Raw genomic sequence first — 72,089 nt, forward strand, 5'->3', positions numbered from 1 at the left:
AAACATGATGAACAACAGGTTGGGAGAGTTTGTTTGAAATGAGAAATGATTTTGAAAAGATTAAATGGTTCATTAATTTGAAACCAAATTTGAATGTTTCGATTACAAGTGGTTAAACAAAGATTAAACTTGTTAAAAACTTACTTTTGGGTAGAGATTTGTGTAGATCCCTGTGTCTAAGCCTGAGCAGAGTTTGAGTGTCACACCCCGGTTTCCACGTGTCTCACCGGTGGGCCCGGTGGAGGATTACCGTGACGTAGTTGGCAACAATATAGTCAAACCACACAATTATATGAATGCACAGCGGAAGCATAAAGATAAATATATTTCAATGTTAAATGTAATATCAAAGTATCACTATTGTTGAAATAAAATCCACAGGGGATCAATAATAATAATAAAGTATTGTTCAAGAGACTTCAGGCATCTTAAGCTTGCGAGACTTCTAATGATGCTAAGGAGAAATCCCAGCCAATTACGCATAGTACCTGCATTTAGTCTTTTTGGGAAAATACGTCAGTTTACGCTGGTAAATACATTCAACTGACACTTTTGTAAAATGTTTAATAAAATTGGTTTAAATGCACAAGGCACAAACTCGTTATAAGTTGGGATAATTTATAATTAAATCTTGTAAAGAATTACATGTTTGCTATGCGTTCGGTCGCCCGGGTCGTGCCGGGTTAAAGGTTAATAGACACGCCACAAAGCATAAAGCCGTGGCGGGAAAACCAACGGTTATACCTTTAATTAATATAGACACAATGCCAGGTGTACGCCTACACCCGGATGTCGAGGTAGTGGCCATTTCGTAAAATGATGCCAATGATATCCGGGACATGGTCATTAAGCTCCCAAAGGCGTAAGGCCAACAAAACAAGTTTTTAAACGGGTCACATTGATAATACCCAACTACTAATGAGTTAGGGTCAATTGCCCGACCAAGCGGTATTTTAAATACCGTAACCCAAGCCCGTATAACGGAAAATAAGTTAAAAGTATTTACCTTTGTAAGTATAAATCCTTAATCGAAATAAATTACAGACAGCTTTTACTGGTCTCCTATTCTGGAATGAAGGTTTAATATAACCTATTAGAATCCGAACGGGTCTTTAATCTAGCCGTAGCTTAGACCGGTCAGTTTCAAAGGATAGATACGGTTTAATCACGTGAAAGGCGAAAACCGGGAATGGAATGTGATTTTGACCCAACAAGTTTGAAGACTTGTTTTATAGGGGTATAATAATCACACTCTGTATTTTGGGGTCAAAACAATATGGTTTGACCAGTTTCGGCTAGTTTATGTAAACTAGTTACATAAGCCGAACCGTGCGCGCAAAAGGCGTAACGGGTAACCGTAAGAGTCCTACACTGGTTTCCTAAGTCAATATGCTTTAAAGAGGTTGTGGTATCAGTAGGATACCTTCTATAATGCCCGTAACGAATTTAAGTTCATATTATGCCCCGTAGGGGTATTTCGGTCTTTTTAAAGATTATAAAAGAGGTTTCTGAGTTCTACAGGAAATCTGAGTTTCCCGAACAGTTTATAAAGTCTAAAATACTTTATTTATTATTTAAAATCAGTAGCAACTGGAATCGGGTCAAAAGACCTTGTAGAACTCAAGTTATGGCCGAAAAGGGTATATTCGGTATTTACCGAACCGTTGCCATAACCGCAGGTTATGAGCAGGTTAAAAATAATTAAAAATCTTTAAAAATCCTAAAATATTATTTTACATCAGTGTGTAAAAGGTTTGGTGTCAAAATCTGGGTTTAGATAGGCGTTATGCTAATTACGCTATTAAATTACTAAAGTTTTCGTAATTTGCGCTATTTAGCATAACTCCTATTCTGGACCTCGGATTGACGTGAAATTTTAGGGACATGCTTAGAAATCAGTAACTAAGGTTATGGTTCTTTCACATGTCCGAAATTCTCGTTTTAAATTAAAAAGGGCGTTACGGTCTACTTTTAGGCATTTAACGGAAATGTGTAAAAGACTCGGACAAATAACGAACCGGTCACAGAGGGTTATACCATCATGTAACCTGGTCCTAAGAGAGTCCTAAGGCATATCTAAATCAAACTTTAACGGGTCAGAACTGATGTCAAAGCAAAAGTCAAAGCTTTTGAGACTTTCGGCTCCGAACCGGGTCAAAAGAGTAAATGGTCGGATCAAACAAGCTTAGACTAGCTAATATACTTATTATCATGTTTTATAAGTGTTTAAACAGGTTACATATCATCTACATTACCGATTATGCAAGAAATCGCAAAATAGCATTTCTGTTGACTTTTTCTAAGCACGTTTGACTCGACATTTGGACTAGTTAGAGTGGGAATCAGAGGGTGCCCTTTTAGAGGTTTAAAGCCCACATGATTACCAACATATAACTATCTTTGATTCGACAAACCACTGGACCATTTGTGATTTATCGCAAAGTCAATCGTTAATTACGACGGATTGACTTTTAAGCTAAACTATGCATAAACTAAGCCATAAAAGGGTAGACACACTTACAGAAGCTTGGTGCATGATTAGGGATGATAGAAGAATGGTTTAGAGCTCCAGAAATGGACTAGAATGCAGATTTGAGGTGTGTTTCATTTGTGCACAATGCCTTGCCTTTTATAGTGAAAAATTTGGCTTAGGAACCCTACAATGGATCATGGATGATCAGCAGGTGGCCCTGGGTGCTAGGGGTCATGTAGAGGGCGCCCATGCTTCATTAATTGCCTCAATGATCATTCACAAGCTCAAACAGCAAGTCTGTCCAAGTATTCTGCATCTGGGACTCGTGCGCGGCCCGCATTAGGATTCAGCAACTCGGACGCGGGCTGCATGAATCCTAATGTCAGAAAACGTATCTTCAACTGGCGCGCGGCCCGCATTAGCTCAACCATAACCTTAACGCGGCCCGCCTGAGGGTTAAATTCCAAGATTTTCAAATCTTTTGTAATGATTAACCTGACCTTTCGGTTTCGAAGGGGTAACTTTGTGATTTGGCCCTCGATTATTTACCACTAAGGGCCTCGTGCCTTTTTCCCGCATTGTTAAGTCCTCGGTTAGTTTAATTACTATCCGAAAAGCCTTAACTTTTATTGTTGACGCTTTTAACCCCTCTCATACGAATTTGATCATAACTTTCTCGTTTTAAAACGGAACTTCGTGAAATTTATATCGTATATTCTAGTGAGCGTATTTTACTGTTACAAAGCCTCGGGTTCGTCAAAGGGTCACTCAGAGGTGTTAATTAAACATGTTGACACAATTAACCCCTGTAGCTTGTAATCTCTCACTTTCTCCCGCGTTTCGCTCCGTACGATCCATGATTTATTCGTTTGAAGGTACGAGCATCATTTAGGGTTACTATACAGTATATTTACCCTTCGTTGACATTTATAACCCTCGAATTTACATACTTTCAAGGTTTGTCAACTTTAGTCCTTTATTTAATAGTTAATGCCACGTGTAAACTTATGACACGTGTCAACACATTATTAGACACAAAATTTCGAGGCGTTACATCCTCACCCCCTTAAAATAAATCTCGACCCGAGATTTACTGAAATAAATAAGGGTATTTCTCTTTCATCATGGATTCAACTTCCCACGTGAATTCGGGACCTCTACGGGCATCCCATTTGACCTTAACAATAGGTACATGCTTCCTTCGAAGCTTCTTTACCTGTCGATCTTCAATCAACAAAGGTTTCTCCACAAATTTCAAGGTCTCATCTATATGCACATCTGTATGGCGTATTACCAGTGATTCGTCAGCGAAGCACTTTTTCAGATTGCAGATGTGGAACACATTGTGAATTCCATTGAGCTCCTCCGGTAAGTTTAACTTATAGGCAACTGACCCGACACGTTCGATAACCTCGAAAGGTCCTATGTACCTCGGGCTTAGTTTGCCTTTCTTACCGAAACGCATCACCCCCTTCCAGGGTGATACTTTAAGTAACACTTTTTCACCTACTTCGAAGTGAAAATCTTTACGCTTTGGATCTGCGTAACTCTTCTGCCTATCTCGGGCAGTTTTGAGACGGTCTCGAATCTGGACAATCTTGTCCGTTGTCTCGAAGACTATCTCTGGTCCTGATAATTGGACATCTCCAACTTCCGCCCAACAAACATGCGATCTACACTTTCTACCGTATAATGCCTCGAAAGGCGCAGCCTTAATGCTGGTATGGTAGCTATTGTTGTAGGAGAATTCGATTAATGGTAGGTTCTTATCCCAACTACCACCCAAATCGATAGCACATGCACGTAGCATGTCTTCCAACGTCTGAATAGTACGCTCACTCTGACCGTCTGTCTGAGGATGGTAAGCCGTACTAAAATTCAAACATGTGCCCAAAGATTGCTGGAAGCTTTTCCAGAAATGTGACGTGTATCTAGTGTCTCTGTCGGAAATAATAGACACAGGTATGCCATGTAAGGCTACAATCTTATCAACGTATAACTGGGCTAACATGTCGGAGCTATAAGTCTCCTTGATGGGTAAGAAATGAGCTGACTTAGTCAGTCTGTCGACTATAAAATCCTTTCCTTGTGTTGGGTAACTTGGTAATAAAATCCATAGTTACACATTCCCACTTCCATTCGGGGAGTTCAGGCTGTTGTAACAAGCCTGACGGCTTTTGATGCTCAGCTTTGACTTGCGCACAAGTTAAGCATTTTGCTACATAAGCGGCTACAGACTTTTTCAAGCCTATCCACCAATAATTTGCCTTTAGATCCTGATACATCTTATCAGCTTCTGGGTGAACAGAATATTTGGAACTATGGGCTTCCTGGAGGATAACATCTCGTAGTCCTCCATAAATCGGAACCCATATTCGTCCATTTAATCGTAAAATTCTGTCCTTGCTAAGAGTTAACTGCTCCTCAGTTACTCCCAGCTTCTCTTTAGGATAGTTAGCTTCCAACACAGCTTCCCTCTGTGCAGCTAACAACCTTTCAATCAAATTATTCTTCACTTCAATGCTCTTGGCATTGATTCGGATGGATTTTACCCTTTCCTTTCTACTCAGGGCATCAGCGACTACATTCGCCTTGCCGGGATGATATCTGATTTCACAATCATAATCATTTAAAGTCTCCATCCAATGGCGTTGCCTCATGTTTAGCTCCTTCTAATTAAACAGATGTTGAAGGCTCTTATGATCATAATAGATCACAAACTTGATACCATACAGATAATGCCTCCACAGCTTTAGTGCGAACACAACGGCACCCAGCTCCAAGTCATGGGTGGTGTAATTCTTCTCGTGCACCTTTAACTGTCTCGAAGCATAGGCAATAACTTTGCCTTTCTGCATGAGCACACATCCCATGCCAGTGTGTGATGCGTCGCAGTAAACTACGAACTCTTCTGTACCTTCAGGTAATGTCAGCACAGGAGCGTTGCTCAACTTTTGCTTCAGAATATCAAAGGACTCTTACTGCTTAGGGCCCCAAACGAACTTTACTTTCTTCTTGGTCAAGGAAGTTAAAGGCGCAGCAATCCTTGAAAAGTTTTCAATGAATCGCCTGTAATATCCTGCTAACCCCAGGAAACTACGAATCTCTGTAGGCGTCTTTGGCTCTTGCCAATTCATGACAGCTTCAACTTTAGCGGGATCCACTTGGATACCACGCTCGCTGACAACATGTCCTAGAAATTGGACTTCTCGAAGCCAGAATTCGCACTTAGAGAATTTGGCATAGAGTTTCTCATGATGCAGGAGTTTGAGAATACAACGAAGGTGTTTCTCATGGTCAGCTCGGTTCTTCGAGTAGATAAGAATATCGTCGATGAAAACGATGACGAATTTGTCTAAGTACGGCTTGCAGACGCGATTCATGAGATCCATGAACGCAGCCGGTGCATTAGTGAGCCCAAAAGGCATCACTAGGAACTCATAGTGACCATAACGAGTCCTAAATGCGGTTTTATGTACGTCTTCATCTCTGACTTTCAGTTGATGGTAGCCTGACCTCAAGTCAATCTTCGAGAAATAACTTGCCCCTTGTAACTGATCGAACAAATCGTCGATCCTCGGCAAGGGATATCTATTCTTTATCGTGACATTATTAAGCTCGCGATAATCGATGCACAGACGCATCGATCCGTCCTTCTTCTTCACAAACAGGACAGGTGCTCCCCAGGGAGACGAACTAGGTTTGATGAAACCTTTAGCTAGCAGTTCATCCAGCTGGGTCCTCAACTCCTTCATTTCGGTTGGTGCTAGCCTGTAAGGTGCTCTAGCAATAGGTGCTGCTCCAGGGATGATATCAATCCTGAATTCCACTTGCCTATCCGGTGGCAAACCAGGTAGATCTTCAGGGAAAACTTCTGGATATTCCGAAATGACGGGAATGTCTTCTAACTTCGGTTTAGGCTCATCAAAAATCACCTGTGCCATGTAAATGACACAACCCTTCTTTAGACATTTTGAAGCCTTGAGCATAGCCACTTGCTCAGGCAATCCGTACTGGGTATCTCCCCGAATGGTAAGCGATTCACCAGACGGAGTCTTTATCACCATGTGCTTTCTGTTGCAGACGATTTGGGCCTGGTTGTGAGATAACCAGTCCATACCCAATACTAGGTCAAAACCGGCCAATTTAAAGGGAAGTAGAGATAGAGGAAAAAAGTGGTTCTTAATGGATATCACACATCCATATAACACAGTGGAGACGGTTTCTATGGTGCCATCTGCTAGCTCTACCTCGTAATTCACATTTAAGGTTTTGACAGGCATATTCAGCAATTTGCAAAATTTATGATCTACGAAAGACTTACCAGCGCCCGAATCAAAAAGTACTCTTGCAAAGATATCATTTACGAGAAAAGTACCTGTGATCACGTTATCATCTAGCACTGCTTCTTTCGCCTCCATCCTGAAGACTCTTGCATTGGTCTTCTTGGCTTCTTCAGGCTTCTTGGCATATTTAGGGCAGTTGCTTTTAATGTGCCCTTTCTCGTTGCAGCCGTAGCAGGTTGCATCCTTTATCTTTTTGCAATCCACGGTCTTGTGGTCCTTGGACTTGCATAACCCGCAAGCATACGACTTCGACTGAGTCTGCGAGTTTGATTCGAGTCTACACTTTCCAAAGTGATGTCTCTTGCAATTTTTACACTTGGGCTTCTCACCAGACTGTTGCCCATCCTTCCTTGACTCAGACCCTCTCTTGTTATCACCGTTTCCACGGTGCTTCTTGCCCGACCTTCGTGAAGTATCATCTTCACGCTTTCTCTTCTCAGCCTCTTTGTTCCTTAGCGATCTTTGTCGGACCGCATCAAGAGTAAGGGACAAAGATATGTCGGCTACAGATCTAAAGGTCGCTGGCCGAGAGGCCTTCACGCTTGCCTTTATTTCGGGGGCTAACCCACCGATAAAACGAGCTATTCTCTTTGGCTCCGGGGTTACCAGATACGGAACCAACCGGGACATCGTGTTGAAGCTCGTGAGGTAAGCTTGACAATCAAGGTTCGTCATAACCAACGATAGAAAGTCGGTCTCGATCTTTTCAACCTCATGTTGAGGGCAGTAATTCTCCTTGATGAGAGAAATGAATTCCTCCCATGTCATGCTGTATAGAACAGCCTTTCCCAAGGCCTGAACCAACGACCTCCACCAAGCCAGGGCCTCGCCCTTGAATGATTGTGAAACAAACTTTACCACGTCCCTTTCTGCACAGCCACTGATGTCCACCACGGTGTCCATCTCGTCTAGCCACGTCATACAATCTACCGCGCCCTTCTCCCCGGTGAAATCTCGGGGTTTACAAGATACAAAATACTTGTAGGTACAGCCCCTGGCGCGAGATGCATCAGTATACACTCTTTCTGGACGGACACTGTTTTCATTAGACGAGTGATTATCATCGTCCTTTTTGGGCTTAGACGGTGGTTTGCTGTGAGATTTTGAGTGGGTTTTCGGCTTTGAGTGTGGTTTGGATATGGTTCTGCTCCGGGATTCAGTATACTCCTCGTATTGTCGATCCAAGGTTTTCTTAACAGCATTGTCGACAAGAGCTTTCAATTCTGCGCCCGTCAAATGAACCTGGGCGTTATCGTATTCGCCTTCCTTCGAATGACTATTCTCCCCACTTGGATCAGCCATGGTAACTTGAATCTGCTACAAAAGATAACGAAAAATTTTATTTAGGAGTTTATTATGGAATTGTCTTTTATGGCAATTCATTAACCATGGTAAACAGAGACCATATCTGGTTAATTTGTTACTCACTTTTATTTAGGATTTGATCATAATTATCCTAATTACAAACAATATTGTTATTGGCATAAAAGCCTAGTCACGAGGACGTTTTTATAATATTAGCTGGGATTACAGAGAATCAAGGCCTGAAGGTTTGAACCGTAGTTCTTTTACCTTTTCCGACAGGGAGTCATAGGCTACCACTGCCTTTTGTCTTATATGACATTAATTATGGCCCGTAGGCACCGCATCACTAATGGATGTTTAATAATTTGGCCCGTAGGCACTACATCGCTAATGGATGTTATAATAAGTTTGGCCGGTAGGCACTACATCTCTAATGGATGTTTAATAAGTTTGGCCCATAGGCACTACATCGCTAATGGATGTTTAATAAATGATCATCTCTATTGATGATTTAACCCATGATTTATAAATCATTAATTTGGGCTTTGGAATCCTTAGAAGGATTCTTTATATAAGAATGACGCGTGCGATTTTAACGAATCACATCTGCCATGAACGTTAACATGATTACAGAGGTTAACAGGGAATCTGAATCTTTTAATCAGGTCTTACCATCTTGGCCGGATCTTATAAAGACACCTGGCTAGGTTTCACTCTTAAGATTCTTTATTTAGGCAGATTTAAATTTAAAAGGAATGATTTTTGATTTATTTCATATATAATAACAAAATTGAAATTCATAACATAACATTCCATAAATTTCAAATATGGTTACACGCTGCCCTAAACGGGACTTTTTAAATAAATAAATACCTACGCAGAGGTTTATAGAAAAACGAATCCACGCAGGGACCAATACAAGATAGATGTCCGCGCAGGGACTAAAAGATAAGTCCGTGTAGGGACTGAAATACGATAAATGTCCATGCAGGGACTAAATTGTAAATACAACAATACATAAGGAGACTAATGATCTCGTTTCTTCCTCCCTTTTAGTAGGTTTGCTAGGCCCTTGAGAAATCCACGATTACTCTTTCGTTCTTGTTCGAAGTCTCGTTCCACACGATTTAAACGGTGGAGTATTTCTTCTTGCTCCGGTGGTGAAAAACGTGGCTGCTGCGACGGTTGTTGAACCGGAGGTCTAGGAGGTATTGGATACCCATGAGCTGAGTAATCTGGTCTCCAGGAGGTTCCATGAAGCGCATTATAATTAGTCGCTACCACATATGGATCGGCATCATAGTTATAGTTGTAGTGCGTGTGAGTCGGCTGCTCAAACGGATTGTACGCCGTGGAAGCGCCGTACGCTGGTATCGGATTGTCATATCCAAATGGTGGCGGAGGTGGTGCAACTGGTGCAGAATTCACCTCTGCAGGGTGACCAGAAGGTTCCCCTAATTGTGGTTCTTCTTCAGGCACTGACGGAAAGTGACTCGCACTCGAGTGGCGAGGGGTGCTGAAATGGAATTCCCCTCCTCTGGTGGACATCCGCGCGCCTGATCTTCTACGCCTTGGCGGATCTGGAATTACTGGTTGAACCGGTGGCGGTGGCGTAACGGCCACAAACCGCGAATCCTCAGAAGGATCCTGTTGTTGCTGTTGGTCGTGAGGCGAGAAATGATGTGAAGGTGTAAAGTACCAATTACATTGGTCAAACCTCGCCTGGTAGCTGTCGGGACCTTGATAGGGTGTCCCATGAAAGGATGACCCATCAGAAATCTCGATTGGATGGTTGGGAGTACCCCTTGCAGGTTCGACGGGATCTGTATCCTCGTCCATGTCCACTGCATTATCTTCAGAAAAGTGATCCTCTGGTCCTAAAGGGTTATACCCTATTGGCTCTTTGACATAATCCGCCAGGTTAAACTGTCCTACGAAGAAAGGTAAAGGATCGCCATAAGAACGGTGCGAAGCAGATCGCTGAAGAGGTATAAAGGATGGTTGAGGGTTATTGGGATTGTTTTCCGAATCTGGTCCAAATGAATGACGGTATGAGGGTGTTGAGCTGTGCGAGGTAGAATGTCTCGCAGGTTCAAAGAGGTTTCTTCTTCGTCTCTGTGGTTCTTCACTCCTTGTACTGGAAGGAGCTCGCATGTTCGAAGGTCTAGCCTCGTGATCATTGTGAGTAATGATCGTCCCTTTTCCTCTTCCTCCTCTTCCTCGTCTGATTGCAGGTGGCATATTTCCTGCTTTCAAAACTTTAAATAACAATAAACAATAAAAAGACAAACTGGAATAACAATTCGAATTTGTCCTATGTTCTTGTCTAGACTCAAGTATGTGCAATTGTGTCATTGAGATTAAACACAAAAGGATAGTGTTTAATTCACTCAACGTTGGCTCTGATACCAACCTGTCACACCCCGGTTTCCACGTGTCTCACCGGTGGGCCCGGTGGGGGATTACCGTGATGTAGTTGGCAACAATATAGTCAAACCACACAATTATATGAATGCACAGCGGAAGCATAAAGATAAATATATTTCAACGTTAAATGTAATATCAAAGTATCACTATTGTTGAAATAAAATCCACAGGGGATCAATAATAATAATAAAGTATTGTTCAATAGACTTCAGGCATAGCTTGCGAGACTTCTAATGATGCTAAGGAGAAATCCCAGCCAATTATGCATAGTACCTGCATTTAGTCTTTTTGGGAAAATACGTCAGTTTACACTGGTAAATACATTCAACTGACACTTTTGTAAAATGTTTAATAAAATTGGTTTAAATGCACAAGGCACAAACTCTTTATAACTTGGGATAATTTATAATTAAATCTTGTAAAGAATTACATGTTTGCTATGCGTTCGGTCGCCCGGGTCGTGCCGGGTTAAAGGTTAATAGACACGTCACAAAGCATAAAGCCGTGGCGGGAAAACCAACGGTTATACCTTTAATTAATATAGACACAATGCCAGGTGTACGCCTACACCCGGATGTCGAGGTAGTGGCCATTTCGTAAAATGATGCCAAGGATATCCGGGACATGACCATTAAGCTCCCAAATGTGTAAAGCCAACAAAACAAGTTTTTAAACGGGTCACATTGATAATACCCAACTACTAATGAGTTGGGGTCAATTGCCCGACCAAGCGGTATTTTTAATACCGTAACCCAAGCCCGTATAACGGAAAATAAGTTAAAAGTATTTACCTTTGCAAGTATAAATCCTTAATTGAAATAAATTGCAGACAGCTTTTACTGGTCTCCTATTCTGGAACGAAGGTTTAATATAACCTATTAGAATCCTAACGGGTCTTTAATCTAGCCGTAGCTTAGACCGGTAAGTTTCAAAGGATAGATACGGTTTAATCGCGTGAAAGGCGAAAACCGGGAATGGAATGTGATTTTGACCCAACAAGTTTGAAGACTTGTTTTATAGGGGTATAATAATCACACTCTGTATTTTGGGGTCAAAACAATATGGTTTGACCAGTTTCGGCTAGTTTATGTAAATTAGTTACATAAGCCGAACCGTGCGCGCAAAAGGCGTAACGGGTAACCGTAAGAGTCCTACACTGGTTTCCTAAGTCAATATGCTTTAAAGAGGTTGTGGTATCAGTAGGATACCTTCCATAATGCCCGTAACGAGTTTAAGTTCATATTATGCCCCGTAGGGGTATTTCGGTCTTTTTAAAGATTATAAAAGAGGTTTCTGAGTTCTACAGGAAATCTGAGTTTCCCTAACAGTTTATACAGTCTAAAATACTTTATTTATTATTTAAAATCAGTAGCAACTGGAATCGGGTCAAAAGACCTTGTAGAACTCAAGTTATGGCCGAAAAGGGTATATTCGGTATTTACCGAACCGTTGCCATAACCGCAGGTTATGAGCAGGTTAAAAATAATTAAAAATCTTTAAAAATCTCAAAATATTATTTTACATCAGTGTGTAAAAGGTTTGGTGTCGAAATCTGGGTTTAGATAGGCGTTATGCTAATTGCGCTATTAAATTACTAAAGTTTCCGTAATTTGCGCTATTTAGCATAACTCCTATTCTGGACCTCGGATTGACGTGAAATTTTAGGGACATGCTTAGAAATCAGTAACTAAGGTTATGGTTCTTTCACATGTCCGAAATTCTCGTTTTAAATTAAAAAGGGCGTTACGGTCTACTTTTAGGCATTTAACGGAAATGTGTAAAAGACTCGGACAAATAACGAACCGGTCACAGAGGGTTATACCATCATGTAACCTGGTCCTAAGAGAGTCCTAAGGCATATCTAAATCGAACTTTAACGTGTCAGAACTGAAGTCAAAGCAAAAGTCAAAGCTTTTGCGACTTTCGGCTCCGAACCGGGTCAAAACAGTAAATGGTCGGATCAAACAAGCTTAGACTAGCTAATATACTTATTATCATGTTTTATAAGTGTTTAAAAAGGCTACATATCATCTACATTACCGATTATGCAAGAAATCGCAAAATAGCATTTCTGTTGACTTTTTCTAAGCACGTTTGACTCGACATTTGGACTAGTTAGAGTGGGAATCAGAGGGTGCCCTTTTAGAGGTTTAAAGCCCACATGATTACCAACATATAACTATCTTTGATTCGACAAACCACTGGACCATTTGTGATTTATCGCAAAGTCAATCGTTAATTACGACAGATTGACTTTTAAGCTAAACTATGCATAAACTAAGCCACAAAAGGGTAGACACACTTACAGAAGCTTGGTGCACGATTAGGGATGATAGAAGAATGGATTAGAGCTCCAGAGATGGACTAGAATGCAGATTTGAGGTTTGTGTCATTTGTGCACAATGCCTTGTCTTTTATAGTGAAAAATTTGGCTTAGGATCATTACAACTCACCCTACAATGGATCATGGATGATCAGCAGGTGGCCCTGGGTGCTAGGGGTCATGTAGAGGGCGCCCATGCTTCATTAATTGCCTCAATGATCGTTCACAAGCTCAAACAGCAAGTCTGTCCAAGTATTCTGCATCTGGGACTCGTACGCGGCCCGCATTAGGATTCAGCAACTCGGACGTGGGCCGCATGAATCCTAATGTCAGAAAACGTATCTTCAGCTGGCGCGCGGCCCGCATTAGCTCAACCATAACCTTAACGCGGCCCGCCTGAGGGTTAAATTCCAAGATTTTCAAATCTTTTGTAATGATTAACCTGACCTTTCGGTTTCAAAGGGGTAACTTTGCGATTTGGCCCTCGATTATTTACCACTAAGGGCCTCGTGCCTTTTTCCCGCATTGTTAAGTCCCCGGTTAGTTTAATTACTATCCGAAAAGCCTTAACTTTTATTGTTGACGCTTTTAACCCCTCTCATACGAATTTGATCATAACTTTCTCGTTTTAAAACGGAACTTCGCGAAATTTATATCGTATATTCTAGTGAGCGTATTTTACTGTTACAAAGCCTTGGGTTCGTCAAAGGGTCACTCAGAAGTGTAAATTAAACATGTTGACACAATTAACCCTTGTAGCTTGTAATCTCTCACTTTCTCCCGCGTTTCACTCCGTACGATCCATGATTTATTCGTTTGAAGGTACGAGCATCATTTAGGGTTACTATACAGTATATTTACCCTTCGTTGACATTTATAACCCTTGAATTTACATACTTTCAAGGTTTGTCAACTTTAGTCCTTTATTTAATAGTTAATGCCACGTGTAAACTTATGACACGTGTCAACACATTGTTGGACACAAAATTTCGAGGTGTTACATTGAGCCAGGATTCGATCTTAGAACGAGAGCTATGTCAGATTACGATCCCGGAACAACTTAAGGGGGAGTCTGCTAGCAAAGGGGAGTCTGAAGATAGGAGAGCCAGTTTCAAATCCTGCCGTACACACCAGCTGCTAATGCTGAGGAGAGTAAGAGAGATAGAAGAGAAGATAAAGATTGAAGGATGCTTACAGTGTCAGATACTTTGGAGAGAGTGAGAAGACTGATCAAGATTGAAGACTCGTCATACTGAAGACTCGACACCGAAGACTTCGTCAACATCCATGGGGGAGTCTGTTGGTGCATATGTCTGTCGACTTCGTCTTGTATCGAGTCTTGTATCTAGATAGGATAGACTGGAGCTCGGTAGTCAAAGAAATAGGATTTTAGTGTTGCTTGACCAATTCACATGAACTGGCGGAGCCAGTTCATGCGAAGTGGCCACTTCGCACGAAGCGGTCATGTCAAGTTCATGGGGACTAGCTTGCCTATAAACATGAGAGCTCATGTCTTCATTTGTAACGTTGCTGATTCCGGAGCAGAGGTGCTGCCGAAGTGTCAAGTGGTCTGTAAAGCTTTCAAATCAATATACAAGACAGTTAAAGTGATTCCTAGTGTATCAAGCTGATTCACCATCAATACGTCTGTTTCCGCCTCTCGTATTGATCAAAAACTCTTCTGATAGACTCGTTTAGGTCGAATCTCGATCCTACAAAGGGTTACCTACATTTCTGGGTTGTTCTTGGACAGTGAACTTTCTTGGTAGAACCTACAGGTTCAGACGAAAGAAGAAACTACTGCATATGCTACGAGCTGGGACGAGCTCAAAGAACTTATGAGGAAGAAGTACTGCTCAAGGGCTGAGATTCAGAAACTTGAGACTGAATTTTGGAACTTAAAGATGAATGTGCCTGATGTTGCTAGATACATCCAACGTTTCCATGATTTGTCAAGGGTTGTTCCCTACTTGGTGGAGCTCGAGTTTAAGAGGATTGAGAAGTTTATCTGGGGACTTGCTCCAGAAATTCTGAGCATGGTTACTGCTTCCAAGCCTCCTACTATCAGTGAGGCTATTGAATTGGTTGTTGCCCTCACTAAGGAGGCGGTGCGTTTAGGGAAATTCTCAAAGTCAGGTACTAACAAAAAGGAGACTCGTGTGGAGTCTTCAAGTGATAACAAGAGGAAGTTTTTGAACTTGAAGAAAGGCACCCGAGCAAACAACGACAACTCGAACTCTAACAGCGAAGGGAAGTGAACTCACATGGTGGTACTAAAGCTTAAGGAGCAACCAACGGAGCAAGTGGTAAAGGTTATTTGGGTTCCAATCCCAAGTGCGATAGGTGCAAATTTCATCATGAAGGTCGATGCACGAGGGTTAAGTGTGAAAAATGTGGTAAGGAGGGGCACAACAAAGAAACATCTGGGGTAGGAACGGGAGGAAGAAACGCAAACCATGGAGGTAATGGTAACAACAACCACGGTGGTAATGGAAATCAAGGCGGAAACAATAACAACAATCAAGGTGGAAATGGTAATGGCAGAGGCCAAGGTCGTTATGGTTGTGGAGATATGAGGCATTTTTAAGAAGGATTTCCCTAAGGAAAATCAAGCCCGTGGAAAGAGTTTTCACGATAGGAGCACGTGAGGCATACCAGGACCCGAACGTTGTTACGGGTACGTTCTCTATAAACCAACACTTTGCATCCTTTCTATTTGATACTGGCGCCGACTTTAGCTTTATATCTATAGAATTTAAGGATATACTTGGCCTAGAAACGAGTAAACTAGACGTCCCGTATTCTATAGAATTGGCGAACGGAAAATTAGTCGAAGTGGATGAGATTATTAAGGGTTGTACACTCGAGCTTGGGGAGCAAAAAATTTCTATCGACCTTTTACCAGTTGGTTTGGGTAGTTTTGATGTAGTTGTCGGAATAGATTGGTTGTCCGACAACTGGGCGGAAGTGGTTTGTCACGAGAAAACCATTCGCATCCCGCTGTCAAACGAAGAAACGCTCGTGATTCATGGGGAGAAGCGCGAGACACCCCTACGAAGCATTAATTGCATGAAGGCGCAGAAGTTTCTCCAAAAAGGCTACATAGCCTTCCTCGCCCTTGTAATCGATAAGGAAACCAAGGAGCCAAAGTTAGAAGACATCCCCGTTGTGAAAGAATTTCTAGAAGTCTTTCCCGAAGACTTGCCTGGGTTACCTCCACAACGACAAGTGGAGTTTTGAATTGATTTGGTGCCAGGAGCGGCACCAGTGGCGAAAGCACCATATTGATTAGCTCCGTCAGAAATGCAGGAGCTATCAACTCAGCTGCCAGAGTTGCTAGACAAGGGATTTATTAGGCCGAGCTTCTCACCTTGGGGAGCTCCGGTGTTGTTTGTTAATAAGAAAGACGGCAGTTTTCGCATGTGCATTGACTATAAGGAGTTAAACAAACTGACCATCAAGAACCGATACCCCTTACCGAGAATTGACGACTTGTTCGATCAACTACAAGGTTCAAGTTATTACTCCAAGATTGATTTGAGGTTGGGTTACCATCAGTTGAGAATACAAGAGAAAGTATCTCCAAAACGACCTTTAGAACTCGCTACGGACATTGCGAGTTTCTTGTTATGCCGTTCGGCTTAACCAATGCACCGGCGGTCTTCATGGACCTCATGAACCGCGTGTGTAAGCTGTATTTGGATAAGTTTGTGATTGTGTTTATTGATGATATCCTAATATACTCGCAAACCAAAGAGGAGCATGAGTAACATTTGCGAGCTATTTTGGAAGTCTTGAAAAAGGAACAACTTTATGCGAAACTTTCGAAGAGCGAATTTTGGATTCGCGAGGTGCAATTCTTAGGCCATGTGGTAAATGAGAAGGGAATTCATGTCGACCCAGCCAAGATTGAGGCGATCAAAAATTGGGAGGCACCTAAGACCCCAACTGAGATACGACAATTTCTGGGGTTAGTGGGCTACTACAGACGATTCATGGAGAACTTTTCGAAGATTGCTCAACCACTAACGTCCCTAACCTAGAAGGATAAGAGATTTGATTGGGGCAAAGAACAAGAGACGACTTTTCAACAATTAAAAGATAAACTTTGTGACGCACTTGTTTGAAGCAATTGAAATTCAGAATGAAAACAGTCCCTCTCATCCACACATTACTGAGAGTATAACCCAACAAATGAGTGTGTCTGAACCAATTCAATCTGCTATCCTACAAACAGTTGAGGAGGTTATGCTCGTTGAGTTTTATGAAACTCTTGGTGGTAGTTCAAGTGGAGCAGCCACTACAACTGTTGAACCCATTGGTTATCAGTTGGACAGTGGTTACATCATTAAGACTCCCTTGAAGACAACCGCTATTGAGGTTACAACTGTAATCTCTGCTTCAGTGGGAAGTCCCCAAAACCAAGAAAAAGGGGCATTTGTTTCTGATGATATGGAGTCTTCTCCTATTATCAAAACAAATATAACCACTTAGGTGGGAATTCAGATGATCCTATTAAAGTAGGTGATGAATTAAGATATAAGGATTTGACGGTTAGAATGTCTACCATTGAAACATCTGTTGCTGAAATGAAAGAAAAGATGAAGCAGATGATGGAGCTTTCTAAAAGTCAGCCTAGCACTCAGCAAATTGCCAATGAGCTTTGGAATTCTGTGCAACCCATCCTTCAAGCTCAGAGGAATTTGGCTGAAAGGAACCACAATTCGCATTTGGAATTTATCAGAAATATGGTTGATGTTAGGTATAAAGACACACAAGCAGACGTTCGGAACATTAAGGAACATCTGTTCAAACTTACTGGCTCTACCCCTACATCAATCTTTGAGAAAGACGATGATGATGATGATGATGATGCTAAAAAAGGGGAGAAAGATTCACTGAGAAATTTGCCACCTGATTCAAAAGCTAAACCAAAACCAAAGGTGCAACAACAGCCAGAGTCAGCTGAACAAAAATCTTCTACAAAAGCTTCAGAAGCTGGAAAGGAAAAAGGGATTGATGAGATCCTAAACAAGAAAGGTGAAGAGATAGCTTTGGAAAAGCAGAAGAAGCAAGATACAAAGGAAAACTACTACTCCTACAGAAATTGTATCCTCTGCTAAACCTAAACCCAAACCTTCTCCAGAAAAACCACCACAAAAGAAGGAGAAAATAGCTTCAACACCATCATCACCAATTCAGCCAATAGATGCTGATACAACAAAAGTATCAGCAGATGTTAGCCAAACAGCTGCTGAGACACCAGTTGTTTCAGCAGAAGTTTGTCAAACATTTGCCATGATCATTGTCACTACACCAACAACATTCCAACCACCTCCAACATCACAAAGATTTCCCACACATTCACCTTCACCACCAAAATGTGCTCCTTCACCAGAAAAACCTAAACCCAAATCTTCTCTAGAAAAATCACCACAAAAGAAGGAGAAAATAGCTTCAACACCATCATCACCAATTCACCCAATAGATGCTGATGCAACAAAAGTATCAGCAGATGTTAGCCAAACAGCTAATGAGACACCAGTTGTTTCAGCAGAAGTTTGTCAAACATCTGCCATGATCATTTTCACTACACCAACAACAATCCAACCACCTCTAACATCAGAAAGATTTCCCATACATTCATATTCACCATCAAAACGTTCTCCTTCACCAGAAATTATGTCCACACGTAAGAGAAAAATTCATGTTGCGTTAGAAGATGATGAGGAGATTAATCACCAATCCACGTATCATCTGCCCCCATTCAAAACAGTCTATCCTCATCATTTCCACCCAACCCACTTCATCCCTTCCAATTGCTGTACTACCATCAGTCATTCCCCTGGAAGCTCAATATCCTCTGGAGTTAGTCATTGCTAAAGGTGAAACTGAATCATTCTTCACAATAGAGGATCCATCTAAAAGATCCTTCCCATCTCTTTATGGCTATAAGAAGCCTCAAAACTTAGATGAGTATCTAAAATTAAAAGTAACACAGGCTGAGGTTATAGCAAGAGAGAATAGCATAGGGATGGATGACAGGGAATACCAGAGGTTCTTATCATTTCAGCTTAGCAAAGTTAGAAAACTTGAAGACTTTGCTAAAGACCTGAGTAAATCCATGTCTGAGAGGCCAATAATTCTTGAGCATCAGATGCAACTGAGGGATGATTACGTTGAAACTTAAGTTGTATTCAAATTCTATTAAGTTTGTTAGACATCTTTTATATGTACTTATATCTATAAACAGTTTACATTATCAATGGGTGGATACTCCCTTTTTTGGATAGGAGTAACTGATATATTAACCGATGATCTATGTTTATAGTTGTCTATTAGCTATAATAGATAACATGTTTTGGTACAATATCTATATACCTATTTATACTTTCTATTAAAATGTGTTATGTATGGTTTTTTTAAAACCACCCGTGTTTGCACACGGGTCTTACTACTAGTTTACATTATCTACTCCAGTTTAGGATATAGTTCAGGTTTTTTTTTTTCAGTGGTTGTTCGATTTTTTCCGTCGTGGAGGTGATTTGGGGGTGGTGGCGGTGATGGTGGTTATGATAGTGATGGTGGTGTGGAGGTGTTACGGTGATGGTGGGTTTGTGGGTGGGATTATTTTATTAGGAAGTGGGCTCCACAAGTGCTCCATGTGGTTTTGTAAAATATATCTATTTTAGTGTTTTAATTTAATACTAAGGGGCATGTTGGTTATTTTACATAGATTTAATGGAGAAAACTAACGAACATCCACTTCAGAGACTATCCAAGTAACAAACTCTCAAACTACATAGAACACCGACATAATTTTAAAAAAATTAGAGATTATAGGTGTTAGGCCACAGGGGGCACTCCGTTATTTTTCACCGTGATGGCATATATAACGCGTGATGGCACAATTCTTCCACCGCCACTGTAACATTAACGCGTGATAGAATAACGAAAACACGATTTCGTTATTTTTTCAACGCCGTGATGATATTATTTTGTGAGGGTAGTTGTTGGTTGGGGGAAACTGTTGGGTGTGGTGGTGAGTGATGACCACCCCCACTAAAAAAGTTGTGAGTGATGAAAAAATGATTGCTAATATGGCGAAACATGATTGAATATTATGAGTGATGAAATTTTATTAGAAACCCCTCTTATTTTATAAAAACATATGTAATATCCATGCATTTTACTCTTGATAAAAGAAACCGGAAAAAAAAAAGAGTTGTGTTAAACGAGTCTTAAAATTCCCCTCGCTGTCTTTCTGTTTTCCCCAAAAAATGGAAACCGAGAAGAACAATCGAAGATGACTGATGGTCAATTATGCTCAACCGTCATCATCACCCAAAAAATGGAAACCGTACTAGATGAAGAAGAAATTTCATGCTCAACCGTCGTCATCACCCAAAAAATGGAAACCCTACTAGGTGAAGAAGAGGAACAATCGCAGACGACTGATGCTCAATCGGATCTGATACCAAACTTTTCATGCTCAAATGTCATCATCGAAGAGATCTTCTCCAGACTCCCAGTCCAATCCATCCTTCGATCCAGATCCGTGTGTAAGCCATGGCATTCCTTCATCTCCGATCCATCATTCACCAACTTCTACTTCTCTCGTGCCACTCTTCGCTTATTCCTCTCTGCTTACAATAATTCCACTCGCAAACGATACTTTCTCTCCGCTGCTCATGACGGTGGATCCGTCACTCGTCTCATCACACTGGACAACACTCTTTCGATCAACGATGCAGCAGAAGCCGAGCATTTGAACGGGTTAGTATGCTTTACTTCCGCGAATGGCCGCTTAACTCCCAACGACGCCTTTGTTCTTAACCCTAGCACGCGTAACATTTTTAAACTCCCTGTTACTTATGGTAGTAGTAGTAGTGAGGTGTATACCTGTTACTTATTTGGGTTCGATGAGTCTAGAAATGAACATAAGGTTTTGAACATCAGGATAAGTGGCGATAAGCGTTTTGAACCGTCTGCGGTTGAGATTTTGATTTTCTCTATGTCAAGTTATTCATGGAGAAAAGTAAACGTGGAGCAGACGTTTTAGATCAGTTCAAGTCACTCTCAAGCATCCGTTATGCTCAGAGCGTGTGGAGTTTGATCAAATCAAGTGTTATGTTGAAAGCATCGTGCCTTTGCAGAGGAACATAACAAGGACTTGATGACCCAGTAGAAGAAGTTATGTTTGAAGAAGTTTCTTCACGTCGTCTTACATTGCAATCTTGTGTTCTTGAATAAGTTTTCGCGTTGGTTAACTGCTTAAAATCTGCTTTACAAAATGGACAATTGTGGTATGTTTTCGAATGATGCAATTTTATGATAGTTAATAGCGTATGATTGTTACTTTGATCATCATGCCAGGATATAAATATATATAATTGTCAAGTAATACATGTGTTTCTGGAATATTATAAATCTAGGAACTTTTCTATCAGAGAATAACAGTTGAAACCCAACTACACCAATACATGTATTATGCATTTCTATAGTCAAATGCACATAACTCATGTTGCAGATCACACTCAACCAGTGAGTAATGCATTTATATTTTCACTCTAGAGTTCAGACTTTCACCACTCAGCAACACCATGTCTTCTTCCATTGCCACCACCTCAATGGAAGCCCTGCTTCTTCTGTTGATCATCACAAACCTTCCCTCCCTGACCATGACCCAACCCAACTTGCCAGTGACACCCACCTTTGTTCAATGTGGGCCACGTATCCTTCCGCTAGCCGTGTGTGCACCATTCGTCCAAGGTAGATCCACTGACCCGTCTCAGTCATGTTGTGATAACTTGAGGCATGTGAACGACCAGCAGCCCCGGTGTTTGTGCCTCTTGCTCAATAACTCAGCTTTGAGCTCTGCTTTCCCCATCAACACGACACTTGCTATGCAACTTCCGCTTATATGTAGTGTCCAATTTGACATTGTCTCGTGTACAGGTTGGGTTTGTGTTTTTATTTTTAATATTCATGTCTAGAGGTGTTCATAGGTTTAAAATCAAATTGGGTTTGGGACCTAAAATGAAATATTATGATTATAACATTTTACTAATTTAAGCTGGTTTGGCATGATTTTGTTCGGTCCTGAACTCGATCATGAATCGAATAAACAATTGGGATGGTGTTGTGTTAATAGTTTAAAATAACATAAAGATATTAATGTAGAAGTAAATATAGAATCCGTTTTAGCCCGAAACTAAGGAGTGTTAATAAGCGCTATTAAATTGGCTGTATCGTCTAAACTGAATCAAGCAAGTCTGAGATTTATACGAGTTTTTGTGGTTAAATAGTCCGTCTAACAGTTGGCCGTCTAACAAGTTGGAACTTGTGTTGGTTGTTCAACCGTTTTTTAATTTATTTTTATTTTTTGTTATATACAGGTTATGTAATACAGACGCACAATTAAAAGATGATTTGCCTGTCAAAATGCCAAAACCGGCATTACCTACCCACCCAAACAACTCATGTTGTTTGATGTGTCGTTGGAAACCGTTGTTCGAGGTTTTATGTTTATCTAAACTGACTGAGCCGGACCATAAACACCCTACTTAGAATCAATTTTTGAAAATATCTTGAACCATAAACCAATCAGTTTTTTAAAATCTCGAAACAAGAGGCAAATAAACATTGCAGGTTTTCGTCTGGTTTTATAGTTTTGTTTGTCTGGCCATAGGATTGAACACTCCTAGTTGATGATTATATGTGTTGACTTGCTCCCATTTTTGGTTTCTTGAAGGGGCACCTTTGCCATCCATATCGCCTACGCCACAAGTTTCTTTAGGATCAACTACCAATTCTACTATTGTTTGCAAGTAACTTTAGAAAACCTTTTTGTGCCCATTTATTTTAAAAGAGACTTAAATTCATAACTTAAAGATGCAACTATGAGATGATGTTAGCTTTTGAATGGTTATGGCAGCTTCCCCTATGGCGAGTGCAATTCCAAAATCCGGGTTTATGGGATTAGGATTTTACCATAACTACGCCATGAAGTTTAAGGGATCGCCGCGATTGAAGATGTTGGGCATAGTGATTTGCATGTCGACTAGCATGTTGTATTGAACACTTTGTAGCTTTAATATGTTAGTTATATCGATCGTTTATAAGTACTTCTATTATTAAGTTGTTCGTCATATGAAAACTGATAACCTTTGGACTTTAATAACATTTATCGATTCCACTAATCCCTTTCATGGTTTTATGACTACTTGACTTGGATGTGGTAGCTTTTACTGGACCCAAACCATTAACTACAAACTATTGGTTTCGCAATAAGTCCAGGTTTTCTCTGGAAGCTTATTGTTTCTAAGAAATCAATAAAGATGTTAAGTAGATTTTTATTTTTATTTTCTAAGAAATCAACAAAGATGTTAAGTAGATTTTTTTATTATTGTATTATTATCAAATTTAGAGTTGTGTAGTTATATAATATGCACGTTTTACATGAAAAATAATACTTAGAATGATGATAATTTCATGTGCAAGTCCATATGTCATAACTTAATGGTACGGAAAGTGACGGACCTAGGATTTTTTTTCTGAGGTGCAGAATATTTTTAAAGATTTTAGACCCCTAGCTATATAAAAAAATCGGTTCATAGCGGGTCGGATCGGGTCGGGTCCTATAAAACAAGTAAACACAAACAAACAAAGGTTCATAGCGGGTCGAATCAGATCGGGTCGGGTCAATTTCAATTTTCAAACAATCAAACCCTAGTTCCTAACTTCTTATCACATTAAGAAACAAAAAAGCATCAAAGTTCAAACCATCCCTACTTCTATTTCTCTTAATCATTAAATAAAAGAACAAAAAAACTTATCTAAAACATACATTGGTCTTAAATTAGAAGTAGTGGCGGAACCAATGTATAAGGAGGGGTAGCACGGGCTACCCCTCAACTCCCTTTTCGTAGTGTAAAAATATCCTTCAATTTCGTCTACGTATTGTAAGATTTTTATCTTTTTATACAAATGATACCTCTAATCCAAAAAAAAAAAAAAGGGATACCCCTGATTTTTTGGCTAGCTCCGCCACTGATTAGAAGAATCCGGCGAAAAAAAGTGGTTCAACCCCTTTCCTCTTGAGAAATTGCGGCATAATTTCCCTACTCATTGTTCCTTCCTAATCCTACCACATACAAAATAAACAAGGATCTTCAAGTGTTCAAGCATAGCCCATATTCCTTAATTTTCAATTTAAAATTTTGAATTTCAAGCCCTAGTAATTGTTATTTACCAACCAACAATCATATAATCAACAAAACCACCCAACTAAAGACTAGAACAACCCAAAAATACATAAAAACATATAATATTTTAAACCTTTTTAACAAATATATATATATATATATATATATATATATATATATATATATATATATATGTGTGTGTGTGTGTGTTTCTAGAATCATATAGTCAATAAGAGATTAAAAAACAACAAACTCATCCTATAAAGACTAGAACAACCCTAAATTACCTCAAAACACATAAAAGTTTAAACTTTTTTAACCAATCCTAAAATCCTATTATCTCTTGACTCTTGAATAAAATCGCATAAACATCAAAATAACAAAAAAAAAAAAAAAAACAAAAAAACAAAACAAAACATGTACCTGTCTGGGGCGGCCTGAATTAACCATTTTGCAGTCCACGGCCGTAATTATGTTGTTGTTGGGCGCTGAAGTGAAGCAGAGGGATGGCGGGAGTCGCTGGCAAGTGGCAGCGATTTGGTATTTTTTTTTATTATTATGTGACTGATTTTGTTTAACAAAACTTGTAGTTGGGTTGGGCTTGACTGGGTATTAAGTTATTGGGCTTGATTGATTAATTTAAGTTTTATTAAAGGGTTAGTGGACTAACTTGTTTACATAATTTGATCGGGTTTCAATCCGTGTTCACAATTTTTTTTATATAAATTCCTAACTTTTTTTTCTAAGTGGTGCGGACTAAAATTTTCAAGGGGTGCGGTCGGAATTTTCCAAGGGGTGCGGTCAGAATTTTTCAAGGGGTGCGGACGAAAATTTCCAAGGGGGGCGGTCGGGATTTTTTGCGAAAAATACCACTAATTTTTTTTCAAGGGGTGCGGCCGTCTACCCACCCCATAAGGTGGGTCCGCCCCTACGGACAATTCTAATCGTGTCTTATACAAGTTATCTATTGCCACTCCTAGACATGAATCATACCTGTTATGGTTTGACAAATATTAGAAACCAAATCCTTAAATCCATAATTCCTGAAAAAATGACCATGCATGCTACGTTGAAAGAATGGTTAAAATCATGAGTGTTGATATAGAAGTTGTATATTTTTGCGAATATTTATACACATCTGAAACTTTTCAAAAATTATTATACAACAAAAATTAATGCAAATTATATAATAACTAAAATAATAATCAAACCAGTGACAAAACCATAAATCTTAGCCGGAGGGTCCATACATACATACCTATATTCGTTGATGTATAATAATATTAGAGAAACACAAAATTAAAAATCTGAATAATCTTGATACTAAATTAAATTAACTCACAGATAAAAAGGAATAAAAACTAAGAAAGCCAGTATAAAAAAGAATTACTTGAATTTATTGTATTTATTTAAAAAAGTGTGCATCACATTGGTTAGCTATTGCTTTGTACTTTCTTATGACCAGCTACAAGTATTTACTATTTACCCACATCTTCCTCGTAAACAAAATCTGATGAACCATTTTAAGTTTAGCGTGACTTCACATAAATCAGAGTTCAAGTTTATATGCTCTATATTAGACGATTTAGCGCGACTTCACATAAATCAGAGTTCAAGGGGTGCGATTGAAAAAATTCATGAGGAGCGCTCGGGATTTTCACGTATCCGTAACAATAAAAGAAAAAAACTTGGCCATGTATCCGTCCCCGATCAATGGTTTAGCTTATGTCAATGTGGGGCTAGCTTAGACAAAAGAAGTAGTTTACAATATTTGATGTAAAGTGAATACGAGTAACATTTGCCATAAAAAAACTTAGCTTATGGTTTAACACCACCTCTATTTTCACAGAACATGTGTTTGATCGGTCCACAAAATTACCTTCAGCAACATCCACTAAGTGATATTGAACATCTGTTTCCACACAAGGTAACTGCTCTTTGTTATCCGTTACCCTGTTTTGGTGATAGGAGAAATGAAGTAGATGTTTCTTACCTCGCTTTTCCATTCTCACTGCTGCTAGCTGCTGGAATCATAACACAAAACAAAGAATTGTATTTATAAAAGCAAATTCAAAATGTTATTGTTTCATAAATATTACTAGTCGTTGGGAAACATAGATAGTTACAGTGCAAGTCAGAGTAACAGTAAAAAGCACATACATCACTAAATCAGTATACATATCACAAAGAACAACCATGAAAAACATAACAGAAACTTAAGTCTTTGAACTTCAACCCCTTTCTTAGCAACTTCCTTTGCCTTCAATAGCTTTAATTCTGCATTCTCCATATTTGTGCTCAACAGGGATGGAACAAGCCTCTCACATCTGGGACATGAAATTGGAGGATCAATCCATTGAAACAACCCACACCCATCGGTTTGCAAATGTTAAAACTCAACATCATACACTGTTTATTTATGAATCAGGTAGAAAACAATGATGAACAAACTAACAAACACTTACACAACAAAGAATTCTTCTCCCTGAATTACCTTCGACACAAGATGTTCTAATGCAAGTAGCAGCACCACATGAGCATACTGCATTGGACTGACCACTGGTATTGCTAGTCCACGAGGTAGCGGCTGCCATTGAAGAGGATCTTGAAGATGATGGTGGCTTCTCTCAAGTTGCAGGGTTTATAAAAGAAGACCCTCTTTTTCGAGTTGCACTTTCAATCCCTAAGGATCATAAAGGTCATTTAACATAACTGACGTTACACTAACGTCAGTTTGCACCAGGGGCTTGATTGAATCAAATTGACAACGACAAGGACCAGACTGTTTAATTTTTTTCAAATGAGGACTGAACCTGCGTTTGGGTGTAAACCCCAGGGACTGAAACTGTACTTCACTCAAACTTTAAACCTTGTGAGAAAAACAAAGTTTTGGTAAAAAATGTATATCTTTCTAACTACAAGGGTGCCGAGTGTTAATCCTGAAATCCTTGTCATATATACTCCACCAACACCCCCATTTGGTCATTCAAATTTCAAATTCAAACTCGAAATAGGGTTTCGAAAATCAAAATCACTCAAATCGAGATGGCTTCATCGGCGGACATGAAGGGATTCTACAAGCAGAAGAAGAAAAATGCAGGAATCAGTAAACCTTCGTCTACCAAATCCAAATCGAAGTCCAAAAACGCTGCGAGTTTTGGAGCGAGTGTCGCTCAACCTCCTGCTCTTGTAGCCCATGGTTCTCTTGATCTTCAAGGTGAGTAAACTATTATTGTTGGAAGAACAATTGTTGTTTAGAATTGGATCATGTTTATGTAGCTAGGGTTTCAATTTTTGCATTTAGGTTGTCGACGAATTGAATGTTATATTTACGTTACAAATGTTAATTTTATTTTAAATTTTCGTAGACTCTTGGTGTATTCATTAATTTTGTTCACTTGAAACTGATTTATAACTGTTTAATTGCATCGATTAGTTCATCAACTATATTTGTTTGATAACTTCATTTTACAGAAAATGAGAGTTTACAGCAACTACTGTAGAGTTGAAATTTTTCATAACACGAAAATTTTTATTAAAAAAGATGGATTTAACATTGTTTTTGGTTCCAAACCATTGGTTACCAGAAGCTAGAACTGGACACGTTTTTAAAGTTGAAAATAATTTTTTTTTTTGATATTTCAACAAATGTGTTTTTTTGGTGTTCCAGACTTTTACATGAATAGTCTTATGTGTCACCTTTTAAAGTCTTTAATTTGAGTATAACCTGTTTTTTAAGATTACAATTTCAAAATGTTGCTTTTTCTGATGTGAAACATTATTGAACTACCAGAGAATCGCGATGCAAATGAAGAGGTATTAAGGCAATTTGACATGAACATGATGTACGGGCCATGTGTTGGGATGAAGAGAATTGACCGCTGGAACAGGGCTTCTTCACTGGGGTTGAGCCCGCCTGATGATGTTTATCGTCTCTTGACGTCTGCTGCAAGTGAGGTTTGTGCCGACTCCTTGTGGGATGCTCGTGTTTGACCGTTGTAACAAGTCAACAAAATACACACAATGTGTGCTATTAGGCTTTGTTGTCGTAGTCCAAAAAACCTTTCTGTTTGTTGCCCTGTACAGTCTCTAGCTGTCTAGGGTGGTTTGTCGTGCTATGTTGATCTTGTTATGGTTAATCTTTATGTTTTAAGCTAAGTATCAATGCTTTTGATTTATCTTCTTTTTTTTTTTATGCTTAGTTTTGTTTTATAACAATTGGGTTTCTGTTATATGGGCATGGATTTAAAAGTAGGCTAGCATGGCGTTTTCATATCCCTTTTGATGGCGCGCAAAATTATGGGTTTTGTGATCAATTTGAAGCTCGTGTTTGCATACATGTTTTAAAAAGATTGATGAGACTCTGGTGTGGGAGTGAATTCACAGTTCACACGCTCTTGTTCCAAGGAAAATTAGCATGAGATGTTTTCAAGAAGACAACGTTTGATGTGTGTGATCGACGACATGAATTGGTTCTTTGTTCCAGATAGTAAAACCACATTAATATAATATTTTATATTTTCTAACTTACGATTTACAAACCACAAATTGTTTTTGTATCAAATGGTTAGTTCATACTTTTTTTTAGCATCAGCCTTCAACATATCTCAGTGAAAATGTTACATGTACAAGGAACTAATGGACTATTATTAAGGATCAAACCTTCATACATGCTCAACTAGTTTTACAAGTCTTCTACTTCACGTCTCCTTTTTGGGTTCAAGTTTTAGGCCCTTGGGGATACAGGATGATCGTAAAGAGTCAAAATTGTACAAACCGCTTGTATTACAAGCCCTCGAACCAGTAAAATGACTTTAAACACTAATCGTGCACACTGCTTGTCTTACAAACCCTTTAAACCGGTAAAATTGTTATATGTGACTTCAAACATGTGATGCGAGTGCAACACTTAAGTATCCACTTACAATAAACGCCAATACGACAGTGGACATCATAAATGCTATCAAAGATCCTTCACAAGCCTGGTACCTGTGGGCATGGTTTTGCTGTTAGAACACTAAAAGGACCAAATGGTCGAATCTTGAACATATAAAAGATCCTTCACAACCCTGTGGGCATGGTTTTGCCATTGGAACACTAAAAGGTAGAATCCATTAACGAATAGTGCATCAAAACTGCCACCGTTGTTTGAATCAATGAAATTAGTTTTTGCAGTGGGATATATTCTAAAAGTACCGATTATACACAATGCCCCAAACCAACTTTAGCATTCACATCCCTTTCATCTTGTTTACCCTATAATTTCATTAAAAATAAGAGTTAATTGCCAAAATCACCCTTGAGGTTTGGGCACATTTGCCATTTTCGTCCAAAATGACACTTTTGTACCATTTTGCCCCCCACGTTTGTAACATTTTGCCATTTTCATCCAAACCACTAACTTAGTTTATTTTTTCTGTTAAGTTAAAGGATATTTGGATGAAAATGACAAATATAAACCACAGGGACGAAAATGGCAATTATGCTCAAACTCTTTTTAATTTCTTTTATTTAGTTAATTTTGTCACATATATAATAAAAAAGAATATACATGCAATTTTTATACGAAAAAATAATAGTTTTGTCACATATTTTTTTTTTATAAATTTTCATCCATCCACTAAGTTAATTTTTTTCTATTAAGGCGAAAGATGTTTTAAATTTTATAAATTAATTTTTTGTATCAAGGTTATTATATGTTGTCTTTTGTTCAATAGAACTTTGTTTTCTTTCTCTAAGTAACATTAATATTTCGATTCTGTTTTTGAGAGTTTAACAAGAAAATAGCTCGTTGTGAAAAGTGTTTATCACAAAATATTAGATGGCATTATACTTACTATTTGGTGGGTAATTTTAAGGTTTGGTAACGGTACGTTGTTTGATGGGGGCACTAGCTTTTGTTTTTCGTTAGGGGCGAATTTAAAAAAGTAGAAGATGAATTAAAAACTTGGTATATATGATAATATTTGTTTATTTGACATTTTTCTATAAGGTCACAAGCATTTTAGTTTTATAAAAATTAGAGGTTTAAGTAGATTTATTTTTATAAAATTGATCTATATAAACAATTGGAAATTAATTTCTGTATTAATTTATAAAACTTAAAACACCCTTCGCCTTAATAGAAAAAAATTAACTTAGTTAGTGGTTGGATGAAAATTTAAAAAAAAAAAGATGTGAGAAAACTATTATTTTTTTTCATATAAAAATTGCATGTATATTCTTTTTTATTATATATGTGACAAAATTAACTAAATAAAAGAAATTAAAAAGAGTTTGAGCACATTTGCCATTTTCGTCCCTGTGGTTTATAGTTGCTATTTTCATCCAAATATCATTCAACTTAACAGAAAAAATAAACTAAGTTAGTTGTTTGGATGAAAATGGCAAAAAGTTACAAACGTGGGGGGCAAAATGGTACAAAAGTGTCATTTTGGACGAAAATGGCAAATGTGCTCAAACCTCAGGGGCGATTTTGGCAATTAACTCTAAAAATAATTACATTTTCTCTCCCCTTTCAATTAAATAGTATTTTTTATATTTTTATCATTACATTTTCTCTCTCCTCCGCTTACAATCACTTTCAATATATATTAAAAATTTATAGAGGGTGAACGGTATCCTCTCAAATTTATAGATGAAGAGTAACATTTTCTCTCTCATTTACTCACAACCACCTACAGTCACTCTTCATAATATAAAAAGCTCTCTCACAGAATTTGAGGGACGGATTATGAATGCTCTTTTCTTACTAGTGAAATTAGTTTTTGCAGTGGGATATATTCAAAGTACCGCTTATACACAACGCCCCACAACAACGTTGTTATCTTGCTAAAAACCATTGAAACACCGGGAATCGGGGATTCCATGTTTAGATGTTGTGTTTGGTAGTAAAACATGGTTCGTATCAACTCGGGAATTGTTGGGTTCTTTTTTAACCATAAAAAAGCCCAACCCAAGTTATTATTTTCATGGCCGGCCTTGGGGTGGGCGGGGAGGACCACCGGCTAGGGCCCGGTATTTCGAGGGGCACGTTTTTTTCTGAAAAAAACCCTATATGTATATGTAAAATATTTTTTTTAATAGGGTACACCAATACAAACACCAACATAGACCCTCTTACAAAACTATTCTTATGGTTTACATTATTTCTTAACCCCTTTGTCATTAAGTTTAGACCTTTAGTGAGCACAATACCCAATTTCGTTAAGGCCTAATGACACATTTTTCAAGCTCGAACAGGGTACACGAATTGTTAGGGCTGGCCCTGACTATTTTGTTTTAGCATGTTAAATGAAAAAGAAAACTTCATGTCCAAATTATATATTATATATTATATATATTATATATTATATATATTATTGACAAGGTTTATGAATAGTAACTTTATTTTCATAATAATATATAGTTTTTTATTATTCTATTATTTAATATTATAATAGTATATTTACTTTTAGTTTAACATATTTTTATATTATTATTTTACTTTTACAAAACCATATTTTCTTTTTCATTTATTATTTATTATTTTAATTTATTTGTTCATAAATAGTAACTTTATTTTTATAATACTATATAACTTTTTAAAATTCAATTATTTGAATATTATAATAATATATTCACTTTTAAGTTTAACATATTTTATATTATTATTTTACTTTTGTAAAACCATATTTTCTTTTTCATTTATTATTTATTTTTTTAATTTATTTTTCTCCTTAAATCATATTTTCGTTTTCGATTAGTTTGATATTTCTTTAATAATTAATTTTTTCTATGACCATAAACAATGATTTCATTTTTATAATAATATATAATTTTTTAATATTTTATTATTTAATATTATAATACTTTATTATTATATTTACTTTTAAGTTTTAACATACCTTTTGTTTTATTTTACTTTTTTTTAAACTATATTTCTTTTATCATTTATTTTTTTTCTTTTAGGAATTTATTTTCTTTTTTTAATCATATTTCCATTATCAATTAATTTCAGATTTCTCTAATAATTTACGTTTGTTAATTTTTTTCTAAAAACTTAGGTACGAATTGTGTTTAATTATTTCTCTCTACATTCCGGTATAAGTTTTATTAAAATGAAATCGTATTCAAAATAGAGTATTTATTTGGTGTCTTAAAACTGTATGATGATAAGCTAAACCGATTCTGACGGTTTGCCTTTCTAAACAACATGCTTCAATTTAAAATGGGAAATTGGTCTGTAATAATCTCACCTAGACCTTATTGGCCATTAATAATCCCACCTCAGAATATTCCCCCCACCAGTCCCACCTTTCACCTATTTTTCCTACAATGGTCCCCTGTTAAAAAAACTTAACGGAGTTAAGCTTTTTTCCAAATTACAAATAGATTTTTTAGGGTTTTTGATTAGAACGACGATACGAGTCCATTGATGTAAAACTTGCCTCGAAACGGTGCTCGAAACGGTGAAAATGGCGCTTCAATTTGGGTGATTTCCAATTAACCAAAATCAAGTCAGTTGGAGCACCATTTCGAAGTAAGTTTTACATCAATGGACTCATATCATCGTTCAGATCAAAAGCCCTAAAAATCTGTTTGCAATTTGGAAAAATGCTTAACTCCGTTAAGTTTTTTTTAACGGGGGGCCATTGTAGTAAAAATAGGTGAAAGGTGGGACTATTGGGAGGAATATTTTGAGGTGGGATTATTAATGGCCAATAAGATATAGATGGGATTATTACAGGCCAATTCCCCATTTAAAATAGCGTTTGTTTTACATTGTCATTCCTTTCGCTGCAACGCACGACATCAACGAACCTAGTCACAATTAAAGAAAGAAAAGTGTTGAACCATATAATGTGGGCTTGACTTCCCACACAAGACCCAACAAATAAAAAGGGTTTTATTTGAGTGGGATTTAGAGGACGCAGGAAACAAAACAACAAAAATAGGGTTTTGATTTTGAGGTTTCTCTTGGTTTTCAACCTTCTGTCATCGCAATTGACGAAGAGAAGAAAAGTAGAGCTTCATTCTATTGGTTGTTTTACAAAGACAAGAGACGTTCCAAAGATCGAACAATAATATCCTTTGGTAATATGACTTACTTGTTTATATGTTTTCTTTATATTAAGTGATATGTGCGAAGTATATGATGATTATTATATGCCTCTAGTTTATCTAGAGAATACTTTGTATTCCTTGAATATTGGTACTTATGGATTTTTAGTGGCTCTAGCAGTTCCGTGGTTTTACTCACGTTTTGAGAGGTTTTTTTACGCTAAAATTCGGTGTCTTTTTATTCTTAACTAGTATTAAACCCCCCGGTTGCAGTGTAGGCGTAAACCATGATAAATAGCACCAATACCACACCATCGTCAACAACAACCAAAACTGCAGTTGCGGCGTATTAATGCGAAGAAATTAGACCGGAACGTGAAACATAGAAAGTAATAACTAAGACGATTTAAGACCCGCACGTCCCGACGAACCTATCAAACAGGAAAAAAAAATTAGATGACATAAAAACGTTGAACCACACATGCACGTTGCGCCATGTTTACTTGCAAAATTTAGAACGAAGCGTAAAACGAAACGGAAAAATGTTGAACCACACATGCACGTTGCGCTGTGTTAATTCGCAAAATTTAGAACGAAACGTAAAATGAAAAAAATTGCGAAATATGAAAAGTATAGGGGATCAAAGTTGAAAGTAAAAAATTTGTGAGGTTAAATTGGAAAATATGAAAACTTTTGGATTAAAAGTAAACAATAAAATAGTTTGGGGCTAAAAGTGTAATATGATTTTTTTGAAACCCCCCAAGCATGGGTTACAACACCTCAATGCATCAAAATGTTGCTTACTTATAGTATTTAAATTAAATGTTATACCCTATTTGTTTGCATCTTCACAGGTTGATTCGAGTTGAGAAAAATTTTGTTTTGACGAAGATTGCTTTCACGTTTTTGTTTACCGTTTGTGATCGGGTTTAATGTTTGTCCCATAAGAGTGGTATCAGAGCTATTGGTTCTTGTTATTGGGTTAAGACTTGTTTGTGAAGGATTATTGTTTGCATGTTTTTACTACTGACCTGACATGAAGGTTTGTGGTTACATTCACCAATGGGTTGACGATACTGTTTTGAACCACATTAGCGGTGCGACTCATGCTCCTACTTTGTGGAACAAGCTCGAGGAGTTGTATGCTCAAAAGACTGGGAAAAATAAATTGTTCTTGATTAAACAGTTGATAAACTTGAAGTAGAATGATGGAACTCATGCTACTGGCCATTTGAATGTTTTTCGGGCTATTATTAATCAGCTTGCGGAAATGGGTATTAAGTTTGAAGATAATATACAAGGTTTATGGCTCCTCCGGATTCTTGGGAAACTTTTAGGACATCATTGTCCAGCTTTGCAGCAAATGGTATTATTACTATGGAAATGGTTAAATACGGGATTTTAATGAAGTGATGAGAGAAAATCGCAAGGTTCCTCTTCACACTCAGATGTCTTAATCACAAAATGTATGGGGAGAAGTTAGAGTAAAGGTTCGAGTAACAAGGAGAAGCATCGTAGTAAGTCCAAAGGTAAGTTTGTTGATTATAAGTGTCGTCATTGTGGTAGGAGTAGGACATGACACACCATTAAATTTTGCAGACAATTTAAGAAGGAGAACAAGAAGGCTAAATACAACAATCAAAAGAACAAACATAAGAAGGATGATGGTAGCAACGACACAATTGAAGTTAATACTGTAACACCTCGTAAAATCATGTCCAATAATGTATTGACATGTGTCCCTATTCCTAGTTATGCCTAATGTTGGCTAGGAAGGACTATTTTTGTCAAATGATGAAAGTATGAATGTGGAGGGACAAAAAGTGTCAACATGCTGAAACTATGCTTCTGAGTGACCTTATATGGTGTCCATATTCTCAATTGAGCCACTTGTTGGACGAGAGGAACCGTTTGTGAAGTTATTTGAAAGATTGTTAGTTGAAGGGTTAAAGGCGTCAACATGTTAAATTATACCTCTGAGTGACCCGTTAACGAACCTGGAGCTTAACGATGTTCGGTTATACTCTCGGGTGTGCCAACTATTAGCCATGAATGTCACACCCCCAAAATCCACCTGCGGAGTATCACCGCTTGGGAGCGTGACTGACCAGGATCAAGCCACCAATCATACCGAACATGTAATTTATATCAAATATAATAAATGTAAACCAACCATTCAATACGATAGGTGTTCAAAACATAATCATAGTTTATAAGCATAGCGGAAGCATAAGTACGAAAACCCAAATGTGTAACATAAGTTCAATAAGTTTCATAACATAATCCATGCTCCACAACGACCATGCTCCTCCATGTGCAAGCTCCATGTATCTAACGACCTGCAAGGCATGTAACAGAGGATCAACAACTAGTTGAGCGAGTTCACAGTTAACAGTTCAGTAATAGTGCAGTGTGAGTAGTAGTATGTTCGTTCGTTATGTCATGTATCGTATTAGTTTCCATCGCGGCCTCCCAGGCAGGTATGCGAAGATATTAGGGGGATGTTCATCCCGTGTATCCTAGACTAGGTTTACCTGTATCGCGGCCTACCAGGCAGGTGTGCGAAGCTTAGTAAATTCAGTTCGCGGCCTTCCAAAGGTAGGTGTGCGAAGTCAGTCATAATATCGCGGCCAACCCTTGGCAGGTGTGCGAAGATCAGTTCAATAAGTGTTACTAGTCTAGTCGTGTCCATATCGTTAGATTCTATCAACTGAGTATGTACAATAAAGTAATCCAATCCCATTCCCACCCTGGGAACCCCATGCCTTGGCTGTGTGAACTCACCTTGGTTTGCTCGGTATGTTATTGCTTCTAGGGTTTATCAAATGTCTAAGTCCGTTACACACGACCTAGGATATATTGCACATGATACGATGTAAGTGTTTGCATCACATTAGGGTTTGCAAGTCATTGATATTCAAGCAACTGTGTTTTGTGTGTTTATTGTGTACATAATGATATCACATAGAATGTTCACGCATGCAGAATCATACAGTTGCATTCAGTATCATACGATTATACGCATATAGAATCATACATTATTAAATCAGTTCATCGTATTCACATGCCATCTATGTCGCAAAGTGTGTTTAAGCAATCATCGTCATGTAACGCATAACCATTATTTCACGTTCATCCAATCATGCATCATATGATAGAGTTCTTGGTCAATTCTAACCTAGTTACTCAATAACACCCTTTAAGGGTCATCAGGCTAAACAGATCCACATACTTAACAAGGTTAACAAGCTTAGCATGGTTATCTTTCTTAACAGGGAATAATAATTAATCATGTGAATCGATTAACAGAGCTAGCAAGCCATCAGTGTCACATATTAAACAGGGTTACACACCTTAACTGAGATAATAGAGTTAACAGGGTTAATTGACAAACATAATTCATCAACTCAACTTAACTGAGTTAATAGCTAGTAATGTTATCCACTTAACAAAGTTAACCAGGTTAATATCTTAACCTATAGACCATGCTCTTTATGTTAAAAGCTCGGACACACAATATATTCAAAAACTCGGACTTATTGACATCTATTAAAGGAGTTCGGACTTAATACAACCTATATGAAACTCGGACCACCTTAGTTACATGAAACTCGGACCACCTTATGGCTTACAAGGTCGGACAAGAAACAATATGACAAACTCGGACATGGGGGGTTTCCTCATGAAACTCGGACCTATGTGAATTATATAATAACTCTTGTTTCTCTAGCACCATTGGGCCGAAGCCACAGCCAATGGTCCCCTTCTTGCCGCCCAACTCTTCCAATCAAATTATCCCACACACAAGACCCCTCCCATGCAACCTACTGAATTTGAACTTGAACCCTACCCCACTAGACATGTACCAGCCGACACTTCAACCATTCTATAAATCACATGAAATTCAATATGACCCCCACATGGCCGACCACTTAGAAATCATCACTTTGTGTCATTGGACCAACTCTCTAACATATATTCATTCCATAGACCAAGATAATGGATCTGACAATTGTTTTTGAATCAATTGATACAAGAATCATATGATGTCATAGTTGACTATTCTTTTGATGGCCGACAACTAAATTAATTGACACACATCCATTTGATTTCAACAATAGAATATATGTATTACGGCCGATCTATATACATGTGCATCCATCCATTCAGTTTTACAAATCGACACATATACAAACAATTAACAAGTGAATCTTGACTAACATATCCTGACAACACACACATGGGAGATCTCATGTTACTGACAATTACACATGCAAATACAAATCAAAGTAAACATAATTCACATGGGTGCACTATCTAGACATAATAACACAATCGAGACATTACTAACCGAACACAAAGAGAACTGATGAAATTCTCGAGAGGGGTGGAGGGGGTGGGGCCTGCCGTCGCCGATAGGAGGAGAGTAGGGTTTCTTGTTTTAATTTTTTTTTTATGAAACAATAGGCATAACATGATATATATATATATATATTTTAGATGACGGTTTAGTGGCCGAACTGGGCCTGAGCCAATATAAATTGGGTTGTCGCAACACTTGGACAAGGCAGCTATGATTATGTGTAAAAGTGGCGATTTAGGTTTAATATACATGGGCCGAAATTATTGTGAGAGAGGTGCGACCTTAGGCCCAAGTGTGAGGCTCGGGTTTGAGGTGCGGCCCACTTAACATCTACCAATATCGATTCCTAAACTTTCACATTAATCACCATACCCATACATCATATCATTCATATGTCGCACACCATATATAACATATCAATCACATTACGATTTAACGTATTACGAACGTGTACAGTTGCGAAACAAACAAATCGTGTAAACAAACAACTAAACAATTAATCGTGCAATTAATGCGAAGATGGAACCTTGGAAACTCGAGTTGTCACAATGAAGGGCTATTTATGCCATTTTTAATATTGCAAATAAGTATGAAGGTTGAGCAACCATAAGTGTTAAAGCTGGAAAGTTGTTTTGTGGGCCAGACCTTTTTACGAACCGCAAAGGGTCCACGTCTACGGTCCGTAGACCACGCCCAGCTTCGAAAGATGCCTTAGAGGCCACGCAAACAACCAAAACTCGTTCCATTCGATACCATGGGCTATGTCCTGGTTTGGGACATGTATGGGGACACTTGTAGGCACCTCAAGACCCCCCATTACACCTGGTATCACCTCCATGATCATTCCTCAACTATAAATAGGTGCATTTGTGCTTCAAATCGACTTGCACCTTCTTATTTTTCACATCTTCTCATCTCCTGGAGATTCCCAGCTAGAGGGACCTTCCTTTTGAGTTCTTTTTCGTGCAAGGATCACTGGTAAGTGATCTCCTTCCTTGCATTTTCGTTTATAGGCTTTTTAAAAGCCAAAAGTGAAACGTTTTCGATAAATGCTTTAACTTTCAGTTTAGACCTTAATGGTCTAGCCATTGTTCGAGACGAACATGGCTACGTGATCGTAATTAGGTAGGTGTTAATCCCTCAAAAGGGCACCTCCTAAAAATCACATTTGCTTGGTCAATTGACGGGTCAAAGTTTAATGTTTTAAAAAGTCAAACTGGACAGATTTTGAAATTATTAGAATCTGAGTTTATAGGTGTTCTAAAATATGTTTTAACACTTAAACAACTTGGTAATAATTATTAGAACATGTGCAAACATGTTCGGCTCGTCAATTCCAGTCTTAAGGTCGGTTCACAACCGAAAGTCGCAAAGTTTGACTTCTGCTTTGACTTTTGATTCTGAACCGAATTAGATTAGTTTGCTACTGATTTAAGGTTCCATTATAATCGTAATTTAATGTAGCATAACCCTCTAAGGTTGTATTACATGAACATAATAGTAATCTGATTTTTTGCACATGATTCTTTAATATGCCATACTTTGACTAAAATGCCCTTTTTATCACAAAATAAGGTTTTAATGGATAACGAACTTACAAATGATATATATACTGACATGTTAAAGTAATTAGCATATTTTGATGTTATTAAACTGGTCATAAACTGAGTTTTCATATAATGTCGTAAATTATGTTTTAAAGTGACCAAAATGCCCTTTCTGCACATAGAACGGGTTTAAACATAATTTCTCATATAAAACTCATTACCTACTGATGTAATATCATAATTAGAATAATTTGGGATATCCAGTCAGTTTATAATCTAAGTTTATATACAAGTTCTTGTATTATATCCTTAAATGATGAAAATGCCCTTTTGGCACTTAAAATGGTTTTTAATCATAAATGTGAGACAAAACCAATTACCTACTGTTATGATATTATAAATAAAATATTTTGACACCAAGAATCTATTCATAACACCAGTTTTGATAAAAGATCACAAACATCGTCATTTAACGACTTAAACGCCCTTTTGGCGCATAGTATGGTCTTAAACCATATTTATCAATCAAGACTTGTTACCTACTGTAACTTTATTAAAATTCTTTTACAGTAGGTACATGTTTATAAATCAGATTCCCAAATAAGTTCTCAAACTATGTGTGAAATGACCAAAATGCCCCTACGGTGCATAGTTTAGTCTTAAACTATAAAACACACATACTTTTGATATCCTACTGATATTATATCACAAATAAAGTATTTTTCCAGAATGATTATGTTTATAACATCAGTTTATACGCAAGTTCCTTTTATACGTCGCTAAATGACCAAAACGCCCTTATGAGGCATAGTTTGATTGTAAAACCTTAACGGGCATACAAGTTGATATCCTACTGATATTCTAACTTGTTTAAAGTATATTGGAATATAGAACTTGTTCATGACTCATCTGGTTACCCGTTATCTCTTATATGCGTACAGTTAGGCTTATGTAACTAGTTTACATATGTTTACCAAAACGGGTTTAACCTTATCATTTTTATCTCAATTTCTAGAATGTTAATTGTTTACCCATATTATACAAGTCTTAGTACTTGTTGGGTTTAAACTACATTCTATTCCGGTCATCGCTTAATCTAGCGTATCGTACAGTTTTTGATACTTTAAGCTAGTCGGTCTAAGTCTAAGACTTGAATAAGACCCGTTAGCATTCTAATTGGTTATTTATACCATCATTCCAGACTAGAGCCTTTCAGTAAATTGCTACCTACACTTGTCAATTGATTAAACGGCTGAGTTATTTATAAACCTTGCATTTATAAGACAAGTATTAGCTCAGGTAAATACTCTTAACCTATTTTCCGTATACGGGTTTGGGATACGGCAAATTATTACGCTTTGGCGGGTATGGGATCATATGCCGGAATGTGGCTACAAAATCATCATAACGTGTTTTTGTTAGTGCATATTTCGTACGTTTGCCACTGTGCGAATAGTTAGATAGAGCGTGTGTTGAATATTGTATAGCATAGGATTAGTTGGACAAGTTTTGTAAATGTCAAGGTCAATCCGATCGGATGGACCCATAGTGTGAGTTGTCTATAAATAGGGGCATAGGGTTCCCATTTGGACAAGCTTTTGGTTCCCAGAGGGGACATGCTGTCCAACTGGTCTCGTGGTGCTGTAAACGTTGAATAATCAATAGATACCAGATTGAAATTGACTGCTCGGTGTCGTATTCTGTTTCTACTCCTTTCTTAGTCGTAATAAACGCACCAAACACGTCATTTCGGGACCGAAGCTCCATCAAACTCGCCGGATCCTGGAATCAGCAGTGGTATCAGAGCTACGATACCGATTTAATCGATCTAACAGTCGGTTAAATCACCCAAAGCTCATCAATTTTGGGTTAAACGGGTGTTTTGACGTTAAACGGAGAAAATCATCAAAATAAAGGTCAATTCATGGATGGATTTTGGAATTGAAGACATCATTCTGTTCGGAATTGATTCGCGCACAATCCTGTGAAGTTTCATCATGAAATGCACACAAATAAAGATTCTGGATCGAAAAAAAAGTGATTTGGAGTGTTCTTGAGCTGTTAGAACATTTCTAATCGGATGGCAATCCGATCGGATGACCATCCGATCCATGTCACTATGGGGTGTTGTCACACCCCAACTAATGGCGGAAACATCGGGGCGTGGCACTGAGCAAAACAGATTGTCCAGAAGTTTCCATAACAACTATAATTACCAATTATTTAAAGCATCATGTCCCATACCACGACATAAAAAGTAATACAATTATTACAGACAAAATCCAGTCAAATTGTTCTGTTCCGACAACTCAGATTTCAAATACAGACAATTTGTTTATTCGTTTCTAGACCTTTCCTAGCCTCGATTTCACAGCAAGCCAAGCATTTAAACATCTTAAGCACTTGCCACATACGTTAAAGTAAAAGTCAATACACATAGTGTAAAGGTGAGCATACAAGTTTAATACATATAATAGAGTTCGAAATCGATTACGCATAACCAGCACGTACATAGTGTGAAATGAAGCACGTTAGTTATCGACATGAACCTATCGATACCAATGACTGCGGGTTGACTGCCCAAGGCAGTACGTAATACACACTCACCACTGTGAGCCATGTAATTAATTGTCCTTAACAACCCCTGAGTGAACAAGTGCTGATTCCAAACTATAGTACTATCGTTGCTAAGGCAGGTAGACAACATTCCATGTGTAAACATAACAAACAAGCATTCCCTAAGTCACGTATAACATGCGGTAATGGTTAGCGTTAAAGTATTGAGTAGTATGTTCGATGTGATTTAGAATAAGTAACGTATGTAACACTTAAAGGTACGTAAAGCAAAAAGGGATCGAGTATACTCACAGCGATGATGGATTGAAGGGAGCGCTAGAGTAAGTTTAGCCTGATCAGAACGGTAGCACAAACGATAAGCGGCGCGTAAAATGGTGTGAAGTGTAAGTGGATCGGACTGTAATCCGATCGGGTGGCCGGTCGATCGGGTGACAATCCGTTCGGATGGTCATCCGATCGGGTGACCATTCGATTGGATTGTTACCTCATTTGGATGTGTTGTTTATGATGGCTTGTCTTTTGAAGTTTTCGTTGTAGCATTTTGAAAACAGAGAAGTATCTTCTACCTTTCAGGTCGGTCGATCGAACGTCTGTTCGATCGGACAACAATCCGATTGGCGAAGCTTCTCAGGTTGAGAACAAGTACACCGCAAGATGGTCACTCAATCGGATTGCAATCCGATCGGGTGCTAATCCGTATGCATTGAACATGTTGAAAATTGTTTAAGTGTTGAAGTCAAAACATCACATGGTCGGGTGGTAATCCGATCGGATGGCAATCCGATCGGACGGCAATCCGTTCGATGTTCAAACCTCAAAATTTGAAATAAAAGTTAAGTGTGGGACCCAAGGTGAAGGTCGATCGGTTGGCTGTCCGATTGGGTGGCAATCCGATCGGACGACAATCCGATCGGACGGCAATCCGTCCCAGACGACCTGATCGTCTTCCCCACTTGGTTGGTTGCTAGTTTGTAGTTTTCTTGAGACGATTTGATAACGTGCTATACAACAGAAATCCCATCAGAACTTAGTGACCCGATCAGACAGGAATCACCCTAGTCCGACCAGTTAACTGTTCGAGACGGTGTTTCATGTTTAACCAGAAATCAGTAATCTCTTGGATAGAATCCAGATCTTGAACCAACACAACACTAAGAAAGAGTAGAAGGCCAGAATGAGCTCCAATTCTATCGGTTTTGAGTGCATTGAGTGTAAAAGAGTTGAAAGAAAGTTAGAAACCATCTTTCAATCCTTTTTCACCATGAATATGTTCAGATCTATGCAAGATCTTTGTTTATTAGTATGGAAATCGTTCAGATCTAAGTTGTTCTTGGTGGATTAAAGCCAAAACATGAAGTTCTCAAGAACACCATGATGATATCATCCTAGAACACCGTGAATCTTAGTGATTTAACGGTTAAAAGTTAAGATTCAAGAGAGAGAAAGGTGTAGGAGTGCGTGTAGATCAAGAAAGTACAAGATTTAGGTTGAAAACTTACAAGAATCGCGAGAAATCTGAAGAAATAGCGGCTGGAGCGAGTTGAGAGAGAGAGAGAGAGAGCTGTCAACATCAAATGATGTTGACATATGGGGGTATTTATAGGGTTTCCATAAATGGAAAAGGGAAAGGTGGCTGGTCGATCGGGTGGCAGCTCGATCGGCTGGCCTATCGATTCGAGTGTTCGGTGCGACGAGTTTTGTAGTTTCGATTCGCGTGTTGAGTGTTGCGATGCGATAGAGTTTCCCATTCAAATTACTTTTAATCCTAACTACTATATCTAATATACAATCATCCTAAATTACTTGCGTTTAGCGTTTGCGATTCGGTTGCGATAGCGTTGCGATTGCGTTTCGATTAAACACCACAACATACACGTAAATACACATGCACAAGTAACACATAAAGGCACACACACACACGTAAAACAAAATCCATAACGCGTAATTCGTGTTGCGATTGCGATAAGCGATAAGCGATAAAACACGCGATAAACAGCGATTAAACCTCGATTATTAATAAATACTCCACATAATACAACTAACGTAAAAGCACAAAAAGGTTATCTATAAGTCAAAGAAGTCAAAACAGGAATTGAGCAAGGAGTGACAGATCGCAATTAGCAATCTTGTCTCTCTTTGACTTTAATCTTGACTTTGACTTTGACTTTCGAAACATGGGGTGTTACAGCCTCCCCCTCTTAAGGGAATTTCGTCCCGAAATTAGGCCGAAGCCGTAACAAACAGTTGCGGGTACTTCGCCCTCATGTCGCTTTCAAGTTCCCAAGTGAACTTTGCGCCTCGTTTGCCTTCCCATCGAACCTTCACAATGGGAATTCGCGAGCGTCTGAGCTGCTTGGTTTGGCGATCCATGATCTCGACAGGCTTCTCCACGAAGTGTAGTGTTTCGTTTACTTGAAGATCATCAAGCGGTACGTACAAATCATTCACATCCAGGCACTTTCTGAGATTTGAAACATGGAAAGTCGGGTGAACGTTGCTAAGTTCCTCCGGTAGTTCGAGTCTGTAGGCCACTTTTCCGATCCTTTCCAGAATCTTAAAGGGTCCAACATATCGAGGCGCGAGCTTTCCTTTCTTGCCGAATCTGACCACACCCTTCCAAGGTGATACCTTTAGGAGTACATGGTCGCCAACGTCAAATTCAAGGGGCTTGCGTCGTCTATCGGCGTAACTTTCTGAGAACTCCGAGCTTTCAACAGATTGTCTCGAATTTGGAGGATTTCGTCAGTCGTTTCTTGTAGTAGCTCAGGACCGGTTAATTGCGAGTGCCCGATCTCGTGCCATACAATAGGCGATCGACATTTTCTTCCGTATAAAGCCTCAAACGGTGCCATTTGAATGCTGGAATGATAACTGTTATTATACGAGAATTCGACTAACGGCAGGTAAGCGTCCCAATTACCACTGAAATCTATGACACACGAACGGAGCATGTCTTCAAGGGTACGAATCGTTCTTTCAGTCTGACCGTCGGTTTGGGGATGAAAAGCGGTATTTAGATTAAGCGTAGTACTGCAAGCCGTTTGAAACGTTTCACATAGACGCGAGGTAAACCGAGCATCACGGTCAGAAATGATGTCGCGAGGCGTCCCATGTGGACAAATGATCTCATCGGTGTAGATTCGGGCTAATCTTTCTACCTTGTAGTCTTCTCGTATCGGCGGAAAATGAGCAGATTTGGTCAAATGGTCAACGACAACCCAGATGCTGTCGTGACCTGATGACGTGCGTGGGAGTTTCGTTATGAAGTCCATAGCTATGCTTTCCCACTTCCACATAGGGATCGGGGGTTGTTCAAGCAAGCCAGAGGATCTTTGATGCTCAGCCTTGACTTTCGAGCAAGTCAGGCACTTTCCAACATAGAGAGCGATATCCCTCTTCATGCCCGGCCACCAGTTCTTGTAGCGAAGGTCCTGGTACATTTTGTCGGCACCGGGATGAATAGAATATCGAGATTTGTGGGCTTCGTCCATCAGAATCTGTCGTAAATCGGTCCGCTTAGGGATCCAAATTCGGTCCAGATAATGGAATATCCCAATCGACTTATTCTCTAGATGGGCTCCATCGTGGTAGATCCTTTCCTTCTTCAGAGTACGTTCGGTAAAACAAGCATGTTGGGCTTCGCGGATGAGAGTTTCGAGATGATGCTGGGCGGGAATATTAGGAACGCTATGCAGATAGCTTCGTCTGCTGCGAGCGTCGGCAACGACATTTGCTTTGCCTGGGTGGTAACGGATCTCACAGTCGTAATCGTTGAGAAGTTCTACCCATCGGCGTTGACGCATATTAAGTTCTTTCTGGTTGAATATGTGTTGTAGGCTCCTATGGTCGGTGAAGACCGTACACTTTGTACCTTAAAGATAGTGTCGCCAAATCTTCAACGCAAAAACAACTGCGCCTAGCTCGAGGTCATGGGTTGTATAGTTCTTCTCGTGGATCTTGAGCTGACGAGACGCGTAGGCGATAACCTTGTCCCGTTGCATGAGAACACAACCAAGGCCAAGGTTTGAGGCATCGCAGTAGACGATAAAGTCTTCGTTTCCGTCGGGTAAGGCAAGGACGGGAGCATTGCAAAGCATATGCTTGAGGGTTTAGAAGGCAGATTCTTGTTCAGTCCCCCAAACAAAGGATCTGTCTTTATGCGTGAGAGCGGTAAGCGGCACAACGATTTTAGAGAACCCTTCGATAAATCGACGATAATAGCCCGCTAGTCCGAGAAAAGAACGGACTTAAGACGGGTTCTTCGGTGTAACCCAACTCTTAACAGCTTCAATCTTCGCGGGATCGGCATGAATACCTTGACTATTGACAATCTGACCGAGGAATTGAACCTCCTCCAGCCAGAATTCACACTTGGAGAACTTGGCATAGAGTAGATTCCCCTGGAGTAGCTTGAGAACCAAACGTAGATGTTGCGCGTGTTCTGTCACACCCCCAAAATCCACCTGCGGAGTATCACCGCTTGGGAGCGTGACTGACCAGGATCAAGCCACCAATCATATAGAACAATATATATAGTAACAATAATTGCCATTAAACCAAACCAAATCCATATGAAAGGTGTTCCAAAACATAAGTAAGTTATCGTTGTTTAGCGGAAGCGTATAATTAAAACCCATCACAATAAAGTATCAAATGTCGTAAGTGTTTAACAAGACAATCACGGTCCAAGCCCACAACGACCAGCTCCTCCCTGTGCAAGCTCCATGTATCTAACGACCTGCAAGGCATGTAACAGAGGATCAACAACTAGTTGAGCGAGTTCACAGAAAGTAAATGCGTAATAGTAAGTTCGTTTGTAACATGTGGCTCTACTGGGCCGATAGTACGTTCTATTGGTGGGGGCTTCCCATGTTGTATAACCACTAGACTATTCGTAACCATAAGTGTTCTTCACAACCGAGAACAGTAGTTCGTACAAGCTTTACGTTGATTTACGTAAGTATCCTTCACAACCGAGGATAGTAGTAAGTATAAATACACGTAGGTTTTACGTGAGTATCCTTCACAACCGAGGATAGTAGTAAGTATAAGTATACGTAGATTTTACGTAGGGGTCCTGCACAACCGAGGACAGTAAGAAGCATATGCATATGTGAGCTTTACGCATGTGTCCTGCACAACCGAGGACAGTAAGTAGTATAAGCATACGTAGGTTTACGTATGTGTCCTGCACAACCGAGGACAGTAAGTAGTATAAGCATACGTAGGTTTACGTATGTGTCCTGCACAACCGAGGACGCTAGTATGGTAGTCTAGTGGTAGTGTCAGTATGAATCTATTCAACCTTATTCCTTCAATCCCATTCCCAACCCTGGGAATCCCATGCCTTAGTAAGGGTGTGAACTCACCTTGGTTTGCTCGGTATGCTTAATTATGTGCTAGCAATTATTCAATCAAATCCTATAGTAAGCACGTATACTTGATCAGTTCATGTTCGTAATGTTTCATATGCAATTAATACCACAGAGTATGTTCGACAATCGATATCATGCATCATACATCAGTTAATCACATTAGTACGATCCCTGTTTCTCATCAAGGCTTTCTCAAACTAATCTAACAATAACATCCGCGCATAGCTGGATTAATACACTTTGCATAGTTCACATGCGCATCAGAGTTAATCAGGACCGTGTTATAGTTAATTCACGCAACGTGGTTATCATACGGAGTCAATCACATTTAACATATCATATTTAACAGTGTTCGTGGCTTAGCAAAGTAACCTTCACATCTTAACAGATTCAACATATTATAGCATACATTCATAGTTTCAATTTATCATCACACAAAGCCTTGCCCTATCTAAAACTCAGACAAGAAGTGAGGGGGGGGGGGGGTTTCCCCTGTTCAAAACTCGGACAGTTCATGTGGGGGGTTTAAAGGTCGGACCATGGGGGTGTGGCCAAGAAACTCGGACCCCTTATGTAGTTTAAAGGTCGGACAAGGTAGTGGGGTCACAAACTCGGACCCCTTCATGTGATAAAGGTCGGACAGAAGGCAAAACTCGGTCACATGCTTGTGTTAAAGCCAAAAGTCGGACATTAGGGTTTTGGGCCAAGAACTCGGAGTACATCACAAAAACTCGGACAAGCTATGTGCTTGAAAGGTCGGACTCCATATCCTTTGTATATAATTCGGACCATCACTTATATGAAGTAAACTTCGGACATTCATAAGCTAAAGAACTCGGACACATTATGTAAATAAAATTCGGACCCTTTTGATGTGTTAAAGGTCGGACTAGATCAATAGGTCATAAAAGTTGGACCTATATCATATTGAAGCTCGGACTTGTCTTGTATTAGAAAAAAAAGTCGGACTAGGGCCCTGTACATATAATTCGGACTCCATTTCACACATATAGTTCGGACCTAGTATGTTTCTATTAAAACTCAGACAAGTGTTTAGGGTTACAAAAACTCTGACATTCAATCAGACATACGTAAGTTCCAAAGATTATGCCACAGAATCAATAACAATCGAACAGTTACAATTCATGCCTTCATACGATCAAGAAACCCAAAGTTCATACGTTTGTATTACACTGATCAAAACAACAATCGTTATGTCTACATATCACGCATCAAAAATCATCAGGCCATTGATTATATGACTAATCATCTTCATATCACAATAATCAACATCAATCAAAAAACACAGAAGCATCATATGGAGACTAGGGTTTACAAGAATTACAAGAATTAAGCATTGCTAACAATCAAACAATCAATAAACAATGATTACACAATTACCTTGAATGATTCTAGAGAAGGAGAGGAATCAAGAGTGATGAATATCTTGGTGATGATGATTGCCAGAGAAAGTAAATGTACGTGCTTTGGTTTTTGTCAAAATGATTAGTGAACAAGGGATTAGGGTTAAGTATGATTTAAGTTTCACTAATAACTCTTTACACCCTTTATTATCATATTTTACAATAGTGCACTATCTCAAACAATTTCACAGTTTCACCACCAAGTTTATGCATTTGACAAGTCTTTCACAATTAACAAACAACCATGCATAATCACACAATACGATTCATTGTATTAAAACGTATGCAATTCCATAGCACTAATTGTGCAAATAATTAACTACACAAACAATGAACGTGCAATAAATGCGAAATAGGAAACTTGGAAATTCGAGTTGTCACATTATCCCCATCTTGAAAGAAATTTCGTCCCGAAATTTGGTACGCACTCACTGAGGAAGCTAGGGTAAGCTGTATTGTTCACTGGTTTTCCTGGGGTGTCACATCATCCCCCCGTTGATTTGGAATTTCGTCCCGAAATTCCGCAGTAGTAGCTTCAGTCTCAGTAGTGGTTGCATTGGTTCCGAATAACTGGGGGTACTTTTCTGTCATCTGGTCTTCGCGTTCCCAGGTGTACTCTGGGCCACGTTTGGAGTTCCAACGAACTCGAACAAGAGGGATTCTCTTGTGTTTGACGACCTTAACATCCCGGTCCGTGATTTCAACTGGTTCCTCGACGAACTGCAACCGCTCGTCGATAGTGAGTTCCTTAAAAGGAACTATGAGGGTCTCATCTGATAGGCACTTCTTCAGATTCGACACATGGAAAACATTGTGAACTGCACCGAGTTCAGCTGGTAGGTTTAGCTTGTAGGCCACTTTGTCTATTTTCTCAATGATCTCGAACGGTCCGACATACCGCGGATTTAGTTTGCCCCGTTTGCCAAAACGAACCACACCCTTCCAGGGTGAGACTTTAAGTAAAATCCGGTCCCCGCCCTGAAATTCCAAAGGCTTCCTACGCTTATCCGCGTATGCTTTCTGACGGTCGCGTGCTGCCGCCATGCGTTGTCGTATTTGTGCAATCTTTTCTGTGGCGTCCACTACAATCTCCGGACCCGTGATCTGACTATCCCCCACCTCTGCCCAACAGAGAGGTGACCGGCATTTACGTCCGTACAATGCCTCGAATGGAGCGGCTTGTATGCTGGTGTGATAACTGTTATTATACGAAAACTCCACCAAAGGGAGATGCTTTTCCCAGCCGTTGCCGAAATCAATAACACATGCCCGAAGCATGTCTTCAAGAGTCTGGATCATTCGCTCAGACTGCCCATCCGTCTGAGGATGGTATGCTGTGCTCATGTCTAATCGTGAGCCAAAAGATTTGTGCATCGCTTGCCATAGCTCTGACGTGAATCGTGTATCCCGATCCGAAATGATGGAGGTGGGCACCCCGTGCCTCGAAACAACTTCTTTGAGATAAACGTCTGCGAGAGTGGAGAACTTATCCGTTTCCTTTCTAGCCAGGAAGTGTGCAGACTTGGTGAGTCGATCCACGATCACCCATATAGTGTCATTCCCACGCTGGGATCTGGGTAGGCCTGTAACGAAATCCATGGAAATTTCTTCCCATTTCCATTGCGGTATCTTGGTTTGCTGAAGTAGGCCCGCTGGTTTCTGATACTCCGCTTTGACTTTTGCACACGTTAAACATTTGCCGACGTAAGTAGCGATGTGGGCTTTCATGCTAGGCCACCAATATGTTGTTTTGAGATCGTGGTACATTTTATCCGAACCTGGATGTACCGAGTAGCGAGATTTGTGAGCTTCATCCATTACAAGTTCTCGTAAACCGCCATACAGTGGGACCCAAATACGCCCCATTACATAATAGGCACCGTCTTCCTTTTGTTCCAATCGTTCCCTTGAACCGCGTAAGGCTTTAGCCTTGACATTTTCTGGCTTCAATGCTTCTACCTGAGCATCACGTATCTGTGCAGGAAGACTAGATTGAATAGTAAGCTGCAAGGCTCGTACACGCCTAGGTAAGGTGTCTTTCCGACTGAGGGCGTCAGCCACAACATTAGCTTTGCCTGGATGGTACTTGATAGCGCATTCGTAATCATTAAGTAGCTCGACCCATCGACGTTGACGCATGTTCAATTCCTTCTGCTTGAAGATATGCTCGAGACTCCTGTGATCGGTGTAAATAGTGCACTTGGTACCGTACAGGTAGTGTCGCCATATCTTAAGCGCGAAAACAACAGCTCCCAGCTCTAAATCGTGCGTCGTGTAGTTTCGTTCATGAACCTTGAGTTGACGAGAAGCGTAAGCAATAACCTTATCCCGTTGCATCAACACGCAACCAAGACCCTGTATCGATGCGTCACAATAAACCACGAAGTCATCCGTGCCCTCTGGCAATGAGAGAATAGGTGCGCTGCAAAGCCTATCCTTTAGGTACTGGAAAGCCGTTTCTTGTGTATTACCCCAACGATAGGTAACACCTTTCTGTGTTAACATTGTAAGCGGCTGCGCGATCTTGGAGAAGTCTTTAATAAATCGTCTGTAATACCCCGCCAAACCCAAGAATTGGCGTATTTCCGTTGGTGTACGCGGTGCAGGCCAGTTCCTGATCGAATGTACCTTGGATGGATCGACATGAATCCCATCCCTGTTCACCACATGGCCTAAGAAGTGGACTTCACGAAGCCAGAAGTCGCATTTTGAAAACTTGGCGTACAGTTGTTCCTTTCGAAGAAGTTCCAAGATAAGACGTAAGTGCTGCTCGTGTTCCTCCTGACTCTTGGAGTAGATCAGAATGTCGTTGATGAAAACAATGACGAACTTGTCAAGATAGGGTTTGCACACCCTGTTCATTAGGTCCATAAATACGGCAGGCGCGTTCGTTAACCCAAATGGCATGACAAGAAACTCGTAGTGACCGTAGCGAGTTCTGAATGCTGTCTTGGAGACGTCCTCATCCCGGACTCTCAGCTGATGATACCCTGACCTTAGATCAATCTTGGAGTAGTAACTCGACCCTTGTAACTGGTCGAATAAGTCGTCAATACGAGGAAGAGGATAACGGTTCTTCACTGTGACCTTGTTCAGTTCGCGGTAGTCTATGCACATCCTGAAAGTGCCATCCTTCTTTTTCACGAATAATACTGGAGCTCCCCAAGGCGAAGAGCTTGGACGAATGAAGCCCTTATCCAAGAGCTCTTGTAGTTGCTTTGACAGTTCTTCCAGTTCGGTTGGAGCTAAACGATACGATGCGCGAGCTATAGGTGCTGCTCCTGGGGCTAGCTCGACTTGAAACTCGACCTGGCGATGAGGCGGTAGACCAGGTAAATCTTCAGGAAACACTTGAGGGAAGTCGCGTACCACTGGGATGTCCTCAATTCTTTTCTCTTTCGTCGATGCATCAGTAACTAGTGCCAAAATGGCAGTATGACCCTTTCGTAAGCATTTCTGAGCCTTCAAGAAAGAGATGATGCCAACCACAGCACCACTCTTGTCGCCTTGAACTTCGAGAGGTTCTTGACCAGAACGGGGAATACAAACAATCTTGCTCTTTGCATAGGATCTCCGTTTGCTGTTGGGATAACCAATCCATCCCAATGACGATGTCGAAACTACCCAAGACTAGGGAATGAGGTTGATGGAGAATGTCTGACCAACTAAGACGAGGTTACAACCCTTGACTACCAGAAGATTGCTGATCAGTGCTCTGATAGTCATCAATCTTTCGCTGCCGTGCCTGAGACTAAACTGAAGTTGAACCCTTGCTGAAGGTTCCATCCCACCTTCTCTCGTTGTCACTGGGAATAGCAGAAATAGTAGTAGTAGCACCAATGCGTCTAGGCAGCTTGTTCCGTTCCACTGCCTGATCTGTGAGGCGATGAGCAAGATGAGTAACATCCTGGATAGTAGCAAGGTTGGCCGATGTCACATAACTTTGAATCTCCGAGGCTAGACCCTTGAGGTACAATTCGATACGCTTGATCGGAGGGTCCACCATGGTTGGACACAAGATGGCCAGTTCGTTCGACCGTTTCGTATAAGCTTCAATCTCTGACCCCGTCATCTTCAAATGATAAAGCTCCACTTCCAACTTGTGGATGTCATCGCGTGTGCAGTATTCTCGTTTGATCAGTTCCTTGAAATCTTCCCAAGGTGTGGCGTTAGCAGCTGCCAACCCTAGGATCTGTACTTGCGCGTCCCACCAAGTTAGCGCTATTCCTTCGAGAGTGTCAGTGGCGTACTTCACCCGGCGAGCCTCAGGGCATTCACACATTTCGAATACTAACTCGAGCTTCTCAAACCAATGGAGTAGTCCCACTGCTCCTTCCGTGCCACTGATCGTGCTTGGTCGACAGTCATGAAGTTCTTGAATGTGCAGACAGGTTGCCGTGCGTTCTGACCCGTTGCGCGAGAAAGATAGGTCAAGGTTAAGCGCGAAAGTTGGGTCACGAGAGTAGGATCTAACATCCTAGGATAGGTCTGGAATAGCAGATTATACCTCCTGCTTGTGCGGCTGCAAACGCCGCAGCAACTTGTTCGTTAATGAGAGCCGTCAACTGGGCTTGAGTCATGTTAACACGACCAGACGTGATCGAGCAGTAAAGGTAGCATAAGTATGAATGGTTCGCGAGTAGTGCGATGACAGAAAAGTGTAAGCAAGTAGGTGTTCTCAAGCAATAACAAGTAATGAGCAGTGTAATCTAAGCATACTACGAGCAAAATTCTATGCAATTCTAGCATGTAGGCAATAACCATAAACCTTATTACCTAGGATGTTGAGTCTTGCACGTGGAGCGAAGCGTCGTTGTGGATCGTTGAGAGCACTGTTCTGGTTATAGTCCGGTTTTAATAAAAACGTTTTCCCATATTAAAACCAAGTTCTCTATAACCAATGGCTCTGATACCAATCTGTCACACCCCCAAAATCCACCTGCGGAGTATCACCGCTTGGGAGCGTGACTGACCAGGATCAAGCCACCAATCATATAGAACAATATATATAGTAACAGTAATTGCCATTAAACCAAACCAAATCCATATGAAAGGTGTTCCAAAACATAAGTAAGTTATCGTTGTTTAGCGGAAGCGTATAATTAAAACCCATCACAATAAAGTATCAAATGTCGTAAGTGTTTAACAAGACAATCACGGTCCAAGCCCACAACGACCAGCTCCTCCCTGTGCAAGCTCCATGTATCTAACGACCTGCAAGGCATGTAACAGAGGATCAACAACTAGTTGAGCGAGTTCACAGAAAGTAAATGCGTAATAGTAAGTTCGTTTGTAACATGTGGCTCTACTGGGCCGATAGTACGTTCTATTGGTGGGGGCTTCCCATGTTGTATAACCACTAGACTATTCGTAACCATAAGTGTTCTTCACAACCGAGAACAGTAGTTCGTACAAGCTTTATGTTGATTTACGTAAGTATCCTTCACAACCGAGGATAGTAGTAAGTATAAGTATACGTAGATTTTACGTAGGGGTCCTGCACAACCGAGGACAGTAAGAAGCATATGCATATGTGAGCTTTACGCATGTGTCCTGCACAACCGAGGACAGTAAGTAGTATAAGCATACGTAGGTTTACGTATGTGTCCTGCACAACCGAGGACGCTGGTATGGTAGTCTAGTGGTAGTGTCAGTATGAATCTATTCAACCTTATTCCTTCAATCCCATTCCCAACCCTGGGAATCCCATGCCTTAGTAAGGGTGTGAACTCACCTTGGTTTGCTCGGTATGCTTAATTATGTGCTAGCAATTATTCAATCAAATCCTATAGTAAGCACGTATACTTGATCAGTTCATGTTCGTAATGTTTCATATGCAATTAATACCACAGAGTATGTTCGACAATCGATATCATGCATCATACATCAGTTAATCACATTAGTACGATCCCAGTTTCTCATCAAGGCTTTCTCAAATTAATCTAACAATAACATCCGCGCATAGCTGGATTAATACACTTTGCATAGTTCACATGCGCATCAGAGTTAATCAGGACCGTGTTACAGTTAATTCACGCAACGTGGTTATTATACGGAGTCAATCACATTTAACATATCATATTTAACAGTGTTCGTGGCTTAGCAAAGTAACCTTCACATCTTAACAGATTCAACATGTTATAGCATACATTCATAGTTTCAATTTATCATCACACAAAGCCTTGCCCTATCTAAAACTCAGACAAGAAGTGAGGGGGGGGGTTTCCCCTGTTTAAAACTCGGACAGGACATGTGGGGGGTTTAAAGGTCGGACCATGGGGGTGTGGCCAAGAAACTCGGACCCCTTATGTAGTTTAAAGGTCGGACAAGGTAGTGGGGTCACAAACTCGGACCCCTTCATGTGATAAAGGTCGGACAGAAGGCAAAACTCGGTCACATGCTTGTGTTAAAGCCAAAAGTCGGACATTAGGGTTTTGGGCCAAGAACTCGGAGTACATCACAAAAACTCGGACAAGCTATGTGCTTGAAAGGTCGGACTCCATATCCTTTGTATATAATTCGGACCATCACTTATATGAAGTAAACTTCGGACATTCATAAGCTAAAGAACTCGGACACATTATGTAAATAAAATTCGGACCCTTTTGATGTGTTAAAGGTCGGACTAGATCAATAGGTCATAAAAGTCGGACCTATATCATATTGAAGCTCGGACTTGTCTTGTGTTAGAAAAAAAGTCGGACTAGGGCCCTTTACATATAATTCGGACTCCATTTCACACATAAAGTTCGGACCTAGTATGTTTCTATTAAAACTCAGACAAGTGTTTAGGGTTACAAAAACTCTGACATTCAATCAGACATACGTAAGTTCCAAAGATTATGCCACAGAATCAATAACAATCGAACAGTTACAATTCATGCCTTCATACGATCAAGAAACCCTAAGTTCATACGTTTGTATTACACTGATCAAAACAACAATCGTTATGTCTACATATCACGCATCAAAAATCATCAGGCAATTGATTGTATGACTAATCATCTTCATATCACAATAATCAACATCAATCAAAAAACACAGAAGCATCATATGGAGACTAGGGTTTACAAGAATTACAAGAATTAAGCATTGCTAACAATCAAACAATCAATAAACAATGATTACACAATTACCTTGAATGATTCTAGAGAAGGAGAGGAATCAAGAGTGATGAATATCTTGGTGATGATGATTGCCAGAGAAAGTAAATGTACGTGCTTTGGTTTTTGTCAAAATGATTAGTGAACAAGGGATTAGGGTTAAGTATGATTTAAGTTTCACTAATAACTCTTTACACCCTTTATTATCATATTTTACAATAGTGCACTATCTCAAACAATTTCACAGTTTCACCACCAAGTTTATGCATTTGACAAGTCTTTCACAATTAACAAACAACCATGCATAATCACACAATACGATTCATTGTATTAAAACGTATGCAATTCCATAGCACTAATTGTGCAAATAATTAACTACACAAACAATGAACGTGCAATAAATGCGAAATAGAAAACTTGGAAATTTGAGTTGTCACATTATCCCCAACTTGAAAGAAATTTCGTCCCGAAATTTGGTACGCACTCACTGAGGAAGCTAGGGTAAGCTGTATTGTTCACTGGTTTTCCTGGGGTGTCACATGTTCGGCTTTCGACTTGGAATAGATCAGGATATCATCGATGAACACGATGACGAAGTGGTCCAGAAATGGTTTACACACGCGATTCATCAGATCCATGAAAACCGCGGGTGCTTTGGTTAAACCAAAAGGCATAACAACGAACTCATAGTGGCCGTATCGAGTGCGAAAAGCGGTTTTGGGTATATCCTCTTCTTGAATGCGTAACTGGTGATAGCCTGAGCATAGATCGATCTTCGAGAAACATGTAGCACCTTGTAGCTAATCAAACAAATCATCAATTCGAGGCAGGGGATAGCGGTTCTTGATGGTTAGCTTATTCAGTTCGCTGTAGTCGATGCACATCCGGAACGACCCTTCCTTCTTTTTGACGAAAAGGACTGGCGCACCCCAAGGAGAGGTGCTCGGGAAAATGAAGCCTTTATCAAGTAATTCTTGGAGCTGACTCGAGAGTTCACGCATTTCGGACGGAGCGAGTCGATAAGGAGCTTTAGCAACAGGGTTGGCTCCAGGAATGAGGTCGATACGAAAGTCGATATCACGACTTGGTGGGAGTCCTGGAAGATCATCGGGGAATACTTTCGGAAATTCACGAACAACAGGAACATCTTTCACTTCTGTCTTCCCTTTCTTTTCCTTCTCCGCTACTACAATATTTGCCAAGAAAGCATTGTATTCCTTGCGGAGATTCTTGCTAGCTTGGATACATGACATAAGTTTGAGACCTTTCGAGGGAGTTTCACCATAAACATACAATAAATCACCATTAGCGAGCGTGAATTGAATCATCTTATCAAAGCATACAACTTCAGCATGGTTTTCGCGAAGAAAGTCCATGCCTACTATGATGTCAAAACTTCCGAGTTGCATCGGAATAAGATCGATCTGAAAGATGTGATTGTTGAGCTCAAGAATACAACCACGAAGAACAGAATTGACAGCGACGGTTCTTCCGGTGGCGACTTCAACATCGAACGTCGAGGGGAGATGGGAGCACTTACGATTAAGGAGCTTTTCGAACTCAAACGATACAAAATAGTTATCCGCTCCAGTATCAAACAAACACGAAGCATAAATACCATTAACGAGAAACGTACCATTAACCACATTGTTGTCGGCCTGGGCTTGGCGCACATTGATGTTGAAAGTTCGGGTGCGTGCTGCTTGTTGCTGTTGCTGCTGAGGCTGTTGCTGCTGTTGTTGCTGAGGCTGCTGCTGCTGGGGCTCTTGTTTCACAACCCGGTTCGGGCACATGTTCGTGAAATGGTTGGGATCACCACACGCGAAGCAGACTTTGACGTTGACTGCGGGTGCCTGAGCCGCTTGTTGGCCTTGAGGGGCGGGAAGTAGAGCTTGATGAGCAGTAGCTTGAGCGGTTGCTTGTCGAGGACCTGTACGGCAGTTGGCGGTGATGTGGCCGTACATGTTGCAATGCACACAGAATCGACAGGCGATACCCACCGGATGATGATAAGTACATGTCGGGCAAGCAGGGTGAGGGACAGTGTATGCACGCTTTGCAGGCGGTGCATAGGTAACTGGTGCTGGAGCTGATAGGTGTTGTTGTTGCTGAGCTGGTACCGCTTGGAGTGGAGCAGCGGTAGTGACATCACAGTTCTTGTTGCTGGAGTTGTTGTTGTTGTTCTTCCTCTTGCGACGTGAGGACTTTGAAGATTGAGGAGCGGCGGCGGTGGTTTCTGTAACAACTCCTATCAAAAAGTCTTAATTATTATTTTAATTATCCAATAGGAAACCCTAATTAAGACACCCAAGTGATTCTGCACAAACCCTAAAAATTTCAGAACAATCAGAATCAGGATCAGGGCCCCTAAAACTCGGGGGGGGGGGGGGTAAACCCTAGTTACGATTATCTAAATTATGTGCTGTCAAATTTGAATTTTTCAATTTCATCAACTCAGCAGGCCTAGTCCCACACGTGGCAACCCTATGACCATTAGGTATCCCTTACGGACCGTAAGGGATAAAAGTCTTACGGTCCGTAAGCAATGTCAAATTTTGGCTATAAATAGCAGACATTGGCACTTGATATTCTGCGTACGTTCGACGAAGAAATTCGTTTTAGGCACGGAGTTACGTTCTGTTTACCACAATTAACACACATGGACCACTAATCGACGCTGCAATACAGGGTAATAACTCGATCGCTATTACGATTCAACGTCCGATCGATTGAAACTATCCAACGTATGATTAAGTGCTGCTCAAATTGAGTTTATACTTTGTCATTCGTCGTGATTTCGACTTGAATGTTTGAGTGCTGTCTGAACTCGGGCTATACTCTGTCATTCGTTGTGAATCCGCTGGATGTTTAAGTATCGCACTTTGTCAATCGTTGTGAGGATTTAATCTCGTGAATGGCCGTAACTGCTGTATTAGTTACTAACCCAGTTTGTGTGCATTGTTATTAAAATTAGGTTAAACAAGGCTAAATCAGTAGGCTTATACACTGCTCGTTAAATCTGCAATGTGAGTCATTCTCTTTTTATCAACTGTTTTACGATACTCCAAATTATTTTCAAAATTTATAATTACAGGGACTAAGTCGTGGATATCTTGAATCACTGGCTAGTGGGGTATTGTGCACATTACTAATTTTCTCCCAGTTAGGTTCATTGACGTACTAGGGATAATCATCACTATTTGGTTCATTGACCTAATAGTGGTATGACCATCGTCACCATTGTGACATGTCACCATTGTGACACAGCGCCAGATAAAAATAAGATATAAGCCATTATAATCGCTCTTATGCTGTAATTAATAACTATGCATCATTTTATGTAAATAGAACGATTCACTCAGTATTTCCCGCTGACAAAACCTTTTTCAAACATGTTTCAGGTGATCTGTTATGATCCAGGAAAAGTGCCGTGAAGCACTACAAGCTTAAGAAAGTGGTTCAGGATAAAATAAAGAAACATGTTTTGTAAAATAAAAGATTTCCTCGTGAAATCAAATGATTGTAAATTACCGGGGTTTTATCCCGAGTTGTGAAATAAAATAATCGGGAAGTATTTCAGTTTTAAAAAGATCCTGATAATAAACTTCCGCTGTTAAACTCAATTAGTTAAATACCACGGGATTTCTGTCCCGCGGCTCCTGAAACGGGTCAAACCGGGTCGGGGGCCGTGACAGAAAAAGGTGGTATCAGAGCCACTGATCGAGCCACTAATTTAAGCCAATTAAGTATTTAGAAAATACTTAATTTTTATTAATTGCTATTCTGTGATTATGTGTTTTATTATCTGACTAATTGTGTACATTATGGGTTGATCTTTATATGCTAGCCAATGTAGCGATTAATGCAAATCCTTAAATAATTTGACCCAAGTTTTAGCACCTTTATTATCTACCGTCTAGAAACCTTATTCAGTAAATAAATAAATTTACAAATAAAACCTAGTGTGTTTTAAATTTCAGTTGTTTTGGTAGTTACCCAGTATGAAATAATATTTAAAAGTTTTTCTATAAAATTTTGTTATAAATTTTAACTTAGTAATTGTGTGTATTTTGCTAAACAGCATGAGTGACTTGTCTGACGCCCTTCAGAATTTAAATCTCTATCCAGTAAGAATAGAGGTTTCCAGAGATTTCAATAGGTATATACCAGACATAGAAGAACCTATAGAATTCAACGCTTTACCTCTTGAGAAACCCAAGCCTAAGAAAATGGAAATTGGGAAAAGTTCTAGGCAAATTGAAAGGTTACCATCTCAGGAAGAGCTAGATTTTATATTGGCAAGCTATAATACTATTAAGCCTGTTAATGAAAATGTTTTTATTCACTTTCTTGAAACACAACTACCAATGAACTTAGAACCAGCTATTCCAAATCCTTCAATCCACTCGCAAATAGACGAATGGTTAACTAATGAAATACAGTTCCAAAACAATCCCAATAAGCTTTTTCCTCGGTTCAATCCAGAACCTTTACCAAATCCACCAATGAGTAACGAGAATATGGCTGAACTCCGCCACTTTGGCAAAGAACTAATGGATACTGGGAATAGGATCCAAGAGATTGGGGGACAGATCTCCTGGAAATACGATGAGAGGGAACGCCATTACTAGAATATCATCTGACAAAGGATAGGGGATTTATGGAACTGTGGTTGTGTAATAGTAATAGTAAAAAAATCAGTCTGTAAAATAACTTAAAATAAAACTTTGTAAGATAATTGTCACACCCCCAAAATCCACACGCGGAGTACCACCGCCTGGAGGCGTGACATGACCAAGATCAAGCCACCAATCATATTGAACATGTAATTATTATATAAAAGTAAATGCCATTCAACCACATTATGAAAGGTGTTCAAAACATAAGTATGTTATCACTGTTTAGCGGAAGCGTATAAATAAAACCCAACATTATAAAGTATGAAATGTCATAAAGTGTTTAACGAAACAATCACGATCCATGCTCCACAACGACCTGCTCCTCCCTGTGCAAGCTCCATGTATCTAACGACCTGCAAGGCATGTAACAGAGGATCAACAACTAGTTGAGCGAGTTCACAGTTTATAGTTCAGTAATTGTAATAGTATAGTAAGCCTTGTATTCGTTCATTAAGTCATGTATCGTAATAGTTCATATCGCGGCCCTCTAGGCATGTATGCGAAGATTAAGGAAAGTTCTCAAGTATTCTAGACTAGGTATATTTGTATCGCGGCCACCCGACACCTGTGCGAAGTTTTGTGTATAGTTCGCAGCCTTCCTAGGCATGTGTGCGAAGATTAGTCATATTATCGCAGCCAACCCCGGCGTGTATGCGAAGATCAGTTCTATTAGTATCACTAGTCTAGTAGTATCTTATCAATAGCCTTCCTCACCCGAGGATCATATCACTAATTTCCATTATCCAGGTAAGTACAAGTAAATAATCAAATCCCATTCCCACCCTGGGAACCCCATGCCTTGGCTGTGTGAACTCACCTTGATTTGCTCGGTATGTTATTGCTTCTAGGGTTAATTAGTGTTTAAGTCCGTTACACACGACCTAAGTACATTGCACATGATTTGACGTAAGTGTTTGCATCCAATTAGGGTTTGTAAGTCTCTGATATTCAAGCAACTGTGTTTTGTGTGTTTATTGTGTACATGATGATATCACATAGGATGTTCACACATGCAGGATCATACAGTTGCATGCAGTAGTATACAATCATATACAGAATCATACCGTTATATACAGAATGGACAGTAGCATGCAATTATATACAGAAGCATACATAAAGCTTTATTACTGGTGTTTGCCATAACACAGAGCACTTATTCACTTATTCACGCATATAAAATCCACAAACTTGGACAACACAACCCACTTAGTAAACTTTGGACTCCTTTGCATCATTAAAAGGTCGGACAGGAGCTTGGGGATTAAAACTCGGACCTCTTACACCCCTTATAAAGCTCGGATAAGGGTTACCCCTTACCAAAAAGTCGGACATCCCTTGTTATAACAAAACTCGGACAAGTGGGGGGGTTCCCCTACAAAATTCAGACCAAGGCAACACCCCCCCCCCCAAACTCGGACAGGGGTGTCCCTTCACAAAGTCGGACAAGGGAGGGTGGGGGTTAAAACTCAGACTTTTCTTCCCTATGTTAAAAGTCGGACTAGGGGTCTTCCCCCCTTAAAAGTTCGGACAAGATCTATTTCATAGAAGTCGGATCTCTCTTATGTAAAACTCGGACAATATTTATTGTTACAAAAACTCGGACATGATATACTATATCATAAAGGTCGGACATGTATGTTATAAGTAAAAGTCGGACATCACAACTTAACAAAAGTCGGACTATGATTCATCTTTTAAAAGCTCGGACAAACATAAAACATGAAATATCCAATTTCCATTGTAACAATTGTAACAGTTACGTTTCCTTCAATCACCAGTTACGTTCATCGTTCCAAAACCCTAACTTCATACATTTTCATAGCGTAATTATCAAGTTAACAATCAACAGTATTAATACATCATGCATCTTAATCATCGGCAATCGATTATACGACTAATCAACATCATTATCACAATAATCAGAATCCAATCAATAATCACAGAACTAGCATGTGAAGAACTAGGGTTTATAAGGATTACAAAAATCAAGAGTTGATAATAATCAAACAATCAACAAACAATTACCTTGTATTGATTCTAGAGAAAGTGTGGAATCAAGAGTGATGAAGAACTTGTGCCAATGATGAGGATGATTGCCAGAGAAGATCAGAGCATAAGCAAGTACGTGTTTTGGTTTTTGTGTGATGATTAGTGAGTGATTAGGGTTAAAATGATTAGAGTTTCACTAATTACTTTATACATCCCTAAGTATCATTCTTTACATATGTACACCATCTCAAAATAATTCACAGTTTCACCACCAAGTTCATACATTTGACAAATCTTTCATAAATAACACATAACCATGCACAATCACACAATACACTTCATTGTATCAAGACGTATACAATTCCATAGCAACTAATTATGCAAATAAACAACCAAACAACCAATGAACGTGCAATAAATGCGAAATAGGAATCTTGGAAACTCGAGTTGTCACATTATCCCCAACTTGAAAGAAATTTCGTCCCGAAATTTAGCATGCGGTTACTGAGGAAGCTAGGTAAGTTGTATCGTTTACTGGTTTTCCTGGGGTGTCACATCATCCCCCCGTTGATTTGGAATTTCGTTTCGAAATTCTGTAGTAGTAGCTTCAGCCTCAGCAGTGGTTGCACGGTTCTCGAATAACTGGGGATACTTGAGTTCCATTTGATCTTCTCGTTCCCAGGTGTACTCTGGGCCGCGATGGGAGTTCCAACGAACTCGTACAAGAGGGATTCTCGTGTTCTTGAGGACCTTAACATCCAGGTCCGTGATTTCAACTGGTTCCTCGACGAACTGCAACCGCTCGTCGATAGTGAGTTCCTTAAAAGGAACTATGAGGGTCTCGTCTGACAGACACTTCTTCAGATTCGACACGTGGAATACGTTATGAACTGCATCGAGTTCAGCTGGTAGGTTTAGCCTGTAAGCCACTTTGCCTATTCTTTCAGTGATTTCGAACGGTCCAACATACCGTGGATTGAGCTTGCCCCGTTTACCAAAACGAACCACACCCTTCCAGGGTGAGACTTTGAGTAGTACTCGATCCCCAACTTGGACTTCGAGCGGTTTTCTGCGTTTATCAGCGTAACTTTTCTGACGGTCGCGTGCTGCCGCCATGCGTTGTCGTATCTGTGCAATCTTTTCTGTGGTGTCCACTATAAGTTCTGGACCCGTGATCTGACTATCCCCCACCTCTGCCCAACAGAGAGGTGACCGGCATTTACGTCCGTACAATGCCTCGAATGGAGCGGCTTGTATGCTGGTGTGGTAACTGTTATTGTACGAGAACTCCACTAAAGGGAGATGTTTTTCCCAGCTGTTGCCGAAATCGATAACACATGCCCGAAGCATGTCTTCTAGGGTTTGAATTGTGCGCTCAGACTGCCCATCCGTCTGAGGGTGATAAGCTGTGCTCATGTCTAATCGAGAGCCAAAAGCCTTGTGCATTGCTTGCCTTAATTCTGACGTGAATCGTGCATCGCGATCCGAAATGATAGAGGTGGGCACCCCGTGCCTCGAGACCACTTCTTTCAAGTAGATGTCTGCTAATGTGGAAAACTTGTCTGTTTCTTTGATTGCCAAGAAATGAGCAGACTTGGTGAGTCGATCCACGATCACCCAAATAGTATCGTTCCCACGCTGGGATCTAGGTAGGCTAGTAACGAAATCCATGGAAATTTCCTCCCATTTCCACTAAGGTATCTTTGGTTGCTGAAGTAAGCCCGCTGGTTTCTGATACTCTGCCTTGACTCTTGCACAAGTCAAACATTTGCTGACGTAAGTTGCTATGTGGGCTTTCATGCTAGGCCACCAATATGTTGTTTTGAGATCATGGTACATTTTATCCGACCCTGGATGTACCGAGTAGCGCGATTTGTGAGCTTCATCCATCACTAGCTCACGCAAGTCGCCATAAAGTGGGACCCAAATACGTCCTGTTACATAGTAGGCACCGTCTTCCTTCTGTTCTAATCGTTGCCTTGATCCGCGTAAGGCTTCAGCCTTGACGTTTTCTGGTTTCAATGATTCTACCTGAGCATTTCGTATATGTGCAGGAAGATCAGACTGAATCGTGAGCTGCAAGGCTCGTACGTGCCTAGGTAGGGTGTCTTTTCGACTGAGAGCGTCAGCCACAACATTGGCTTTGCCTGGATGGTACTTGATGGCGCATTCGTAATCATTAAGCAGCTCGACCCATCATCGTTGATGCATGTTCAATTCCTTCTGCTTGAAGATATGCTCGAGACTCCTGTGATCGGTGTAGATAGTGCACTTGGTACCATACAGGTAGTGTCGCCATATCTTGAGCGCGAAAACAACAGCTCCCAGCTCTAGATCGTGTGTCGTGTAATTCCGTTCATGAACTTTGAGTTGCCGCGAAGCGTAGGCAATAACTTTATCCCGCTGCATCAATACACAACCAAGCCCCTGTATCGATGCGTCACAATAGACCACAAAATCATCTGTGCCCTCTGGCAATGAGAGAATAGGTGCGCTGCATAGCCTATCCTTTAAGTACTGGAAAGCGGTTTCCTGTGTATTACCCCAACGGTAGGTAACACCTTTCTGTGTCAACATAGTAAGCGGCTGTGCGATCTTCGAGAAGTCTTTAATGAATCGTCTGTAATACCCCGCCAAACCCAAGAATTGGCGTATTTCCGTTGGTGTACGCGGTGCAGGCCAGTTCCTGATCGAATCTACCTTGGATGGATCGACATGAATCCCATCCCTGTTCACCACATGGCCTAAGAAGTGGACTTCACGAAGCAAGAAGTCGCATTTGAAAACTTAGCGTACAGTTGTTCCTTTCGAAGAAGTTCCAAGATAAGACGTAAGTGCTGCTCGTGCTCCTCCTGACTCTTGGAGTAGATTAGGATGTCGTCGATGAAAATGATGACGAACTTGTCTAGATAGGGTTTGCACACCCTGTTCATAAGATCCATGAAAACGGCAGGCGCGTTCGTTAGCCCGAATGGCATGACTAGAAACTCGTAGTGACCGTAACGAATTCTGAATGCTGTCTTGGAGATGTCCTCCTCGCGGACTCTCAGCTGATGATAACCTGACCTTAGATCAATCTTGGAATAGTAGCTCGACCCTTGCAACTGGTCGAATAAGTCGTCGATACGAGGAAGAGGATAGCGGTTCTTCACTGTGACCTTGTTCAGTTCGCGGTAATCAATGCACATCCTGAAAGTGCCATCCTTCTTTTTCACGAATAGTACTGGAGCTCCCCAAGGCGAAGAGCTTGGACGAATGAAGCCCTTATCCAAGAGCTCTTGTAGTTGCTTGGACAGTTCTTCCAGTTCAGTTGGAGCTAAACGATACGGTGCGCGAGCTATAGGTGCTGCTCCTGGAGCTAGTTCAACTTGAAACTCGACCTGGCGATGAGGCGGTAGACCAGGTAAATCTTCAGGAAACACTTGAGGAAAATCACGTACAACTGGGATATCCTCTATCCTTTTCTCTTTCGTCGATGCATCAGTAACTAGTGCCAAAATGGCAGTGTGACCTTTTCGTAAACATTTCTGAGCCTTCAAGAAAGAGATGATGCCAACCACTGCACCACTCTTGTCGCCTTGAACTTTGAGAGGTTCCTTACCAGAACGAGGAATACGAATGATCTTCTCCTTACATAAGATCTATGCTTGCTGTTTGGATAACCAATCCATGCCGATGACGATGTCAAAACTACCCAGAACTATAGGAATGAGGTCGATAGAGAAAGCTTGACCAGCGAGGATAAGATTACAACCCTGAACTATATGTGTGGCCTCTAGACTTTTACCATTAGCTAACTCTACGACATGTTTGGTGTTTAGGGGAGTTGGTGCACGTTTTTACATTTGGCTAACTTTCAAAGACACGTAACTTGTATCCGCACCCGAATCAAATAATACTGTAACATAAAAGTCATCAAGAAGAAACTTACCCATGACTACGTTGGGATCATTTCTGGCATCACCCTGCCCCAACACGAATGCACGACCCCTTTCTTCATTGCCGTTGTTGTTCCCACCATTGTTGTTGTTGTTGCCATTTCCTGATTGTTGTTGTTGTTGCGATTCTGGTTCTGGTTTAACTGGGGGCAATCACGCTTGAAATGACCTTCAGCCCCACACTGAAAACATCCCCTGTTGCCCCGCTATTCCTGCTGCTGATGCTGGTTCTGTGGAGCTGGTGGTGGGTGTTGCTGATTCTGATTTGCAGGTCGCGAACTCCTGCAGTCTTTAGCTTCATACCCTATCTTGAGGCATCTCTGACAACGCTCCTTACGACACCGTCCACTGTGGTGTGTGTTGCACCTGTTACATAGTGGGTGAATTCCCCGATATCCACCCTGCCCCTGATTGCCTGAAGAGTGCTGACTGGGACTCTGATAACTGTCAGTCTTTCGCTGCTGAACCTGTGACTGAACTGAAGCTGAACCTTTACTGGAATCCCCATCCCACTTTCTTTTGTTGTCACTGGGAGTAGCAGAAGTAGTAACAGCAGTAGTGGTAGCACTGATGCGTTTTGGTAGCTTGTTCTGTTCCACTGCCTGATCCGTAATACGATGAGCAAGGCGCTGAATAGCTTGGATATTATCAAGATTAGCCGATGTCACATGGCTCTGAATTTCTGGCGCTAACCCTTTGAGATACAACTCAATGCGCTTGATTGGAGGGTCCACCATAGTTGGACACAACACGGCCAGTTCGTTTGACCTTTTAGTATAAGCTTCAATTTCTGACCCAGTCATTTTCAAATGGTAGAACTCATCTTCCAACTTGTGAATATCTTCCTGTGTGCAGTATTCCCTTTTGATCAGTTCCTTGAAATCATTCCAAGGGGTGGCGTTAGCAGCTGCCAACCCTAGGATCTGTACTTGTGCGTTCCACCAAGTTAACGCGATTCCTTCCAAAGTACCAGTAGCGTACTTGACCCTGCGAGCCTCAGGGCATTCACACATTTCAAATACTGACTCTAGCTTCTCAAACCATTGGAGGAGTCCCACTGCCCCCTCGGTGCCACTGAATGTGCTTGGACGACAGTCCATGAAGTTCTTGAAAGTACATACAGGCTGCTGAACGTGTTGACCTAATGTGTAAGAACAGAATGAGGTTAAACATAAGAGTTGGTTTAGGAACGTAGGATCTAAAGATCCTAGGATGAGTTACGACTGCAGGGTATACCTCCTGCGTTTGCAGCTGCAAGTGCCGCAGCAACTTGTTCATTGATAAGAGCCGTCAACTGGGCTTGAGTCATGTTAATGCGTCCAGCCATTGTTCTTCATAGTAAAAGTAGTGTAAGTGAGAATGGTTCGCAAGTAGTGCGATGACAGAAGAGTGTAAGCACACGAGTGTTCTCAAGCAATAACAAATAGTGAGCAAGGTAATTTAAGCATACTACGAGCAAAATTCTATGCAATTCTAGCATGTAGGCAATAAACATAAACCTTATTACCTAGGAGGTTGAGTCTTGCACGTGGAGCGAAGCGTCGTTGTGGATCGTTGAGCACTGTACTAGTTATAGTCTGGTTTTAATAAAAACGTTTTCGCCATATTAAAACCAAGTTCTCTATAACCAATGGCTCTGATACCAATCTGTCACACCCCCAAAATCCACACGCGGAGTACCACCGCCTGGAGGCATGACATGACCAAGATCAAGCCACCAATCATATTGAACATGTAATTATTATATAAAAGTAAATGCCATTCAACCACCATTATGAAAGGTGTTCAAAACATAAGTATGTTATCACTGTTTAGCGGAAGCGTATAAATAAAACCCAACATTATAAAATATGAAATGTCATAAAGTGTTTAACAAAACAATCACGATCCATGCTCCACAACGACCTGCTCCTCCCTGTGCAAGCTCCATGTATCTAACGACCTGCAAGGCATGTAACAGAGGATCAACAACTAGTTGAGCGAGTTCACAGTTTATAGTTCAGTAATTGTAATAGTATAGTAAGCCTTGTATTCGTTCATTAAGTCATGTATCGTAATAGTTCATATCGCGGCCCTCTAGGCATGTATGCGAAGATTAAGGAAAGTTCTCAAGTATTCTAGACTAGGTATATTTGTATCGCGGCCACCCGACACCTGTGCGAAGTTTTGTGTATAGTTCGCAGCCTTCCTAGGCATGTGTGCGAAGATTAGTCATATTATCGCAGCCAACCCCGGCGTGTATGCGAAGATCAGTTCTATTAGTATCACTAGTCTAGTAGTATCTTATCAATAGCCTTCCTCACCCGAGGATCATATCACTAATTTCCATTATCCAGGTAAGTACAAGTAAATAATCAAATCCCATTCCCACCCTGGGAACCCCATGCCTTGGCTGTGTGAACTCACCTTGATTTGCTCGGTATGTTATTGCTTCTAGGGTTAATTAGTGTTTAAGTCCGTTACACACGACCTAAGTACATTGCACATGATTTGACGTAAGTGTTTGCATCCAATTAGGGTTTGTAAGTCTCTGATATTCAAGCAACTGTGTTTTGTGTGTTTATTGTGTACATGATGATATCACATAGGATGTTCACACATGCAGGATCATACAGTTGCATGCAGTAGTATACAATCATATACAGAATCATACCGTTATATACAGAATGGACAGTAGCATGCAATTATATACAGAAGCATACATAAAGCTTTATTACTGGTGTTTGCCATAACACAGAGCACTTATTCACTTATTCACGCATATAAAATCCACAAACTTGGACAACACAACCCACTTAGTAAACTTTGGACTCCTTTGCATCATTAAAAGGTCGGACAAGAGCTTGGGGATTAAAACTCGGACCTCTTACACCCCTTATAAAGCTCGGATAAGGGTTACCCCTTACCAAAAAGTCGGACATCCCTTGTTATAACAAAACTCGGACAAGTGGGGGGGGGGGTTCCCCTACAAAATTCGGACCAAGGCAACACCCCCCCCCCCAAAACTCGGACAGGGGTGTCCCTTCACAAAGTCGGACAAGGGAGGGTGGGGGTTAAAACTCAGACTTTTCTTCCCTATGTTAAAAGTCGGACTAGGGGTCTTCCCCCCTTAAAAGTTCGGACAAGATCTATTTCATAGAAGTCGGATCTCTCTTATGTAAAACTCGGACAATATCTATTGTTACAAAAACTCGGACATGATATATTATATCATAAAGGTCGGACATGTATGTTATAAGTAAAAGTCGGACATCACAACTTAACAAAAGTCGGACTATGATTCATCTTTTAAAAGCTCGGACAAACATAAAACATGAAATATCCAATTTCCATTGTAACAATTGTAACAGTTACGTTTCCTTCAATCACCAGTTACGTTCATCGTTCCAAAACCCTAACTTCATACATTTTCATAGCGTAATTATCAAGTTAACAATCAACAGTATTAATACATCATGCATCTTAATCATCGGCAATCGATTATACGACTAATCAACATCATTATCACAATAATCAGAATTCAATCAATAATCACAGAACTAGCATGTGAAGAACTAGGGTTTATAAGGATTACAAAAATCAAGAGTTGATAATAATCAAACAATCAACAAACAATTACCTTGTATTGATTCTAGAGAAAGTGTGGAATCAAGAGTGATGAAGAACTTGTGCCAATGATGAGGATGATTGCCAGAGAAGATCAGAGCATAAGCAAGTACGTGTTTTGGTTTTTGTGTGATGATTAGTGAGTGATTAGGGTTAAAATGATTAGAGTTTCACTAATTACTCTATACATCCCTAAGTATCATTCTTTACATATGTACACCATCTCAAAATAATTCACAGTTTCACCACCAAGTTCATACATTTGAAAAATCTTTCATAAATAACACATAACCATGCACAATCACACAATACACTTCATTGTATCAAGACGTATACAATTCCATAGCAACTAATTGTGCAAATAAACAACCAAATAACCAATGAACGTGCAATAAATGCGAAATAGGAATCTTGGAAACTCGAGTTGTCACAATAATGGTGTGTATTGATGCATACTATTAAATATAAATGGAAATCAAGAAATCAATAAGTTTGGCTATATGCGTATTGTGAAATAAATATAATTATTTTATGTATAATTGTTATTATTAATACTAATAAATATATTATCAGATGGAAAATGCTAATAATGAACCAGTTAATGAGGTTAATCAATCTGAGCAACAACTGGGGGATCAATATACGACTAGGCAGGATATAGAAAATATCGTTGCTCAAGGGATAGCCAACGCTATTCCAGCAATAGTTGCTTAAGGGATAGCCAACGCTATTCCAGCAATCGTTGCTGCTGTTAAAAATCCAATAGAACCACAACAAATCGTTCCTAGCAAACGTATTTCTGAAGATAACTTCAGTAATAGCGTAAACGGAGGCAATTATCATACTAATCATGAGAATGAACCACGGCAAGCTCCTCCCCCTAAGAAAATGAAAGCTGCAACGCCTGGTTGCACTTACAAAGAATTTCTTGCTTGTAAACCCACTGAGTTTGCAGGCAATGAAGGAGCGACTGCGGCACTGCGTTGGTTAGAGAAAACCGAGGCAGTAATTGCCATAAGTAAATGTGCTCAGGATGATCAGGTCATGTACGCGTCAAACCTTTTCAAAGAAGGGGCGCTAGAATGGTGGAATACGGTGTTACAAGCAAAAGGAAGAAGGATGGCGTATGCTATGAACTGGGAAGAATTTAAGAGCTTTGTAGAAAGAAAATTCTGTCCCGAATATGAAAAGGAACAAATGACAAATAAGTTTTTAACCCACCGGATGGTGGATGTAGATTGTCGAAGGTATACTTCGACATTCTTCGAGTATGCTCGAGTAGTACCAACCCTGGCTTCGCCAGAGCCGGTACTTATTTCTCGTTATATTTGGGGATTGATTGCTGAAATCCGTAATATCGTCAAGGCTGCGAAACCTCGCACGATTGATGATGCGGTGGATTTAGCCAATACTCTGACTGACGAACTAGTACGGACAAGAGAAGAAAATAGAAGGAAGGAAGTAGCCCAAAAGATCACCCAAGGATTCCGTCCGGGTAAACATAACAATTTCAAGAAAGGAGGGAATGGGCAATCTTCCACTAGCCCATTTTGCAATTCTTGCAAAAGAAAGCATTTTGGAAGATGCAAAGGATATTGCAATTTTTGCAAAATTCCGGGGCATCAAGAAGAAGACTACAGGAGTAAGAGATTTTCAGTCTGCTACAACTGTGGAGAAGCTGGACATCTTAGGCCAGATTGTCCAAAACTGATCAAACTATCTAACAATAAAGCCAAACCTGTAGAAGAAGCAAAAAAGGAATGTAAGAGCCTTCCAACTGACTGCTCAGGAAGCAGAGCTCATTCCAGATGTGATAGCTGGTACGCTCTTAGTTTACAACGTCTACACAAAAGTATTATTTGACTCTGGTGCAAACCAAAGTTTTATAAATATTTCATCTGCCAAACTCTTAACTTACCTTTAACCAGTATTAGGCAAATTTCTATAGTAGAAACGGCAGATGGGAATGCAGTTAAAATAAATAAGGTTCTGCAAAACGTAGAAATAGAACTTTTAAGTCATAAATTTCTGCAACCCCATTATCTATGAAATTAGTTGGATTTGATGATGTGTTAGGAATGGATTGGTTAGTAAACAACCATGCTTAAATTATCTGTGATAAGAATTCCATAGAAATTTGTGCACCCACTGGAGAAGTAATAATGATTACAGGAGATAAGCCATGTAAACCCATAAAGTTTATATCAGTAATGAAAGTTGCTAATTATGAACAAAAGCAAGGAATAGCATAAATGATTTCAGTAATCATTAATACCAAAGATAAAGAACTTAAGGAAATTTCTGTAGTTTCAGAATACTCAGATGTATTCCCAGAAGAATTACCAGGGTTACCACCAGATAGGGA

At 39.9% G+C, this 72,089-nt stretch overlaps 3 protein-coding genes across 6 annotated transcripts; all 3 read left to right on the forward strand.

The window, feature by feature from the left end:
* Nucleotides 1-20,180: 20,180 nt before the first annotated feature.
* Nucleotides 20,181-20,936, forward strand: LOC110923812 (F-box protein CPR1-like). The gene has a single exon (XM_022167870.1). The coding sequence runs from the start codon at nucleotides 20,181-20,183 to the stop codon at nucleotides 20,934-20,936; it is 756 nt and encodes a 251-aa protein (XP_022023562.1).
* Nucleotides 20,937-21,444: 508 nt separating this feature from the next.
* Nucleotides 21,445-23,085, forward strand: LOC110921897 (protein YLS3-like). 4 transcript variants are annotated; one of them, XM_022166222.2, is made up of 3 exons: nucleotides 21,445-21,832; nucleotides 22,629-22,704; nucleotides 22,812-23,085. In XM_022166222.2, the coding sequence occupies exons 1-3, from the start codon at nucleotides 21,478-21,480 to the stop codon at nucleotides 22,870-22,872; spliced, it is 492 nt and encodes a 163-aa protein (XP_022021914.1). In that variant the 5' UTR covers nucleotides 21,445-21,477; the 3' UTR covers nucleotides 22,873-23,085. The 4 variants fall into 4 exon arrangements, with proteins under 4 accessions (XP_022021914.1, XP_022021913.1, XP_022021911.1 ...); XM_022166221.2 differs by having other exon boundaries at nucleotides 22,629-22,700; nucleotides 22,792-23,085; XM_022166219.2 differs by having other exon boundaries at nucleotides 22,629-22,700; nucleotides 22,812-23,076.
* Nucleotides 23,086-27,062: 3,977 nt separating this feature from the next.
* LOC110922378 lies at nucleotides 27,063-28,259 on the forward strand. Its single transcript, XM_022166695.2, has 2 exons — nucleotides 27,063-27,298; nucleotides 27,875-28,259. The coding sequence occupies exons 1-2, from the start codon at nucleotides 27,127-27,129 to the stop codon at nucleotides 28,072-28,074; spliced, it is 372 nt and encodes a 123-aa protein (XP_022022387.1). The 5' UTR covers nucleotides 27,063-27,126; the 3' UTR covers nucleotides 28,075-28,259.
* The last annotated feature ends 43,830 nt before the right edge of the window (nucleotides 28,260-72,089 follow it).

This window comes from Helianthus annuus, chromosome 5 (genome assembly GCF_002127325.2).
Source record: "Helianthus annuus cultivar XRQ/B chromosome 5, HanXRQr2.0-SUNRISE, whole genome shotgun sequence".
Taxonomy (NCBI): Eukaryota; Viridiplantae; Streptophyta; class Magnoliopsida; order Asterales; family Asteraceae; genus Helianthus; species Helianthus annuus.

What these genes read in the sequence shown, in the direction of transcription:
- LOC110923812 (XM_022167870.1), top strand. Translation starts at nt 20,181, where the DNA reads ATGACTGATGGTCAATTATGCTCAACCGTCATCATCACCCAAAAAATG.
- LOC110921897 (XM_022166219.2), top strand. Translation starts at nt 21,478, where the DNA reads ATGTCTTCTTCCATTGCCACCACCTCAATGGAAGCCCTGCTTCTTCTG. An exon ending in TGACATTGTCTCGTGTACAG is followed by an intron (nt 21,833 to 22,628) that starts GTTGGGTTTGTG and finishes GGTTTCTTGAAG; the next exon opens with GGGCACCTTTGCCATCCATA. An exon ending in TACCAATTCTACTATTGTTT is followed by an intron (nt 22,701 to 22,811) that starts GCAAGTAACTTT and finishes TGGTTATGGCAG; the next exon opens with CTTCCCCTATGGCGAGTGCA.
- LOC110922378 (XM_022166695.2), top strand. Translation starts at nt 27,127, where the DNA reads ATGGCTTCATCGGCGGACATGAAGGGATTCTACAAGCAGAAGAAGAAA. An exon ending in TGGTTCTCTTGATCTTCAAG is followed by an intron (nt 27,299 to 27,874) that starts GTGAGTAAACTA and finishes TTGAACTACCAG; the next exon opens with AGAATCGCGATGCAAATGAA.